Source organism: Apodemus sylvaticus, chromosome 1 (genome assembly GCF_947179515.1).
Source record: "Apodemus sylvaticus chromosome 1, mApoSyl1.1, whole genome shotgun sequence".
NCBI lineage: Eukaryota > Metazoa > Chordata > Mammalia > Rodentia > Muridae > Apodemus > Apodemus sylvaticus.
In genome coordinates, this window is record NC_067472.1 from 28,393,855 (window position 1) to 28,465,943 (window position 72,089).

Sequence of the window (72,089 nt, forward strand, 5' to 3'; positions counted from 1 at the left end):
CTCTCAAAATTGTTTTAAATTCTGCTGGAATACAAATGAACTTGTCCACATAAACATTAATGAATAGCTACACATGGTAAATGAGAACCGCATACTTTATTAACATTTTAAATACTTGTTTTTATTACATGTGTCTTAATATTCTGCCTACATCTTTGTATGTGTGCTACATGGATTCATGGTGCTCACTAATTCCAAATGAAGCTCTTGGGTACCTTGGATCTGAAGCATTGGTGTTTGGAATCCACAATGAGAATAATGGGAACCAAACTTAGATTTTTTTCAAAAAATTCTTTTTTTTATGTTTTTTTAATTTTTCTATATTCTTTGTTTACATTCCAAATGCTTCCCCCTTTCCCAGTTCCCCCATCCCCATATGTTTCATAAGTCATCTTCTCTCCACCCATTCTCCAATCACCTCCCTCCCTTATCTCTGTCCTGGTACTCCCCTACAATACTAGATCAAGCATTTTCAGGATCAGGGCCCTCTCCTTCCTTTTTCATGAGAATCATTTGCTATGCTAATTGTGTCTTCATTATTCAGAGCTTCTGGGCTAACTAATATCCACTTATCAGTGATTGCATTCCATGTGTATTCTTTTGTGATTAGGTTACCTCACTTAGGATGATATTTTCCATTTGCAAACATTTGCCTAAATATTTCATGAATTCATTGTTTTTAATTGCTGAATAGTATTCCATTGTGTATATATACAACAATTTCTGTATCCATTCCTCCACTGAGGGACATCTGGGTTCTTTCCAGCTTCTGGCTATTATAAATAAGGCTGCTATGAACATAGTGGAGCATGTGTCCTTATTGCATGCTGGGGAATCCTCTGGGTATATGCCCAGGAGTGGTATAGCTGGGTCCTCCAAAAGTGTCATGCCCAGTTTTCTGAGGAACCACCTTACTGATTTCCAGAGTTCTTGTACCATCTTACAATCTCACCAGCAGTGGAGGAGTGTTCCTCTTTCTCCATATCCTTGCCAATATTTGCTGTCTCCTTAGTTTTTAACCTTAGCCATTCTGACTGGTGTGAGGTGAAATCTCAGGGTTGTTTTGATTTGCATTTCCCTAATGACTAATGATGTTGAACATTTCTTAAGGTGGTTCTCCGCCATCCAAATTTCTCCAGGTGAAAATTCCTTGTTTAGCTCTGTACTCCATTTTTTAATAGGGATATTTGGTTCCCTGGGTTCTAACTTATTGAATTCTTTGTATATATTGGATATTAGCCCTCTGTTGGATGAAGGGTTGGTGAAGATCTTTTCCCAGTTTGTTGGTGGTGGTTTTGTCCTTTTGACAGTGTTCTTTGCCTTACAGAAGCTTTGAAATTTTATGAGGTTCCATTTGTCAATTCTTGATCTTAGAGCATAAACTATTGGTGTTCTCTTCAGGAACTTTTCCCCTGTGCCCATGTCCTCAAGGGTCTTCCCCAGTTTCTTTTCTATTGGTCTTAGTGTGTCCAGGTTTATGTGGAGGTCCTTGATCCTCTTGGAGTTGAGCTTAGTGCAAAGAGATAACAATGGATCAATTCACATTCTTTTGCATGCTGACCTCCAATTGAACCAGCACCATTTGTTGAAAAGGCTATCTTTTTTTCCACTGGATGTTTTCTACTCCTTTGTCGAAGATCAAGTGCCCATAGGTGTGTAGGTTCATTTCTGGATCTTCAATTCTATTCCATTGATCCACTTGCCTGTCACTGTACCAATACCATGCAGTTTTTAACACTATTGCTCTGTAGTATTGCTTGAGGTCTGGGATACTGATTCCCCCAGAAGTTCTTTTATTGTTGAGAATAGTTTTAGCTATCCTGGGTTTTTTGTTATTCCAGATGAATTTGTTGCTTTTTTTTAACTCTATGAAGAACTGAGTTGGGATTTTGATGGGAATTGCATTGAATCTGTAGATTGCTTTTGGTAAGATGGCCGTTTTAACTATTTTAATCCTTCCATGAGCATGGAAGATTTTTCCATTTTCTGAGGTCTTATTCGATTTCCTTCTTCAGAAATCTTAAGTTCTTCTCATACAGATCTTTTATTTGTTTGGTTAGAGTCACACCAAAATAATTTATATTGATGGTGGCTATTGTGAAGGGTGTCATTTCCCTAACTTCTTTCTCAGCCTGCTTATCCTTTAGGTATAGGAAGGCTACTGATTTTCTTTAGTTGATTTTATAACCAGCCACTTTGCTGAAGTTGTTTATCAGCTGTAGGAGTTCTCTGGTGGAGATTTTTGGGACACTTAAGTAGCCTATCAGATCATCTTCAAATAGTGATAGTTTGACTTCATCCTTTCCAATTCCTCACGGGAAGAATAATGCTCAGTTCAGGTAAGATCTGAGTGAGAGAAACAGTGAAGCTGTCAGCACCCTCAGCCAATGGCATGCTAAGCAATGACTTGCTAAATGGGTACCTCTAAATTGAATAATTTCTGAAGAGCAATGGAGCTCCCGGATTCCCATGACTAAAGCTGGGGCTTAAAGGAGCCTAGCTTTCATTGGTCACTATGAGGATGTGTTTCTACAGATGGTGCTGAGCCCCTAAATTATTTACAAGCGCACAGCATCTGGGAGATCCCTTGGTTTCCTTTGTACCTATTCATAGTTTAGACTACAGATGGTAATACATGAGACCTGGTTCATTCCTCATATCCACCTAGAAGCCCTGGATGTTCTTAGAGTCCAGTGAGTTTTAAAAGACCCTGCATATTAATCTTTGGATGTTTAGTCATTAATATTTCTTTATATTTGTCTCTTGGATTTTATAAGGTTTGTATCATTCCTTTGAAATAACTAAAATATATAATGTCTGAAAGATAAACAGGTGTACAAAGGAAATTTATGATTGAGGAGGGTGAGGTAGGAGGGAGACGAAGGTCTGGTAGAAATGACTCTTCTTTTGCCCAATCCCATATTTATTAACACTAACTGACATAGGTTAAAGGAAGTCTTAGCACATCCCTCTGTTCTAGTTTCAAAATCTTTTGGTTTTGTTATGAGTGTTTGATGTTCTTGCTTACATTTTCAGTAGATGCTAATGGTGTAAAGCATTTTCCTGATTGCTTTTGCAGCCCTGAAAATGGTAGTATTTTGTCTCCATGGCTTACTTGCAACTGCTGGTGCATGGGTTTCCAATCCTCCAAACAACAGCCTGGTCTTCATCCTAGCAGATGCTGGGTATGATGTGTGGTTGGGAAACAGCTGAGGAAGTATGTGGGCAAAGAAACAACAGCCTCTTGCTTCCTACCTTCTGTTTGCCTCTCTCATTCCAGTTATCCTAAACCTGCCTTTCCTCTCATCCTCTCTTCCTCTTTCTAACTCAGAGGTTCCACCTATTCACCCAGTGAATGGTCCCTTGTAATGTTTGTTTATTTAGGGAAGATACTACCACATATACATACCAACTAAATCCATTCAGTGTTGCTTGCATGTATGTTAAACATGTTCAGGAATGATCACATTGTATGGGATAATCTTTTGACATGTTTCCTAGTGTAGTTTATCTTATCTAATATTTCACTTCAAGTTTTCTGCTACTGTCTTCCTAAAATCTGCACACTAAATTTTATTAATGGTACATTTTCCTTTATACTTGTCATTGTTTTCCCTGTGCACAGACAAAATTATCTTCATTGACCTTTTTTATGTCTATTTTCTTTATTTACATGTCAAATATTTTTCCCTTCTCCCTGAAACCTCCTATCCCTATCCTATCCCACACCTCCCCCTGCTTCTATGAGGATGTTCCCTTATCACCCACTACTGCCTTTCTGCCCTGACATACCCTACACTGAGGCATCAAGCCTTGTTCATAGGAACAAGCGCCTCTTCTTCCACTGATGACCGACAAGGCCATCCTCTACTACATATTTAGCTGGAGCCGTGGGTTCCTGCATGTGTACCCTTTGGTTGGTGGTTTAGTCCCTGAGATCTCTGGAACATCTGATTTGTTGGTATTGTTGTTCTTCCTGTGGGGTTAAACCCCTTCAGATCCTTCAGTTCTTTCTCTAACTCCTCCATTAAGGACTCCTTGCTTAGGCCAATGAATAGCTGTGAGCATCCACCTCTGTATTTGTCAGGCTCTGGCAGAAACTCTCAGGGTACAGCTATATTAGGCTCCTGTCATCAGATAATTATTGGCATCCACAATAGTGTCTGGGTTTAGTGACTGCATATGGGATGTATCCCCAGGTGGAGCAGTCTCTGGATGGCCTTTCCTTCGGTCTCTGCGCAACACAGTCTCCATATTTCCTCCCATATTTTGTTTCCCCTTCTAAGGACTGATGTATTCACACTTTGGTCTTCCTTCCTCTTGAGCTTCATGTGGTCAGTGAATTGTGTCTTGGGTATTCCGAGCTTTTGGACATATCCACTTAGTAGTAAGTGCATACCATGTATGTTCTTTTGTGACTGGTTTGACCTCACTCAGGATGAGATTTTCTAGTTCCATCCATTTACCTAAGATTTTCATGAAGTCTACCTTCAACCTTCAATCTGTCCTTGGTGGACGCCATGCAAAAGGAGCTGCAGTGGGCAAGCAAACTTTCTCTGTAGATAGCTCATTGTTTTGCATGGCTGCAATGGGTATATCCTGGAAAGACATGGCCCCAGAAGCTGTGTCCCAGGATTGCTTCTTGATGCTGGTGTACCTTCTCATGTTAATCAATGCTGTATTCCTCATATTTCTCACTTGGTGTGACCTGCTGCCCATAGTCTCTAATCATTTATTCTCGAATATTAGCCCACCTTATTGAGTAAAACTTCCTTTAGACCAAAATGAATATGAACTTTTATGAACTAGTGTTGTTTAGATGAATTCACAATTTTATAGAATTCCTGATTTGAGTCAAATAATTTTAGGAAGTTACAGTAGTTGATAGAAAATTTAAGGAGATAGTTTAAGTTGTTTTGCCAGAAAGATATAATAAAGTTCAAATCAAGAGCACATTTTAATCCCTCCTCATAGAATAATATATAAAGGTTGCATGAAAATGAATACAATAAGCTGTTATGTGCTACAAGCATGTAAAAAGGAAGAAAATGGGCTTGGGCACATTAATGATAAATGCAAACATTCATTTTAGGTCAGGTCCAGGGATGAGGCCACAATCATGAACCATGGTAAAGTTAAACCATGCTGAGAGTAGATAATTCTATAAAAATAAGTTACTAATTCAGCCTTATTAAATGAAAGATAGATCAACCTACTACTTTAAACTTGTAATCAACAGTTCTGCTTTATCTCAATCTTGTGTAACATTTTATCTGTTGTTGAGTGAGATCATTTTTCTTCTTACATAGAGAACTTTGTCACAGGATATGTGAAAATGATTAAAGAAAAAAATTGTCAGAGTTCCTCTCCATCCACCAACTATGTGTACATATGTAAAATTGGTGGAGTCAGCTGGTTGGAGTTTCTCTCTGTCCACCAACTGGAGGGATATATGTATATGTGTGTATGTATGTGAAATGGTTACAGACTGCTCATCAGAGCTTTGCTTTATCCACCAAATATGCATAAGTTTATGTGTGTGTATAGGTAAATGGTTGGATTCTGCCTTGTTCCATCCATCTAATGTATAAATGTGTGTCTGTCTCTATGTATGTGTGGAATTGTTTGAGCATGCTTGTTGGAGACTTCTTTATTTCATTTAGTGTGTATGTCTGTGTATGTGTGTCTGTGTGTGTGTGTCTGTGTGTGTATGTGTGTGTGTCTGTGTGTGTATGTCTGTGTGTGTGTGTCTGTGTGTGTGTGTGCATGTGCTTATGCATGCACATGATTGATTTTCCCTCCTTTGTTATCTTTCTTTCTGACACCTAGAAAGTTAAAGTTCAGAGTTTCTTCTTGGTCACTGAGAGTCCCAGTCCCAGATAACAGAGTTTTGATCACTTACAATGTAAATTGCCACTGTCAATGGGGTAGTGGGGGAGTAGTGGGTTGCTATCAGCACCAACTGACAATGATCTCTGACTCCACACCTCAATGCCTTCCTCAGCTTACCTGTGCTGTTGAAGCTGGTCTTCGACATGCCCTACCTGCAAGATGTGCTAGATGTGCTGGGACAAAGGTGGCATAGGACTTGTGGGGGTGACCAGCCAATGACTGGTCTAACTTGAGGCCAATGCCTAGAGCATGAGCCCATGCCTAACACTGCCTGGATGACTAGGCCCCAGATGATGGAGAGCCAAGAGACTTAGGATAGAATTAAATATGACTGGATTCCCCTCAAAAAGTCAATGAAATGATTCCTAGTGATATTCTGTTGTACTCATTGATTGGTGTCTAGCCTGATTATCATTAGTGACACCACAGAAAAACATTAGGTTGAGCTCGGTGAAACTCATGAAAGAAGGAAAGGAAGGATTTTAGGAGCCAGAGGGGTAGAGATACCATGAGAACATGGCTCTCAGATTCAACTAAGCAGTGTTTTAAGGGTATCACAGAGACTCAAGTAACAATCACAGAGCCTGTATGGGTCTGAGCTAGGTCCTGGGTATATATCCTGGTTGTGTAGATTGATGTTATTGTGGAACTCCTACAATGGGAATGGGTCTGTCTCTGACTCTTTTATCAGCATTGCAAGTATTTTTCAACCATTTCTACTGAGAAAATTTTTATCAGGAAGTTTGATCTGTAATTTTCTTATCTTTGGGTTTTTATCTGGTTTAAGTATCAGGATTAATATACCTCCATGAACACTTAGAACATGTCAATGTTCTAAGGCTCCTGTCCTTTCATATTTTGTGGAGCAGCGTGGGAATAATTGATGATAATTCTTCATTGTAGAGCTAATGGAATTTAGCAATGAGTTCATTTAGATATCTAGATGAGGATTTTCCTTTTTTAGTTTAGAGAATTTTTATACTTCTTCAGTCTTTTTATTTCTATTTATACAATATCTCATCTTGGTAGTTTATTGCATCTTGAAAGTAATTTTCTAATTGAGTAGAGATATGTTTTTAAGGAATGCCCTAAGATTCTTATTAAATTTCATTGGTTTCTGACAGAAATGTCTCTTTTATTTGTATGTTCCCTCCCTCCCTCCCTCTCTTATTTACTTCTTCCACTTACTGATGTTGAGATTGAGATGATCTTGTTTTCCAAGTGGTTAACCTGTTGTGAGTTTTTAGTTTGATTTTTTGTTTGTTTCGTTTCATTTTAATCTCTATCCATTCTAAGTGGATGCCATTAAGGCAATGACTTCCTTTTCATGATGGCCTTGTGTTCATCATATCATGTACATTTCATTGTACTTTGTATTCATTTCAATTCATAGAAAGAATTTCTCATTTTCCTTCTTGATTTTTTCTGACTTATTAATTCAATAAGGTAGAGTTTCATTAATCTTTACAAACTTTTTTTCTGTTCTATACTTTTTTAGCTGTTAATTTGCAGCTTTGTTCCATTGAATGAGATAGAAATCAAACAATTGCTTCACTCGAGATATTGGGGCGGCGGCGGCGGCAGCGGCGGCGGTAGCAGTGGCTGCTCCAGCTGAAGGGCCATCAGCGGTGGAACCAAGGCGACACAGGGTCCAGTTAGGCCCTGCGCCCACGACCACTGACCTTCACTGACCAGCCGGGCGGCAAGCAACTGCGGTTCTGCGGAGCCTTTCGCTGCACGGAAGCCACTTCAGAACTCGGCTTCCCGCCAGTCAGGAGAGACTCACCTCCATCTTGAACCCGGGCTCCAGAGATCGGTCAGACTGAGGTACACAAACATAATCCTAGGCCCAACACCGCAGGGGTCTGAGCCAGACGGGCGTTGGCCTGCACCCAGGCCCTGGGCTGTTCGAGTGGCCATTGGGGCGCCAACCCAGCCAGGAGTATTTTTTTTGCCCCGGCCGGCGCACGCGCCGCCATTTTGCCTACAGGAGCCAGAGTGCTCGGGAGGGCAGAGACTGCTAACAAGCGTAGCCTGAGGCTAACAAAACGGGGGTCTAGGCCCCAAAAGGCACAGGACTGACCCCAAGAACTGGGCGGCTTGGTGGGCCATCTGTGTGTCAACCCGCCCAGGAGGTTATTAGCACAACAGACTCTCCCGGTGCTTTCGGGGAGCGCGGACACGCACGCCCGCCATCCGGGTCACCTGGCGGACCCAAATAACAGACATAGCCCTAGGGGAACTTTGCTCGGACCTTGGCCTCCCAGGCGTTTGCCTGGACTCAGGGCCCGGGCGACAAGGCTAACCTAGTGTGCGCCAGCCCGGTTTCCCAGGCGTTTGCCTGGACTCAGGGCCCGGGCGACAAGGCTAACCTATTGTGCGCCAGCCCGGTTGGGGAAATCGGCTGCCCAGCGGAGTGAGCGGAGCACAGGGGAGGTCACAGCAACATTCACCTTCGGAGCTCCCTGGGGGTGCACACAGGTTCCACCTGGTCCACAGACACAATCTGGGGCAAGGCCTCAGGCAGAAGCCCCCAGCTCAACTCTCTCCGCTTCAGATCAGCCTGGGTGGCCGCCACATCTCCAGGTCCCTCAAGAGGCTAGTGGGGGCTTCCGGGCGGCCAGCTGGGAGAAGTCGGTGTGCTCCAATAAATCCTGCGGGCCCCAGCGGGAGCCTTCAGGTGCCTGCTTCGGGATCTGAACAGCCTGGACAACAGCACCCTGTCTACAGGCAGTGCAGAGTGTAAGCTGTGCACCAGAGGCCAACGGGGAAGGGGCAGCTTGCACTGGTGAGTCCAGCACTGACAAGACCAAGTAACACCAGTGAGAGCTAGATGGCAAAAGGCAAACGCAGGAATGTCACTAACAGAAATCAAGGCAATATGGCAACATCTGAACCAAATTCTCCTCTACCAGCAAGTCCTGGATACCCCATCACACCAGTAAAACAAGATTTGGATTTAAAATCACTGGTCATGATGCTGGTACAGGAACACATGAAGGACATTCAGGAGAAAATGGATCAAAAGTTAGAAGCCCTTGCAAGGGAAACACAAAAATCATTGAAAGAAATCCAGGAGAATACAAAAGCCAACAAGGAGGAAATGCAAAAAACACTTAAAGAAATACAGGAGAACTTTGGTCAACAGGCTGAGGTCATGAAAGACGAAACACAAAAATCTCTTAAAGAAATACAGGAGAACTTTGGTCAACAGGCTGAGGTCATGAAAGAAAAAACACAAAAATCTCTTAAAGAATTACAGGAAAGCACAAACAAGCAAGTGAAGGAGCTAAGCAAAACCATCCAGGATCTAAAAACAGAAGTAGAAACAACTAAGAAAACTCAAAAGGAGACAACTTTGGAGATAGAAAGCCTTGGGAAGAAATCAGGGGACAGAGATGCAAATATCAACAACAGAATACAAGAAATAGAAGAAAGAATCTCAGATGCTGAAGATTCCATAGAAACCATGGACTCAACAGTTAAAGAAAATGCAAAATGCAAAAAGCTTGTAACCCAAAATATCCAGGAAATCCAGGACACAATGAGAAGAGCAAACCTAAGGATTATAGGCATAGATGAGAGTGAAGATTTACAACTTAAAGGGCCAGCAAATATCTTCAATAAAATTATGGAAGAAAACTTCCCTAACCTAAAGAGAGAGATGCCCATGAATATACAAGAAGCCTACAGAACTCCAAACAGACTGGACCAGAACAGAAATACTTCCCGTCACATAATAATCAAAACACCAAATGTTCTAAACAAAGAAAGAATATTAAAGGCAGTAAGAGAAAAAGGCCAAGTAACATATAAAGGAAGACCTATCAGAATCACAGCAGACTTTTCACCTGAGACTATGAAGGCTAGAAGGTCCTGGGCAGATCTCATGCAGACTCTAAGAGAACACAAATGCCAACCAAAACTACTATATCCAGCAAAACTCTCAATCACCATAGATGGAGAAACTAAGATATTTCACGACAAAACCAAGTTCACCCAATATCTATCCACAAACCCAGCCCTAAAAAGGATAATAGGAGGACAACACCAATACAAGGAGGGAAACTTCACCCTGAAAAAAGCAAGATAGTAACCTTTCATCAAACCCAAAAGAAGTTAAGCAATCAAATTTAAAAAATAACGTCAAAAATGATAGGAAGTAACAATCACTATTCCTTAATATCTCTTAACATCAATGGACTCAATGCCCCAATAAAAAGACACAGACTAACTGACTGGATACGTAAACAGGACCCTACATTTTGCTGCTTACAGGAAACACACCTCAGGGTCAAAGACAAACACTACCTTAGAGTAAAAGGCTGGAAGACAATTTTACAAGCAAATGGTCTCAGGAAACAAGCTGGAGTAGCCATTTTAATATCAGATAAAATTGACTTTCAACCCAAAGTCATCAAAAGAGACTCTGAGGGACACTTCTTGCTGGTCAAAGGAAAAATACAACAAGAAGAACTCTCAATCCTGAACATCTATGCTCCAAATGCAAGGGCACCCTCTTTCATAAAAGAAACTTTATTAAAACTCAAAGCACACATTGCACCTAACACAATAATTGTGGGTGACTTCAACACTGCACTTTCCTCAATGGACCGATCAGGAAAACAGAAACTAAACAAGGACACAATGAAACTAATTGAAGCTTTGGACCAATTAGATTTAACTGATATATATAGAACATTCTATCCTAAAACAAAAGAATATACCTTTTTTTCAGCACCTCATGGTACCTTCTCCAAAATCGACCATATAATTGGTCACAAGACAGACCTCAACAAATATAAGAAGATAGAACTAATCCCATGCCTCCTATCTGATCACTATGGAATAAAAGTGGTCTTCAATAGCAACAGAAACAACAGAAAACCCACATACACGTGGAAATTGAACAATACTCTACTCAATGACACCTTGGTCAAGGAAGAAATAAAGAAAGAAATTAAAGACTTTTTAGAACACAATGAAAATGAAAACACAACATACCCAAATCTATGGGACACAATGAAAGCAGTGCTAAGAGGAAAACTCATAGCCCTGAGTGCCTCCAAAAAGAAAATGGAGAGAGCATACATTACCAACTTAATGACACACCTGAAAGCCCTAGAACAAAAAGAAGCTATCTCACCCAGGAGGAGTAGAAGGCAGGAAATCATCAAACTCAGGGCCGAAATCAATCAAGTAGAAACAAAGAGAACCATACAAAAAATCAACAAAACCAGGAGCTGGTTCTTTGAGAAAATCAACAAGATAGATAAACCCTTAGCCAGACTGACCAAAGGGCACAGAGAAAGTATCCAAATTAACAAACTTAGAAATGAAAAGGGAGACATAACAACGGAAACTGAGGAAATCCAAAAAATCATCAGATCCTACTACAAGAGCCTGTACTCAACACAACTGGAGAATCTGGAGGAAATGGACAATTTCCTTGACAGATACCAAATACCAAAATTAAATCAGGACCAACTAGACCATCTAAACAGTCCCATAAAGCCTAAAGAAATAGAAGGAGTCATAGAAAGTCTTCCAACCAAAAAAAGCACAGGACCAGATGGTTTCAGTGCAGAATTCTACCAGACCTTCAAAGAAGAGTTAACACCAATACTCTTCAAACTATTCCACAAAATAGAAACAGAAGGAACACTACCCAATTCCTTCTACGAAGCCACAATTACGCTGATACCAAAGCCACACAAAGATCCAACAAAGAAAGAGAACTTCAGACCAATTTCCCTTATGAACATCGATGCAAAAATACTCAATAAAATTCTTGCCAACCGAATCCAAGAACACATCAAAACGATCATCCACCATGATCAAGTAGGCTTTATCCCGGGAATGCAGGGTTGGTTCAATATACGGAAATCCATCAATACAATCCACTACATAAACAAACTCAAAGAACAAAACCACATGGTCATTTCATTGGATGCTGAAAAAGCATTTGACAAAATTCAGCATCCTTTCATGCTTAAAGTCTTGGAGAGAACAGGAATTCAAGGCCCATACCTAAACATAGTAAAAGCAATATACAGCAAACCGGTAGCCAGCATCAAACTAAATGGAGAGAAACTTGAAGCAATCCCACTGAAATCAGGGACCAGACAAGACTGCCCCCTTTCTCCTTATCTTTTCAATATTGTACTTGAGGTACTAGCTCGGGCAATTCGACAACATAAAGAGGTCAAAGGGATACAAATTGGAAAGGAGGAAGTCAAACTATCATTATTTGCAGACGACATGATCGTCTACCTAAATGACCCAAAGAACTCCACTAGAGAGCTCCTACAGCTGATAAACAACTTCAGCAAAGTGGCAGGTTACAAAATCAACTCAAGCAAATCAGTGGCCTTCCTATACTCAAAGGATAAGCAGGCTGAGAAAGAAATTAGGGAAATGACCCCCTTCACAATAGCCACAAATAGTATAAAGTATCTTGGGGTGACTCTTACCAAACATGCGAAAGATCTGTATGACAAGAACTTCAAGACTCTGAAGAAGGAAATGGAAGAAGACCTCAAAAAATGGGAAAACCTCCCATGCTCATGGATCGGTAGAATCAATATAGTTAAAATGGCCATTTTGCCTAAAGCACTATACAGATTCAATGCAATACCCATCAAAATCCCAACTCAATTCTTCACAGAGTTAGAAAGAGCAATTATCAAATTCATCTGGAACAACAAAAAACCCAGGATAGCTAAAACTATTCTCAGCAACAAAAGAAAATCTGGGGGAATCAGTATCCCTGACCTCAAGCAATACTACAGAGCAATAGTGTTAAAAACTGCATGGTATTGGTACAGTGACAGGCAGGAGGATCAATGGAACAGGATTGAAGATCCAGAAATGAACCCACACACCTATGGCCACTTGATCCTCGACAAAGAGGCTGAAAACATCCAATGGAAAAAAGATAGCCTTTTCAACAAATGGTGCTGGTTCAGCTGGAGGTCAGCATGCAGAAGAATGGGAATTGATCCATCCTTGTCTCCTTGTACTAAGCTCAAATCCAAATGGATCAAGGACCTCCACATAAAGCCAGACACTCTGAAGCTAATAGAAAAGAAACTGGGGAAGACCCTTGAGGACATCGGTACAGGGAGAAAGTTTCTGAACAGAAAACCAATAGCGTATGCTCTAAGAGCAAGAATTGACAAATGGGACCTCATAAGGTTACAGAGTTTCTGTAAGGCAAAGGACACCATCAAGAGGACAGATCGGCAACCAACAAATTGGGAAAAGATCTTCACCAATCCTACATCAGATAGAGGGCTAATATCCAATATATATAAAGAACTCAAGAAGTTAGACTCCAGAAAACCGAACAACCCTATTTAAAAATGGGGTACAGAGTTAAACAAAGAATTCTCACCTGAAGAACTTCGGATGGCGGAGAAGCATCTTAAAAAATGCTCAACTTCATTAGTCATTAGGGAAATGCAAATCAAAACAACACTAAGATTTCATCTTACACCAGTCAGAATGGCTAAGATTAAAAATTCAGGAGACAGCAGGTGTTGGAGAGGGTGCGGAGAAAGAGGAACACTCCTCCACTGCTGGTGGGGTTGCAAATTGGTACAACCACTCTGGAAAGCAGTCTGGCGGTTCCTCCGAAAACTGGGCACCTCACTTCCAGAAGATCCTGCTATACCACTCCTGGGCATATACCCAGAGGATTCCCCACCATGTAATAAGGATACATGCTCTACTATGTTCATAGCAGCCCTATTTATAATTGCCAGATGCTGGAAAGAACCCAGGTATCCCTCAACAGAAGAGTGGATACAAAAAATGTGGTATATCTACACAATGGAGTACTATTCAGCCATTAGAAACAATGAATTCATGAAATTCTTAGGCAAATGGATGGAGCTAGAGAACATCATACTAAGTGAGGTAACCCAGACTCAAAAGGTGAATCATGGTATGCACTCACTAATAAGTGGTTATTAACCTAGAAAACTGGAATACCCAAAACATAATCCACACATCAAATGAGATACAAGAAGAAAGCAGGAGTGGTCCCTGGTTCTGGAAAGACTCAGTGTTTCTCTTTCTCCACATCCTTACCAATATGTGCTGTCACCTGAGTTTTTTATCTTAGCCATTCTGATTGGTATAAGGTGGTAGGTATCTCAGGGTGGTTTTGATTTGCTTTTCCCTAATGACACAGGACTTTGAAGGACTATTTCTTTAAGCGCTTCTCAGCCATGTGAGATTCCTCTGTTGTGGATACTCTGTTCAGTTCTATACCTCATTTTTAATTGGAGTATTTGGAGTTTTGGAGATTAGCTTCTTGAGTTCTTTATGTATTTTGTACATATGGCTATGTACTACTGCATATGGGGTCAGTGAAGACTTTTTTTCCCAAATCTGCAGGTTGCCAATTTATCCTATTCTCTATGTCCTTTGCTTACATAATTTTTTCATCTTAATGAGGTCCCATTATAGTCTGTTAAGTCTATTTGGTATATGATGTCATCTAACTCTGATATTTCTGTTTACTTTTTTCCTAAATGATGTTTCAGTGGGTGAAATGAGTTAGGAAATCCACCTCCTACTATCGTATAGATGTTCACCCACATGGAACTTTCAATCCAATAATATATATATATATATATATATATATATATATATATATATATATATGAAATTTGTTGTATATACAGCACATATATGTTTAGAACTGTAGTGCATTCTTGGTGGGGTTTTTTCTAATGAATATGAGGAAACTTTCCTTACTCATTTGACTAGATTTGGGTTGGAGTCTTCTTTGTCAGGTATCAAGAATCGAATCTTCTTTTATCTCAATTTCATCCTTCAGCCTAATGTATCATCTGTCTTTTATGACGAGATATTTTTCTTAGAGGTTAAGTGGATGGATGCTACCTTTTAACCTTATTATGCTAGTCTACATCTCTTAAAGGGAAATTGAGTCCATTGATACTAGGAGTCAATATTGAAAAGGAAGTATTATTTCCTATCATTGATTGATTTTGGACCATTTCTCAGTCCTCTTGCTGAATAACTTTTCATACATTTTTTCTTTCTTGTGGCTTCATGCATAGATTTATCTGTTTACTATGAAATATTTGTTCAATGTTCTCCCATGGATTAGGCTTAGCATTCACAAATTATCTAAGCCTAATTTTACTATGAACATTTTTCTTTTCCTTTCAATTATAATAGCCTATGATATAGAGTTGATGTTTCTTTCTGAATTTGATCATATGTTATCATAAGTATCTCAATCTTTTGACATCTGTATTGAGAAATCTAGTGGAACTTAGTACCCCTCTCATAGTGCAATACACTTACATTGTTCTAAATATTTAAGAGCATAGTCATGCTACTATGAAGTGAAATGTCTCCTCCATATCTGTTTGGTGTTCAGTTAGAAAAGTTTTCACAATGATTGAATTGCCAATTTTTCTGATTTTCAGAATGAAATTATTTACTTTCTTCTTAATACAGAATTCTTTTAAACTTTTAAAAATATTTTTTATTTTTTATTTTTATGAATTCTTTACCAGAATGTATGCCTGTGCACTAAATGTGGGCCTGGTGCCTAGAAAGGCCTCTGAACTGGAGTTACAAATGGTCATGAACCATCATTTTTATGCTAAGAATTGAAGCCAAGTCTTCTAGTAGTACACTTAACCTCTGACATATCTATCTAGTCTTGTGATATACAAGAAGCTTATATTGACATAAATGATATATTACATATCTTGAAAGTCTTATTTGTACTTTCTTAACAATTTCTTGTCTTCAGGCTCAAATACCCTGTGGTCTCCTTGATCTATTATATTGGTGAGATTTTCCACAGCTGTTTTATTCAATTTAGTGTGTTCTTCATTTCTAGTATTTCAGTTTTGTTTTTCTATTTCTTTATGTAATTCCAGTTTAAATAACATTTAGTATTTTTTTGTTTCCTTGCATTTTTGTGCTTTGGGTGGTGGAATGCAATTGGAAGACCTTAGTGGTCTATGAATCAATGAGTTCCCTGGAGTCTCAAAATACTATCTGTCCTCACTGCTCAGCCAAAGGAAGTTGCTTCACTTGATTTTCTTTTCTTGTTCAGTAAAGGAGTACCAACTGCTCAGCTAGATTTTAATAGAACCTTCAAACTGGTATCAACACCCAAATTATACTGCCTGATCTCCGGTGACTTGTGGGCACATTTAAAGTAGCGAAGTGTTACTCTGCTCTATATTGCCTTCTTTTCTATCATCCAAGACGCACTTTTCTATTGAGGAGAAAACCTTACATGCCCTCCTGTAGCATTTTTTTTTTACAGATGCTAAAAAGACTAGTGTACTTCCCCGGCCTGTCAGGGTTTTCAACAGTGGACCCAAAGAGAGAAGGGGAGAGAATGGAAAGGACAGGAGGTATGAGAAACCAGACCAAGACAGGCTTCCTGATCAAGGTCTGACAAACCTTATTTTCTCAGGGAATTTATACAGGCACGGGGAGAAATAAGGCAAGTGGGATTTTCCACAAAGTTTGGGCATTCTGCCAAGGTGAATCGCTGGCAGCTGTAAGATGTTTCTTCTTCTGGCAGGGTTCAGTGGCCATCAACCACCCAATTTCTCCAAGGTCTGTAGCTGAGGAGAAGTCAAAACCTATCTTTAAAATGGTAGCCCATCTTTAAAATGGAATCTAAACATAAAGTAAAGTCAGTTTGGCTGCTGGCATCTCCTCCCTTTTTATTTAATTTTTGTGAGGCTGGTGAAAAAGCAGACATCTACAGGTCTCCTTTATGCATGGGCAGGCATTAACCAGAGGGGTTAAATATTGACTTGGTTCCTTTACTGGGAACAGAGGATTGTTCTTCCCATATTTTAGATGGCTCTTAGTATCTTTTGGATAAGAGGGACAGAGCCTAATTTGGTGGGAGCTCCCCATAGAGTACAGAGTGATCTGAGGACTGATACCAACACCTATGCAAATCAGGTGTGTTTCACTGGGGACTCAGAAGCAGACAGTTGGGTCCATCCTCTGCAGTGCTTTGCCTTGCACCCCTTGCAGGTGCCCATAATGAGTTTGTGCTGTGCCAAACCAATGTGCATAGCTCTGAGTTTCTATGCATCCCCCGTGTTTGCTCACTCAGGCCTCTATCATCCAAATCAAGTTGATGATATTATACCTGTATGGTTTTGAATGTTACAGAATCAACTTGTTGTCTAATAAATCCTCGTGGGGAACAGAAGATTGTCTAATAAATATCAACTGATTTAAAATGAAGGGTCCTAAAATAGCTATCAAAAGCACACAAAGCAAGGGCCCAACAAGGGGCATCAGGAGGGAAAACATGGAGGATTCCCACCAATCAGTGGCAGCTCTAGAAAATTTCTGTCTCTGTAGATCTTCACTCAGCTTATGGAGTTTATGCACCTGTCATTCTATCAGGCCAGATTCATTAACATAATAGCAACATTCTTCCTTAAAGAAAAGGCAGGTACCATCCTTCTCTGCTGTGAGAAGGTCTAAGGCACAGTGATTCTGCAAGGTAACTTGGGCAAGTGAGGTTATTTGTCTTTGCAGAGAAGGCAGAGATTCAGCAGAAACCTGTAGAGCTGATTGAAATTGTGCAGCTAACTTATTTGTGATTACAATGTAATGTCCCAATGCGCCACCTGCCAATCCAGCAGCTACCACAGAGGTAGTCAAGGAAAGGCCAAATGCAAATGGCAAAAATAATGCACATTTCTCTCTTCTGAAATGTTCAGAAGACATCAAAAATGGTACAGGACTACGAAAAGTTAGTTGAGGAATCAAGGTAACAGGGAGGCACAACATGGAGGGATCTATATTTTTTTGACAATTTTTTAGTGAGGGTGCCATTGCACCAAATAAAATATCCTCTTGGGGGGAAAATATAAGAAGGAGACTGAGTAATAGTGCATCTTCCTTTTCCAGAATCTGAATAACAAAAAGGAAATTTGGAAAAAGGTCAATAGAATTCAACCTCAGGAATAGGAGAGGTCTTCACTGATTTCACTGTTGTAGAATTTAATGTAAAAGGAGAAGGGACAGCTACTAAGGGCAGATAGCCCAACATAACACTCAAAAAACATGAGTAGAGGTTTCCCAATCCTGAAACATTGCCCAACATCAACCCTTCCCTCTAGATGGAAATCCAAGAAAAGGATTGATGAGGAGCAGGAGAGACAGAAAGCTGGCTATTAAGCTTTCTTTCTGTATTTAAAATGTTAGAAAAGACAGCAGATTTTATTGGAACAATACAGCACCAGATATAAATCTTGCTACTAGGCAGATTTTCTTTCCTGCTCATATACAAGGCTCCTTTTACAGGAGAAGTCCAGTGGTTATCCCAAGGGTCCCAAACAACCAAACTATATCCTGTGGATGTCTTAAAAGAACTTATCTCAATTATAACGGTGCTGGCTGATAAGATCTTATTTTCTCAAAGGAATGGCTACATATATTTTGCAGTGACCCCAGGGGAACACTACATTCTCTTCTATCCAGTTGGTTGAACATGGTGAATAGGACTGGTCATAAAGAAAACAAAGGGCAGGCTACTTTCTACCTGGTCAGTACTTGAAATCTGTAAAATTGAAATATATGGCCTTTTGACACCCTGAAGGAGGGCAATCAGCAGTAGACAATATCTTCCCTTTAGTCTGTTTATACTTTGTCCAATTTTCAGCTAAATACAATAGCCATGCAAAGGGGGATGTTGGGTCTGCAGACGTCTGTGGTGTCAGCACTAGTAGGAGGCATCCAAGGGTGGCGAGGACTATGTCCATTTTCAATGATTATAATCATCATCATTCTTTGTCCCTGCATCAGCATATCTCATTAACCACTCTGGCAGCTAGCGTGTCCTTCAGCATCCTGCAGAAAACACACAAACATGCCCTCTTCCCCACACTCAGAGAGCTCCTTGGCATTGAAATTTTAAATTTTTTTATGGTGTACAGGGATATGATTCTCCTTTGTTTTTATAAAAATATTGTTTTCAAGTTCCATGTGCCTGTGTCACAATGTCTTGTCCTTAAGGATTATAAAGAATCTCAGTAATATGACTAGTATTAAATTGTTAACAAAACATCTCAAATGACTGACTGTAATATCCAGTTATAATATGTGTCTTAATCTGATTTGGAACATTTAGTATAGAAAACCAACATAGGCAATGACTAATTTTATTTTTAGTTGCTTCCCTTGTTAAATCATTTGTAACTAGACAGCTTGAAAAGCTGTCAATAGTCTTAGGTATATATTTTAATTTTTTAATCAGAAATATGAGTTATATCTATTTGTCTTGATTATGTATGAGTCTTTAAGGATTAACACTACTATGTGGTACATGAAGAAATTGAGGACAAGTCTTTATAACTTGATGTGTATATTTTCTAGAAGTATCAAATTATTGTCTTAAGCTATTACTATTTTGGTGATGTAAAGAATGAAATTGTTTGGCTAACTGTTCTTGTGTAACGTCTATAATCTGATATGTAAACCTGCTGTAGCATTGTTCTCATTAAAGAGTCCGGATAATCTTGAATGAGCTTTTAAATGTCCTAAAAGCAATAAAAAGTACATGTTTCTTAAATTAAGCTGTATTTGTTTAAAATTTGAGAATTAGCAATATCTGCAAAAAATATCATCTCAAGCAATTGTAAGCCATGAGCTATCTATTTCAATCATCAGTCTATAAATTAAAAGCTTGATTATTTAACGTTTTAAAGATAGTGGCTATAGCATGTAATTTAATTATTTGTGAAGCAGGAGAAAAATTTAAGAGTATAATCATGTGATCTAATTATATATGTTTCTCTGTCATTAGATGAGCTGTTTATAAATATAGCATATGTATTTTTATTGGCTGTATGTATATAATTACAAAAGAATGAATAGAGGCAAAAATCTAAAAACTTGTCTTTGGAATAATGATTATCGAATTTGCCTAAAATGTTTGCTATGTAATAGGCCAAATATTAGTATTCTGCAAAAACCAATGTAATTGCTATTTGGACTAAGGAATAAATATTCCATCAATTTCTTTTACAAATTATTTTCATGATTTTAGCATTTTGTATTAACATAGCAACAGACTCATGATAAGGTGTTCAAACTTTACTTGGAGATAAAAAACGATGAATTCACATCAATGGTCCCTTTTGCCAAGGGACTGCTGTGAATCAGCCAACAATTGACTTCTGAAAAGTTAATTATCCCTCATCAGTTAATTGTCCAGGAGATTAGGGTTTGCAATCTCCTTAAGACTATCAAACAAAGGTTTAAATTCTCCTGTGGCAAGCTTAAGGTGAGGTCTTAATGAATTAACATTTCCTCAAAGCTTTTGAAAATCATTTAAATCAAATAAACTATCTTTTCTTATTTGAATTTTCTGTGCCAAAATTTGTTTAGGATATAACTGATCCACTTGCCTGATATTTTATTTAATTACAAATATGGATGAGTTAAAATCTTGAACTTGTGATTGAATTGTAAACTAAAACTATGGAACATCGGCAGTTGTAGTGCCACTCCCTGGGCCAAGCATATACAAACCATCATAGGGTCCATATCCCCCATTGCTAAGAGACTTCAGTAAGGTCACTCATAGATTACAGGGAGTTGCCATTGCACTAAGTTTCTACATTGCCCCTGAAATGCCCCCCAATCACAGTCATCTTTTCCAGTACTTTCTCCCTTTGTCTATCCCACCCTCTCCTACCTAATCCCTCGTGTTCCTGTCCTCATCTGCTCCCAATATACCTATAATGCAGAACATTTTCTTGATTAAGGATGAAGGTTGGAGGCCAACCCGCTGTGGTAGATGCCACCGCTGAGAAGATGGTATAAGAAAAGAAATTGAGCAAGCCATGGGAAGCAAACCAGTAAGCAGCATTCCTCCAAAACCTGTCCTTTGGTTCCTGCTTTCTAGTTCCTGCCTTGATTTCCTGCCCTGGATTATATTAATGATACACTATGATCAGGGCATCTAAGTCAAAGGAATCATTTTCTTCTCAAGTTTATTATGTCTACCACAGTAAAGAAAGCACACTAGGATAATATTTGTGTTTGTTTTCACACACTCTGGGTACTATGGCTTTAAGGGTATTGTGTGTTTTAAATCTGGTATCTCCCAGATTTGAGAACTTCCTCCCCACTTACTTAAATTACAAAAAGAAAAACTGCTTTCAAAACCTCTGTTTTGTTCACATTTTCAAGATTTCTCTATATGCAACTTTATTTACAACAAACAGCAAAAGCTTCTGATGAAGTTAGTTACACCTAATTCTTCAAAGTGGCTTAGGGTAATATTTACAGTTTTAGCAAAAATAAATGTTGATTAATTATCCCATTCCTAATCACTTAAGAACTCTTCCATGATATTTACACAGTCAGGGAGATGAGACTTGGGAGGAAGCATTATAGCACCTGACAGGTCACAGAGATGACAATGCTAGGAAGAAAATTTGGGAGTTGTCCATCTTGGAAGCTTTTCAAATGTTTGGTTTCTTGGCAAATGTCAGAGTTCACTGCAGCCATAGCCACTGTTCATCGGAGAGAAAGTAATCTGAAGAACATATTCATGCTGATGTTTATATAGAGAGGAAAGGACAAGGAGAATTAAAATTTCATTTACACCACAGAGAGCCTAGAGACTTTACACTGGTGACGGTGAGTTTGAAGTTGTGGTATTTCAAACCTTATTAGAATTTACTTTCACAATATATTCATATGGGAAATTCATTCTATTTTAGATACAGCATAATTTCCATTAAAAATTACCACCATGATTGACTGTACAGAAAGTTACTTTCTTCTTTTCTCTATTGTGCCTTGATATTAATCATTTATGTAAAGAAAAGACAATAGAACAGAACACAGACAGGTTGGTGTCTCAATTGGGATCTACTATGACTAGGCTCTTTATCAATAAGAGAATTAATAATTTGGGTTGAAAATATTTCATTACCAGTATTTATACTGTCTATGAAAAGTTCTGAAAACATCTGTGGAATGTGTCTCGTGTTACTATTGTTACTATTAATCAAAATAAGACCATGTTGGCAGTAGTGACAACATAAGGCCCCTTGGAGCTACATGGTCTGGTTCCACGAGACTGTGTATCCCACATTGCTTCTCCCACACCCTGATATGGTTGTTCTATCATTCTTCCTAGCTTTATTCTGTTGGGATAGAGTTGTAAATGGCTTTAGATGAATGTGTGTAACAGTTTTCTTAAGGAAACCAAATAATGATCTTGATTAAGACAAGTTCCAGCAAGGTGGTTTCCTGAATAGTATGGACAATAACTTTGCATTTCATATAAACTGTCTTTTAAAAAGTGCAGGGGTAAGTCTTGTTCTTAGAAGATATTGTGACCAACTTTCTAGTATGTAAGGTGGCAGATGGACAATGTACACAAAATAACCTGAGTTTACCTGGCAACATGTACTGTATTATGCTAATAAATATTTCCCAGCAGGGTTAAATGTGGTGGCTACTGAGAACAATGTGTTTTGTTCACACAATTGGAAACATATTTTGTTTTTTGGAAGCCAAACCGAAGAATCCTGAAACGAATATGAATGTTTTAAGTTATTCCTGTTAATCAACATACTTTTAAATATTCGTCCCTGTTCCTTTCACACATCTTTCCCGATGGTTGCATTTATGATAATCTGAAATTTCTCTGTACCTAAAACACTCTGTTCTGTTCTATAAAGGAAATTTGCTGGAGAATCATAAATGTGCTCAGGTAACCAAACAAATAAAAGTCAATATGTTTTCTCTTCTGCATTTAGAGTGAGATAATTTCCCACTGGGGCTATGAAAGGGAAGAGCATGAAGTTTTGACTGAGGACGGTTACCTACTCCTAATCTTCCGGATTCCACGAGGGAGGAATGAGAAAAAAGGATCTTCTAACAGTGAGTGAGAAAAAATGCTCAGAGTGAAAGGTGTGCTGGGCAAACCCTCCCATCATTTACACGCCCCCCCCCCATGAGGAACTCCCCAAATCTCCCTGGCTTCCACATGCAAAGCTAGGCATCTGTCCTGTGTGACTCCTGCCATGGGAGTTGATGTTATTAGAAGAAAAGTCACCTCTGTCATGTGAATTTAGATTTCTGTGCAGAATAATAGCTCAGAATCCATGCTGGAATGGCCAAGAACTTCCAGGACTGACTTGTAATGCTTGTGATGCTGCAATGCTTGAGTTAGAGTTCAGAGAATTCAGTATGTCATTCCTGATGGCAGGTACATCTGGCCCATTCTGAGTCAATGTCTAAATGCTCAAGGATTTGTTGTTGGAGTTATTTATTAAATGTTCTGCATATTATCTTTTGTTTGGAAGTTTTATAAATTAAAAGCATTTAGTTGGGAATCTGATATTTATTCAATAAGGAACAGGAAGAAGAAAGTAATCCGTGACTCCAGTGAATAATTTACTCTGAGGAAAACAAGTGATATTTATGGTTATCCAAAGAGGGTAATCAGCTCTTATCTCCTCTATTTGGATTACAACTGCATTATGGTAAATACATGAGCTTACAAAAAAACAAAAAAACAAAAAAACAAAAAAACAAAAAAAAAAGCAAACAACAACAAGACAGCAACAACAAAAATGACCAAAAAAAATAAAAAAAATAAAAAAAAAACAACCCCCAAACCCAAATCCAAACCTTGTTGCCTTTAATCCCAGCACTGGGGTGGAAGAAGCAGACAGGTACTTGTGAGTTCAAGACAACCCTGTTCTACATAACAAGTTCCAGGCCAACCAGGACTATATGCTGAGATGATGCCACAAAGCAAAAACAAACAAACAAAAATTGCCAGTCAGAAATAATAACAAAAATCCCCAAATCAAACAGTATTATTATGACTCAAATTTACATTATCAATCAAATATTTCCCAAGAGGAGATAGGTGTCAAAGAGAATGAGGGAGGGTGTAAATATGAGAAAATTGCAGGGGCATACATATAGGAAATATAATGAGCTCTCTGATTTTGTATTCTTGAAAACTAATGATAAATAACAAATACTTTTTGTTTTCTTTTCAGCCACGAAGCCAGTGGTGTATTTGCAACATGGCTTTACTGTATCTGCGGATTATTGGGTTCTCAACCCTCCCAGCAACTGTCCAGCTTTCCTCCTGGCAGATGCCGGTTTTGATGTGTGGCTGGGGAACAGCAGGGGCACTAACAATGGCAGGAAACATGTGAGCCTAGACCCAAATTCTAAAGAATTCTGGGCTTTTAGGTAAGAAAAAAGATTGTTTTATCCTGATACATTTCCTTAAAACTATCTTTAACATTTTTTAGTTGTCATATATTTACTGAACAAGACCAAAATAACACCATTAAAATGTCTTAAGAAATGAGTCTTTAAGATTTATTTTAGTATGTATCTGTGTAGGTATGCATGTATTTATGTGCATAGTGTATATGTGTATAGCTGTGAGTTAATGTGTGTGTGCACATATGTCTGTGTATGTGTGCATGTAATGTATATGTCTGTGTGTCTGTGTATGTCAGTATGTGTGTAGTGTGTGTGCATGAGTTTATGTCTGTATATGTGTCTCTAATGTGTGTGTATGTCTTTATGTGTACTATGTGTGCATGGGTGTTCATATATGTGAGTGCAAAATTCATAGGATTTGTGTCTATCCTGCTAGAGCTGGAGCTTAGGTGGTTGTGAGCTGTTATTTAGAGCAGTAAGTGTCCTGAAGCACTGAGACATCTTGTGCTCCTTGAATAATATTTTTAAAGGTTGATAGGTTATAATCTTGCCTAAAATTTTATATTATGAATTTAGTTTAAGATAAAAATTAACATTAATATATCATTTCTATACATCTCTTTACTTGTAACTACTAATCATCTTTAGAAAATATCTCAATGAAGTATATTTGAATAGAAAAGATGTTCATGTTCTGTATGTACTGCTTGATAAGTACAGACCCAAATTCCAATCTGTATATTTTTCTTTTATGTGGCTTCTCTTATTTTTTATGAAAAAATAATAGGGAAGGAATATAAGGAACATAGCTAAGATTCATTTCTATCACAAAATGCCAGATGATCTTATAAAACATGTCCCTGTTTTCTAAAAGCTCTTTCTGCTTTTCTTTTTTTTTTGGTATTTACCCACTTTACTGACCATTTTAACATATCTTACCCAAACACAAATAAAAATGATTCATATATGTTATGGGAGTGCCATATAATGTATTTATTATAAATGCTGGTATAGAACAAATGCACTTGAATTTCTCTGATCTCTGGCTCTGGTCAAAGTGCACCAACAAGAGATCATGCCAAGCCATTGTGGGTATTATAGGATGGCAGGAGGAGACATGATGGAGGGTCTGCAGGAGATATTTGATCAGCACTCATGTAGCCCTTTAGGAATTATTTTCAAGTCAGGGTTTACCTTGAAAGGATAATGGTCAATTACTATAATTAACAAAATTATATTTTCTCTCCATTTTTGTTTTATACAGTTTTGATGAACAAATAGCATACGACATCCCAGCCACCATTGATTTCATTTTGAACAAGACGAGACAAACACAACTTTACTATATTGGCCATTCCCAGGGCGTATATATTGGTATGTGGAGAGAGACTGAAATCTGAACACATTGCAATTTTTATCACAAACTGCACACATATTTGTTAGTAATGATTTCAGTTTTAGGAATGACATCTTGTCACTATGTAGAAACATTCAGACTAGCCAGAAATCTAAAATCCAGTAGTTACAGTGGTTTTATTTGTTATCGGGCAGTCATGCTGGTGTGTGGTATAGGATATTGCTATGTAGCACACTCTAGCCTCAACCATAAAACTACTGACTCCACTTCTCAGAGGCTGAGATTACAGCCATGGGCAACTGTACCTGGCTAATCTTTTTCAAAGAAACAGAAAGAAAAATAGGCATATTTTGTCTTTAGTCATTATAATTTCCTCCATAAAAGATAGTTGAATTCACTGCACTTTCCAAAGCCAAGTTTAATATACATTGTTTTTAAATCTTTAACTGATTTCTTAAAGGAAAATTGATGTATGCACACTTTTTCTAATTAATCTATTTGTCTTATTGAGTTATTTATTTGCTTGTCTATTTATTTATTTAATTCATATGTGCACTCTGAGCATTTAAGCGCAGAGGACCTAGTGAGCATCCACTATTATCCTAGTGAGCTACAGAGCTACAGAGCTACAGAGCTTTGAGTAGCATTGTACTGGACTGGTCTGAGGCATGCTAATTTACATATTGTGCATATAAGAAAAAAAATCTTGTTTCTAAACCTTATGTTACCTGGAAAAACATTTCTAATCAATTTGCATGCCACTGTTAAAAAATTACAGTGTTTTTCCCCTTAATTTATTTGCTTATTCACTTACATCCAATCTTCCTAATCCTCTCTTACACAGCCCATCCTGATACCCTCCTTCCCCTTGTCTTCTGAAAATGCAGAGTCCTTACTACTTTGCTGGTTATTAGTTACAATGCATGTGGTACACTAAAAAGAATGTACTTCTCCTTAAATCTCACCGTCCATTAAGAGGTGTGGGATCAGTAGCACAGACCCTTATATTTATTGTTTTCTCTTGCAGGATATTCATTGTATGATGTTAAATAATACTGAGACTGTCTAGTGACTAGACGGGAATAGATACCCTCATTTTCTTTGAGTTGTAGCAAGCAACAGTGTCTCCACATGTTATTAGTATCCCCTGAGATCAGACGTTCTTAGTGAGAAAACACTAAAAATGGAATCGTATTCATAAAGGTTTTCCTGGCAATCATACACTATAATTTATCACACACACACACCACACTGGAGGCTAGGATTGTAGGAAAGGACTCTTAAGAAGCCATGAACATCACTTCCCTGCCACAGAAGTGGCATATCCATACCCAACTAATAGAGTAGATTTGAATGGTTAAAAAAAAATAATTGAAATTTAATGGGGTAATTATTTTTTTCTTTTTTCTTTATTAAATACATTCTTTATTTACATTTCAAATGTTGTCCCCTTTCCTGATTCTCCCCTCCCCCAAAAATCCCATAAGCCATCTCCCCTTTTCCAATCAACCCTCCCCCATTTCCCTGTCCTGGTATTCCTCTACACTATGGCATCAAGTCTTTCCAGGACCAAGGGCCTCTCCCCCCTTTGGTGTCTAACAAGACCATCCTCTGCTGCCTATGAGTCTGGAGCCATGGGTAACTCCATGTGTACTCTTTGGTTGATGATATTGTCCCTGGAAACTCTGGGAGTACTGGGTGACTCATATTGTTGTTCCTCCTGTGGCACTGCAAACCCCTTCAGTACTTTGGGTCCTTTCTCTAGCTCCTCTACTGGGGAACATGTGCTCAGTTCAATAGCCAGCTAAAAATGTCCCCCTCTGTATTTGTCATGCACTAGCAGAGCCTCCCAGGTGACAGCTATGTCAGGCTCTGGTCAGCAAGTACTTGTGGGCATCAATAATAGTGTCTGGGTTTTGTAACTATAGGGGATGAATCACTAGGGCGAGTAGGCTCTGAATGGTCTTTCCCTCAGACTCTGCTCTACATTTTGTCTTTATAACTCCTTCTGTGGGTATTTTGTTCCCCTTTCTACAAAGGGCCCAAGTATCCATACTTTGTTCTTTATCCTTCTTGGCATCATTTGATATGTGAAATGTGTCATAGGTATTCCACACTTCTGGGCTAATATCCACTTATCAGTGAGTGCATACCATGTGTGCTCTTTTGTAATTGGGTTACCTCACTCAAGATGGTATTTTTCCAGCTCCATCCATTTGTCTAAGAATTTCTTGAATTCATTGTTTTTAATGGCTGATTAGTACTCCATTGTGTATACATAATACATTTTCTGTATCCATGCCTCCATTGAGGGACTTCTGGGTTCTTTCCAGCTTCTGGGGATTATAAATAGAGATGCTATGAACATAGTAGAGCATGTGTCCCTATTACATGATGGAGAATCCTCTGAGTATATGCCCAGGAGTGGTATAGCAGGGTCCTCCTGCAGTATTATGCAGTTTTCTAAGGAACAGTCAAACTGATTTCCAGATTAGTTGGGAAAAGATCTTTACCAACCATATATCTGACAGAGGGGTAATATCTAATATATACAAAGAACTCAAGAAGTTAGACTCCAGAGAACCAAATAACCCTATTAAAAGTGGGGTATGGAGCTAAACAAAGAATTTTCACCTGAGGAATATCAAATGACTGAGAAGTACCTAAAGAAATGTTCAACATCCTTAGTCATCAGGGAAATGCAAACCAAAGGAAACCTGAGATTTTACTTCACACCTGTCCAAATGGCTAAGATCAAAAACACAGGAGACAGCAGATGCTGGCAAGGATGTGGAGAAAGAGGAACACTCCTCCACTTCTGGTGGGATTGCAAGCTGGGATAGTCATTTTTTGAAGACTGGTTACTCAACTCTCCCAAGCAATTGGTGTTTGCAGGTTTTCTGGGCAAACCACACCAAAAACAAAACAAAACAAAAAAAAACAATATTTAAAACATCAATGTAATAGAAATGTAACACTGTGGATTTCAAAAGTGTGAGAGATTAATTAAAAATAGAGAAATAGTTGGGTTTTTTTAGATTTTCACTTTTTTTGGTAGTGCAAAAACACGCTAAGTTATCGACTGTCTAGTTAAGCAAACAAAGCCTTTTGCAGTTGTTAGAAAAATAAGGACCACATCGAATGGAGTTGAAAAAAAGTAACTTGGTGCTGTGCTTCCAGGTGATTCAGAGAATCACCTGCATAAAAATTGAAATATAGGATAAAGAATACACCTATAGTCTTAGTTGATATTAAAAATGCATAGAACTTTGAACCAAGAGAAAATACCTGCAAGTGATCTATTCTCTTGTTTTCTTTCAGCTTATGGGGCATTTGCAACAAACCCACAACTGGCCCAGAAGATCAAAATGAACTTTGCCCTGGGTCCTGTTGTGTTGACCAAGCATCTGAGAGGTGTCTTTCGCACAGTTGCATACATTGACCCACTAGTGATCAAGGTTTGTAATATCTTCCAATGACCCCTTAGAAATACCAGTTATGTACAGTTTTCAGAAATAGAAGTGGTACTGAGCTGAAAAGCAGAAATGCTGAGACAGGCCCTGCTGCTCTCTGCTCATCCCCTGGTGGCCACACACAGCTCTCCCACAGCTAGTCCTGCATTTCCCAGGATGCTGAGTCCTGTCAGCCACCAGTCCACCAAATGACCAAAGGCATTTTCCTTTTCCCACCTATTTTTCCTACCTATTGAAACCTTTATTCATTAGATTTTACCATACAAATGTTCCATGTGCATTTTTAAAGGTTTCAGATTGTAATGTCAATAAAATGAGTGAGATTATTTTCCCCTTTTAACTTCTTTTTGTTGTCCAGCGTCTGGACTATAACACATTTCATTTTCCCCATTGTTTTAAAAGTCACATTAATTGCATCTTGTACAGAGTGCTGAATAATATATTAATTATGAATGCTTTAGTCTACAGAGAAGCTTTAGTCAGTAAAGCTGGATTCCAGGTTTTGCCTACTGAGTACACGTCTGCATTCTTGCTTTGTTTGTCTCTTTCAAATAGGGAGCCATCTATAGCTCTGACATGGAGTTATAGTTAGTTCGGGTTTTACTTGCATTTACATAATGGCAATCCATTTACAATGAATCAGCATTATTTTTTTGTATATGAAGTTGCTCCTGATTATTCATAATTAATTGCTTTCTGAGTTTATTATTTATATACATTTACATATATATACTCTCTAAAACATAAAATTACCAGCTGTTTCTTTCTCATATACATCAAGTATTAACAGCCTGAGCTCAGAGATACTAAAAATGGAGAAAACTGCTTTTTAACTCAACTCTCTTGTCCTATTTTAGTTCTAGAGCATACTAGAGGCACATCAATCACTGCGACAACCTTTGTGTCAGTTCTTAAGATCAAGTGGATAGCTCCTCTAGAGTTCAAGTCCTCTTTCTTTTTGTGTTTGCTTTTAGTTTTGTGTGCCTGGACGTGTCTGTATGCATGCATGCACTATGTGTGTGCATGTGTGCATGCATGCCTGTTGTGAGAATGTTAGAAATATTGCATGATGAATATTATTCATTCTTATGTATATTCATGAATATCATGTTAGAAAACATTTGCATTCTGAGATGTTTTATCAAGTTTCTATATTCATGGTCATTTGGGACTTTTAGTCCTTACCTCTCAGGTACCTTCTACAACTGATTTGTTATGTCAGACTTTTTTTTGGGAGGACGGGTTAATTTTGATAGACTCTCTTGTCATATACTGGACTGGTCAGATGATATAGTGGCAGTGTGTCCACTTGTAGCTGTGCCTGATGACCTGAGTTCATCCTCTGAGCCCCACATACTGAAAGGACAGACCTGACTCCTGAAGAACTATTTCAGGGCATATGACTTAGGAGGTATAAAACTTAATAGTGAACAAAATCATATAACTTTATAAGTATGTTAAAATGTTGAGTTTTGTGACTCAAATTCATTCTATCCTTGATTCTTACTGGACAAAGTCTCAGAGTTACTATTTAAATATGTCATTTTCAGTCTCTGTTTGGTGAAAAAGATATATTCAGCAGATCAAATGATAATCCTATTCTTCAGTTCTTATGTCATCGAGAGAAAATTGCAACAGCTTGTAATAATCTTCTTACAGTAATATTTGGATACAACCCCAAGAATTTAAATGAGGTATGTGTGATTTTTGTTTTCAGGTAAAGATTTGTCTAATAATGTTTGGTGATGATCATGTTCTTACTAGCTAAACATTAAAAATGAGAAAAATTTGCTTGCATTGTATAGAATATATTAACCTATAAAATATGATTAGTTCATATGTTAAAATATGGCATAATTTGCAAAGTTATAAATATAGCTGTAGAAATCCATCTATATCATATGTGGACAAATATTTAAGTATCATGAATACGAATTTTTATTTGTTTGTTTATTACTTTACACTCCATATTTTACTCCTCACCCCTCATGCATCCTACCACTGTTCCACATCCCATACCTCATCTCAAACCCCTGTCTCCACAAGGATGTCCAACCTCTTCCCTCCCACACACACACACCTGACCTCTAAACTTCCTGGGCCTCCAGTCTTTTGAGGGCTAGGTGCATCATCTCTGATTGGATATAGACCCAGCAGTCCTCTGCTGTTTATGTGTATGGGGCCTCATTTCATCTGGTACATGCTGCCTGTTTGGTGGTCCAGTGTTTGAGAGATCCCGGGGGTCCAGGTTAATTGAGACTGCTAGCCATCCTACAGGGTTACCCTCTTCCTCAGCATCTTTCAGCCTTTCCCTAATTCAACCACAGGGTTCAGCAACTTCTGTCCATTGACTGGGTACAAATGTCTGCATCTGACTCTTTCAGCTGCTTGTTGGGTCTTCTGGAGTGTGGTCATGCTAGGTCCCTTTTTGTGAGCACTTCATAGCCTCAGTAATAGTGTTAAGCCTTGGGACCTCCTTTTGAGCAGGAGCCCAGTTTAGACCTGTTGCTGGACCTTCTTTTCCTCAGGTCCCTCTCCATTTCCATCCCTGTAATTCTTTTAGACAGGAACACTTACAGGTCAGAGTTGTGACTGTGGGATGCCCCTCTCCCTCATTTGAAGCCCTGTCTTCCTGCTGGAGGTGGGCTCTCCCTACCTATTTCATCTAGCATCCTTGCCTTTGAGTCCTGAGAGTTCTTCACCTTGAAGGTATCTGGTATATTCTGGAGAATCCCCCAAACCTTCTACCTCCTGGGGTTGCCTGTTTCCATTCTTTCTGCTGGTATTCAGGGCTAGAGTTCTTTTCCCTCACCGAATGTGAGATCAGGTTCTCCTCTCCCATATAAACCCCTTCTGACTTTCCCTCCCCACTTGTAATTGCTTTCTTCTCTCTCCAAGTGGGACTGAGGCATCCTCATGTGAGTCCTTTAGCTTGTTGACCTTTTTGAATTCTGTGGACTGTATCCTGCACATTCTGTTCTTTTCTCTTTTTTTCTTTTCTTTTTTTTGTGTATTTGTGAGAACATGCATGTCCTTTTGGGTCTGAGTTACCACACTCAGGATGATATTTTCTAGTTCCATCCATTTACCTGCAAAACCCAGAACGTCCTCATTCTTAATAGCTGAGTAGTAGTATTCCATTGTGTAATGAACCACATTTTCTGTATCCATTCTTCTGTCATGGGACATCTGGGTTGTTTCCAGCTTCTGGCTATCACAAAGAAGCCTTCTATAGACATAGTGGAACACATGCCCCTGTGGCATGGTGGGGCATCTTTTCTGTATATTCCCAAGAGCGGATTGCTGGATCTTAAGGTAGATCTATTTCCAATGGTTTGAGGAACCTCCATACTGATTTCCAGAGTGGTTGTACCAGTTTGCAATCCTGCCAGAAGTGGAGGCATGTTCCTCTTTCTGTGGAGAAACATCCTTGCCAACATGTGTTGTCACCTCAGGGTTTGATCTTAGCCAGTCTGAATGGTGTAAGGTGGAATATCAGGGTCATTTTTGATTTGTATATCTCTGATCACTAAGGACTTTGAACATTTCTTTAGGTGCTTCTCAGCCGTTTGAGAGTCTTCTAGTGTGAAATCTCACTAAACTTCTCAGTTTAGTTCTATATCACATTTTTTGATTGGGTTGGGTTTCTCTTGGCTTTTTTGTTGTTGTTTATTTGTTGGTTTTGGAGGGTGTTAGCTTCTTGAGTGTTATATATTTTGGATATTAGCCCTCTATCAGATGTGAGGTTAGTGAAGATTTTTTTCCCAACCTATAAGTTGCCAATTTGTCTTATATACTATATCCTTTTCCTTACTGAAGCTTTCCATGAGATCCCATTTATCAATTCTTGATCTTAGAGCATGAGCCATTGGAGTTCTGTTTAGGAAATTTCCCCCTGTGTCAGTGATTTCAAGACTCTTTCCCACTTTCTCTTCTATTAGATTGAGTGTATCTGGTTTTATATTAAGGTTCTTGATCTACTTGAAGTTGAGCTTTGTAGAAGGTGATGAATATGGGTCTATTTTCATTTTTCTACATACAGACAGCCAGTTAGACCAGCACCATTTATTGAAGATGCTTTCCTTTGTCCTTTGTACATTTTTGGCATCTTTGTCAAAGATCTAGTGTCAATAATTTTGTGGTTTTATTTCTATATCTTCAATTCTATTCCATTGATCAATGTGTCTGTTTCTGTACCAATACCATGCAGTTTTTACCACTATTGCTCTGTAGTAAAGCTTGAGGTCAGGGATAGTGATTGCCCCAACAGTTCTTTCATTGTTAAGAACTGTTTTCACTATTCTGTTTTGTTTGTTTGCCTTTCCAAATTAATTTGAGAATTGCTCTTTCCATGTCTTTGAAGAATTGTGTTGGGATTTTGATGAAAATTGCATTGAATCTCTATATTGCCTTTGGTAGGATGGCCATTTTTAGTATATTAATTCTGCCAATCCATGAATTTAGGTGATCTCTCCATTTTTCTGAGATCTTTGATTTCTTTCTCAAAAGATTTGACGTTATTGTCATAAGGTCTTTTACTAGTTTGTTTAATGTTACCCCAAGTCTTTACAAAAGCCCTTTACTACTAATATCTTTTTTCAAATAGATTATCTTCACCACATACTATCATTAAACCCATAATAATACTTAGCTTCTTTCTGCAGTAAAAAGCTAGTCTTTCTTTCTAATTGGTATAGGAAAGATTTGAATCACATAAGTAATAAATTATACAATTCTAAACATTCATATTCTTACAAAGGACACTAATCATGTTTTGCTGTTTCCCAGAGTCGTCTTGATGTATATATTGGGCATATTCCAGCAGGAACTTCAATTCAAAGTATACTTCATTTTTCTCAGGTAAACTTGTTCTGTGTCTTAATTTCTTCTCTTTTATTTGAAATCTTCCTTCCTTGATAAGACTTGAAAAGACTATATTCTCTATCTTATGATGATGATGATGTGATGATGATGATGATGATGATAAAGGTGATGGTGATGATGATGATGATTGATGGTGGTGATTAAAAGATGGAGAGACAGACAGGAAGAGAGAGAGAGAGAGAGAGAGAGAGAGAGAGAGAGAGAGAGAGAGAGAGAGAGAGAGAGAGAGAGAGAAAACAATGATTGTCTCAGATGCCAAGAGGAAACACTACTCTTTAGGCAAACAGTAATTATGAAAAGGAATTATTCCGTCCCTTTATCTCTTAAGCAGTAACTTTTGTCTCAAAACACATAAAACTTTGGAATCAGGGGGAGCCTGCTTGGCTGGATCCAGGGGGTCTTATTGAAGACCTGGCCTGAACCTGGCCTCCAGACAAGCTGAGCCTATGACCCCAGCCCTGTCCAGAATCCTTTGGACATAGAGGGTAAAGAAGATTTGTGTCAGAGCAGGATGTCACAGACAGGATGTTTGAACACTATATTTTCTGTGGAAGAGAATATATTTAGATTTTAAAACACAGAAATCTAGTATAAATGTATTTTATGTAAAATTAATAGTAATTTTAGTAAGTATCAGGTATTAATGAAAGGCATAAATTTTGGGTTCCTTTGGAGTATAGGCATAAATGATGAAATATTTCTTCATCCATTTAAAAGAGATTTCCTATGGTAGCAATGTAGAATAAAGATAAAAATGATCTAATCCTACTAAGACCATTGCCATGATTTAAGCTGATACCTATTATCAAGAATATATATATCCTCTTATTTGTAATTTTTTTTCCTTCACTCACAGATATTTACTTCTTTTTATTTTATGGGTGATATGGGTTTTTTAGTTTTCTTTGTATTCACTGGATGAAAATATTTGACTCTATTATTCAAGAATTAGTGGAGTGACCTGCATCACATTTTAATGGTTATCATACACTATTACCTTGACTACAGCAGTCTGTTGATGACATCTCCATAGTCTCAGAATTTGAACATTGTGAAAAGTCAGTATAGACATGCCTGAAGATTAGACTGCTATGAAACCCTCACTCATTATTATGTTTTACAAAACTGAAACAATTGGATTTTCAAAAAAATGTGCTAATACTTGAGGGAATTCCCTTTGTCATGGGAACCATTGGAAATAATTTATACAACATAAATTCTATGCAAATACAAAATAATTCAAATGTATTTTAGTCCTGATACAAATGATACTTTGTAACTGGTATTATTATATTATATTTATATAATTAAACTAAATTATATTTTAACTAAATTATATTTAAAGTTTTTCTGTGGCCAGAAAAAAATATTACCTTATTGTCTTAATGTGTCGCTTTTTTGATGTACATTTTGATAATTTAAAAGGGGTGTGTGTGTGTGTGTGTGTGTGTGTGTGTGTATCTGTGTCTGTGTGTGTGTGTGTGTGTGTGTGTGTGTGTGTGCCTGTGTGTGTGAATGTTCTTGTATGATGGTGGACATGTGTGATCCAGTGTCTTGTTAAATGAATCTTGGACATCCAGAGATGATCTTTTAATACACTAGCCAACTGTTTAATGAGAGGTTATCGCTAGCTATTCTGAAATTGGCCAGTTAGGTTAGGCTCTTTCTCTTAAAAAGCCACAGGAATCTGTTTGTCTCTGCCTTCTGAACTTTAGGATTTCAGGTACTCCTCAACATTCTCTGCTTTTTATTCTGGTTTGTAGGTGAGAAATTTAGGACCTAATGCATTCTAAGCAAACATCCTATTGACTATTTCTCCAGTTCCAAAATATATCCTCATTAATAATCATTTATAGTTTGAAATTTACTTATAGGTCTAGAATTAAATACAGTAAAATTTGATGTTATAACAAATTTTTACTCTAAAATAACTTGTGAAATGCACATCTATTATAAAATTGTAACAATGCTAACATTTTCACATTACGGTGTCTTTCTACATATGATGGTATCATACATAGTATTATTGTACTTTTTTGTAGAGTATACTTTGGTTACTAAATTTCTTAATCATATTTCATATATTTGATGGATATGAAAGCATTATGCTTATGTTTCAGTTTCCATTCATCCAGGATCACATGATGTGATGATAGAATTATAGAAATAATTATATAGAGATATAATTATATATATATTTATATAGTTATATTGTTATATTGAATCTGAGCCACAGGATCACATAAAAAAAAGGAGAAAATACAGATCCATAATTCTTAGCAATTGTTCTTTTAGAAGGTTTGTAAGTAATAGTCTATTTTATTTTTAAGGGAATCAGATCAGGTTTATTCCAAAAATATGACTGGGGCAGTGATTCTCTAAATATGCAGCACTACAATCAGGTAAGTCTCCTTTTAAAAACTGTAAAGATTTCTCCCTTTTGGAAAATTATATGAAAGATCTAAAGAAAATTGTTTTAAAGATTGTTGAATATTTTTATACTTCCTAGGATATTGGTAGACAGGTGACAAAAAATTGCTTCAAAAGAATGAAAATACTTTAATAACACTTTACATACTTTATATAGTTCACCATTTGAAATTCACTACCCCTGTATGCTCTATCAGATTATCATTGATATCTTCATGTCAAACATAAAGAACACAAAGTTCACAGAGTTTCTAGTTTGATAAAATTGTGAATGCTACATGATAGTGCTTTACCACCACTACATTCCTGCATTGACACCTCTCTGTGGTCTGTGGTAGATGCTGACTGACTTGATTCATAGGTTTGAATTTCCAGCTTACAGCTCATACTTTGATGTTCTTTATTTTCCTTCAGTCTACTCCTCCAATATACAAGATAGAGAACATGAAAGTTCGAACTGCTATGTGGAGTGGTGGGCAAGATCTTCTGGGAGATCCGATAGATACTGAAAACCTGGCAGCCAAAACTCCCAATCTAGTTTATCACAAGAAGATTCCTGACTATGATCATCTGGATTTTATAGTGGGTAAAGATGTTACAATACAAGTTTACCAAAAAGTAATTGAATTCATCAATAAAGATCAATCATAGTGAAGATACTTTAGTTTTTTGCATATTTTCCCTGCTTCATTCAAAGGGGAGCACCTTCACAGAGCAGGGAGGATAGGGAGGAGAATAGGGGGTTTAACTGGGAAGAGAGATACCATTTGAAATATAAATAAATAAAATAAGCAGTAACATAAAATAAAATAGTTCTATACTTATGCTTAGTGAAAGACATTTCTTGATTTCCTCTTTCTTTTTAGTAATTTTTGGCAGAAACCACTGCCAGGCATTATTGCAGATTTTAGGCCTCATATAATTTATGTAAATTCTATGTCCAAAAAGCATAAACTCTAAAGATAAAATATTTAATTCACCTTGCAAACATTTTCTAATTTCTGCATGCTTATTTATATATACATCTTCAAGAAGAATCTCTTTGAAGCACAAGGCTAAAATTTATCTGAAATACAGAGATTTCACAATAGGTATACAGGAATAAGTCACATAGTAGTCTATATGCTAGATGAAAAATCTAGAGAACAGACTATAAAAATGTGGCCCTTGTAATTATTACTATTTTTGAAATAACACCAAAGTAGCAAATTGGAGCTGATCACATTGTTTTGCCTTTTAAACTCTTATGAATAGACTAGGCACTATACTTCTCATAAATTAATATTTATGTAGACTAGGCACACTTTTTATTAGATGCCTAGACCAATATTCTATAGGAGAGAAGAAAGGCCAATTTTTATTATTTTTATGATAATCAGTAGTTACACAGAGAAGTGTTTTCATTGTTACAGACTAAGACTGGTCTTCGATAACAACAAAAACTGTAGAAAGCCTACATACATATGGAAGCTCAACAATGCCTTATTAAATGATAACTTGGTCAAGGAATAAATAAAAGACTTTTTAGAATTTAATGAAAATTAAGGCACAACATACCCAAACTTAGGGGATACAAGGAAAGCAGTGCTAAGGAGAAAACTCATAGCTCTGAGTAACTCCAAAAGGAAACTGTACAGAGAGTTCCACTAGCAACTTGACAGCACATCTGAAAGCTCTAGAAAAAAAGATGCAAAGGCACCCAAGTGAAGTAGATATCATGAAATAATCAAACTCAGGGCTGAAATACTCAATGAAATTCTCACAAAGTAAATCCAAAAATACACCAAAATGATCATTCGCCACACTCAAGGAATACTTCATTATAGGGAAATCTATTAATGTAATCTACTACATAAACAAACTCAAAGAAATAAACCTCATATTCATTTCATTAGATGCTGAGAAAGCATCTGACAAAATTGAACATCATTTGCGTTAAAAAGTCTTGGAAAAAAGCAGGAATTCAAGGCCCGTACCTAAAAATGGTAAAAGCAATATACAGCAAAACAGTAGCCAACATCAAACTAAATAGAGAGAAACTTGATGCCATCCTACTAATATCTGGGAGTAGACAAGGCGGCCCACTCTCCTCTATTTAATAGAGTATGTGAAGTTGTAGCTAGAGAAATTAGACATCAAAAGGAAGTCGAAGGGATACAAATTGTTAAGCAAGAAGACAAAATATCACTATTTGAGGGTGATATGATAGTATAGTTAAGTGACCCAAAAGATTCTACCAGAGAAATCGTACAGCTGATAAAAAAAAATTTAGCAAAGTGGCTGGATATAAAGTTAACTCAAACAAATCAGTAGCCTTCCTATACTCAAAGGTTAAATGGGCTCAGAAAGAAATTAGGAAAATGACACTATTTACAAATCAAATTGGAGCTGGTCACAAACAATATAAAATAGCTTGCTGTGACTCTAACCAAACAAATGAAAGATATGTAGGGTTGTGACTGTGTAGACAGGTACAGACAGGTATACAGGGATCACCTGAGTGCTTGGCACATGCCCCACCAGGGCTTCAACTGCACCCAGGAGCTCAGCAGTACCACAACCATCTGTGCAACTACCCTGCCAGGGGACATCTACCCTACAGGGAGTCCCACAGTTAGAGGGAGTACTGCATTTAGAGGTGAGGCACCACCATCTTTGCTCCTGTGACTATATAGACAGGTAAAGACAGATACACAGGGATCACCCAATATAAGAGCACTAGGAACATGGCCTGCCAGGACTATACCTGCACCCAAGAGCTGGGCAGCGCCGCCACAGCCTTCTGTGCACCTAGTCTGCTAGGAGATATCTGCTCTGCATTCAGTCCTGTGATTAGAGGTGAGGCCAACATCTCCCCTGCAACTGAGAAGGCTTTTGCAGCTAGAAATGTAGAGAACATCCAAGTGTAGAACACTTGGCAGTCAGTCTGCAGGGCTCCACCTGCATCCAGGAGCTGGACAGCTCCACACCACTCTGTGCCAGAGGAAAGTTGGTCACCCAGGTGTGCTGAGATAGACTTGCAGGCACACAGGAGGGACAAACACCAGCCAGTGACAGCACGACCAACTAACACCAGTGATAACCAGATGGCAAAAGGCAAACATAGAAACATTACTAACAGGAATCAAGACAATATAGTACCATCCGAACCCAATTCTCCCACAACAGCAAGTCCTAGATAACCCAACACACCAGAAAAGCATGATTTGGATTTAAAATCACAGCTCATGATGCTTATGGTGGGCTTCAAGAAGGACAAAAATAACTCCCTTAAAGAAATACGGGAGAACACAAGAATGGGAGAAACCCTTTAAGAACTGAGGGAAAACATAACAAAACAGATGAAGGAGTTGAGCAAAGCCATCCAGGATCTAAAGATGGAGGTAAAAAAAAAATGAAATCACAAAACGAAACAACTCGGGACATAAAAATCCTAGGAAAGAAGTTAGGAATCATGAATCCAAGCATCAACAACAGAATACAAGAGATAGAAGAGAAAATCTCAGATGTGGAAGATACCATAGAAAGCAGTGACACAACAGTCAAAGAAAATGAAAAGTGCAAAAAGCTCCTGACCCAAAACATTCAGGAAATCCAGGACAAAATGAGAAGACCAAACCTAAGGATTATAGGTATAGAAGAGAGGGGAGATTTCCAACTAAAAGCACCAGTAAATGTCTTCAACAAAATTATAGAAGAAAACTTCCTTGACCTGAAGAAAAAGATGTCCATGAACATATGAGAAGTCTACAGAACCCCAAATAGATTTGACCAGAAAAGAAATTCCTCCTGTCACATAATAATTAAAACACCAGCCAGGCAGTGGTGGTGCATGCCTTTAATCCCAGCACTTGGGAGGTAGAGGCAGGCAGATTTCTGAGTTTGAGGTCAGCCTGGTCTACAAAGTGAGTTCTAGGACAGCCGGGGCTACACAGAGAAACCCTGTCTCGAAAAAAACCAAAAAAGAAAAAAAAAGCAAAGCAAACAAACAAACCTCCAAATATACTAAACAAAGAAAGAATATTAAAAGCAGTAAGGGAAAAAGGTCAAGTAACTTATAAAGGTAGACCTATCACCCGACTTCTCACGAGAGACTATGATAGCCAGAAGAGCCTGGGCAGATGTCATACAGACCCTAAGGCAATACAAAAGCCAACCCAGACTGCTATATCCAGCAAATCTCTCAATTACTATAGATGGAGAAACCAAGGTATTTCGTGACAAAAACAAATTTACGCAATATCTTTCCACAAATCCAGCCCTTTAAAGGATAATGAATGAAAAAGGAGGGAAACTACACACTAGAAAAAGCAAGAAATTAATCTTCTTTCAACAAACCCAAAAGAGGATAACCACACAAACATAGAAATTACATCAAAAATAGCAGGAAGCAACAATCACTATTCTGTAATATCTCTTAATATCAATAGACTCAATTCCCCAATAAAAAGACATAGACTAACAGACTGGATATGTAAACAGGACCCAATATCACCGTGGTGGCCCAGTGAAGTCTGTAAAGTTGATATTTTACAGACAGAGGTGGAAAAAAGAAATGTCTCCTGGGAATAATGGAACTCTGTAAATTTTGAAGCAGAAATCTCACCTGGCAATTTGCTATATTCTCTTACTTCCTAGCTCTTTAAGATGGGCCTGTAGTTCTCAAGTAGCAGTTTGCCCAGACTTCCTCCTTTTCTCTCTTCTCGGGGATTCCTATGGCCTGGCTGGGATTCCTAAGGCTTGGCTGATAATGGGGTCTTTGAAGTCCATTCACTAACTACCAAACTTCCTTTTAAGAATTTCAATGCTTTGCCTCATAGTTGTTTACATAATTACAATCTTCCAACCACATGTAGGTTTTTATGGCTGTGCATATGTGTATGAGGATGGCTCTGGCACTCTGGTACTGAAAACATTGATTAAGTCAAGAAGTTTTGTTTTACAAGATAGAAGGCTAAATGTTAGATAAGGATTTCTCACAGGAACTTGTTAAAGACCCAGGTGGTATAAGAAATTTCAAACTCTTTGAAGGTTTGCTGTAAACTATGAGTGACTCTGTATTCTAATCAGGAAGTTTGATGGCACCTGTAAATTGATCTTCTGTATCTGTTACTTGAGAAACTGTAACTGATTGATTTTGCATTTCCTTGTACCAAATGGCTATGATAATTGTGCCTGCCTCACTGGCTACATCTTTTGAAATGGTAATACCAACTCTTCATGTATAAAAATCCTTGTCTTAGAGCTCCAAAATACATTCAGATTCAAACCTCCACTGTGTGTGTGTGGTTTGTTCTGTCTGTCATATCAGCCAGACCTGTGCCTTCCTGGACCAGAGGACCCTGGTTATCCCACAGCAGACCCACGGTCTGTAACAGCTGGTGCCCGAATAGGGACATTGGACAGGTAACCTTTCTTTTTCTTTCTTTTTTCTCAAGGTAACAGGCTGGCTCTTGCCAGGGAGCTGCAGTCCCACCAGTAAAGACTAACTGGTTAAGTGCAAGGAATCAAATTTTGTAGTAATATGGGGCAATCTGAATCAAAGCAGGAACGAATGTTTCTTTCAGTATTTAAGATAGAAATGATAAAAGTGCAAGACTATGTAAAGGCCTGCATAGATGCCTCACCCGCAGTGGTACAAGGGATAGCCTCTACTGCAGCTATGAAGGGACAGAAATTCAGCGCCTTTGTTAAACATACTTATGGTAAAGGAGGAAAAGGAACCTCCGAGCCCACATGTTATAAATGTGGGGAATCAGGACATATGCAAAGGCAATGTCCAAGAGATAGTAAAAGAGACTCCAAAAGAAGGAGTGCTCCTCCAGGAGTTTGTTCTCATTGCCAGAAAGGCAAGCATTGGAAAGATAAATACAAATCCAAGTTCCACAAAGATGAAACACCTCTTACAGGGGAAAAGAAAGAGGAAAACTCAGTTTTTTAAGTCAAGGGAAGCCTCTCAGCAGCGAACTTGTTAATTCTATAACAAGAATAACTATATATCATATATTATATATATATATCCTATATATTCTATATATTCAAATATTCTATATATATTCTATATATACTATATATTCTATAACAAGAATATCTATATTTCATATCTATACCAGTTAATACAGATGTGAAATTGGTAACCTCAGATAATCTAAATAAACAGCATTTTTTATAAAGGCCAATAAAGGCTTGTTATATGCAGATAAAATTAAATTAAATTAAAAATGCCTATATATCTCAGTCAATAGCCCCTAACAGAAGAGAAAATACAGGCTGTAGAGCAACTTGTACAAGAGAAATTAGAAAAGGGACATCTTGAGGAAAATAACAGTCCCTAGAATACTCCCATATTTGTAATAAAGAAAAGGTCAGGGAAGTAGAGGTTATTACTAGACCTCAGGGCTGTAAATGCCAGCATGGTTGACATGGGAGCCTTACAGCCAGGACTGCCATCTCCAGTAGCAGTCCCAAAAGGATGGGATATAATAGTAATAGATTTGCAAGATTGCTTTTTTTTACTATAAAGTTGCATCCTGAAGATTGCAAAAAATTTGCTTTTAGTGTACCAGCCATAAATTTAAAGAGGCCATATAGAAGATATCAATGCAAAGTATTACCTCAAGGGATAAAAAATAGTCCAACGTTATGTCAAAGATTTGTGGATCAAGCTTTGATATTAATTAGGGAAAAGTATCCTGAGGCCTACATTGCACATTATATGGATGATATTTTGATTGCTCATCAATTATCCTCAATTAATGAAGAAATAGTATCTTATATGTTTGAACAATTAACCAAGTTTGGGTTGATAATAGCCCCAGACAAAATACAAAAGAATAAGCCTTTAAGTTATTTGGGCCAGTTAATTCATGATGATTATATTGGTTCACAAAAGGTATCTATCAGGATTTAAAGAATTTAAATGATTTTCAAAAATTATTAAAAAATATTAATTAGATGAGACCTTATTTAAAAACCATAGCAGAAGAATTAGTCCTTTATTTCAACTACTACGGGAGACACTAATACTAAGTCTCCATAAGTTATGACTCAAAACAAAAAATTCTAGAAACATAAGAAAAAAGAGTAAATGAAAATGGGTTTAATTGTATAACAAGCATGCTTTCCTTTCTGTGTACTGTTGATTTGGTACGCACCATGTCTACATATATGTTTATGTCCTATTCATGTGTTTGTGTGAACGACTGTTTTTCTGTTTCATGTTTTAAAAAATGGTAAAAACCTCATCTATTGGTGGTCTGTTAATCTAGCCGCAATTTACACAGTGGAGGCTAATTTAAAATGTCCCACATTTAGCCAGGAGTCAAATATAGTTAGAGAGAAAGCTGCTTTTTAAAAAAAGGGCTATAGCAGCCTCAGGTCTAGGACAAATGGGTTGTTTCTCCAAAAGAAAAATCTTTACAATTCTGGTTTTTGATTCAAACTGCTTTTTATTCTCTCAAAATTACAGCTAAAAAAAAAAAGAAAGAAAGAAAGAAAGAAAAAAGAAAAGAGAAAAGAAAAAGAAAAAAAAGAAATTTGTTTGGTTTAAGTTTATGAGATTTATGTAATCATTTTATTGATGTTTATAATTGGTCTTAAGGGTATAAGTGTATTTTACATGTCTTGACTAAATAAAATGTTAGCCTATATGTCATTAGACATGATTTAAAAGGTATAATGTTGGCAACAAAAAGTCAGTTTAAAACTAATAGCTCAAAGTTATGGTCATCTTAAACATGTGGCATGACTGCAAACCAAGAAATACAGGCCTCTAAGATGCTTTTAAATTGACATGGTGTTTTATGTAAATCTTAGCCTAGAAATTAGACTTATAAGAAATAAAATATAAAATAAAGTCTTTTCAATTAGTTATATTGTCATACATTTGAACATAAAGACTGGCAGACAAATCTTAAGGTGCAGAAATAATGTGTTTGCCATTAATTTTAAAGAAAATAGATTGTTTAAAGTTTGGTTTTGCTTCCAAAGTTATAGCTATGCTCTAATATTATAAGAGGATATTAAGAGTTACGATAAAAAATTGCCAATGAGCCATAGCTCAGACAAACAACTATTTCATTCACTCTACTAGATAACCACTACACTTATGTATCTAGTAGGTATCAGGCTGAAAAATATAACCAAATGTTAGTTGTATGTGGAAATATGTAACTTTGGGTAGCTTTGAATAGAAACTAAAATGAAACTTTGAATTTTAAAACATTAAAGACATAATAGTAGAACATTTCATGACCATAAGCATACGAGAGAGAGAGAGAGAGAGAGAGAGAGAGAGAGAGAGAGAGAGAGAGAGATAAAGAAATAGAGAATTAGAGAAATAGAGAAACAGACAGAGACAGAGAGACCAGAAAAAAAAATTGGTTTATAATGCCAGCAGTGAAGGACTAGAACTGCCTGCAAGTTTCAAATCCTGATAGCTACTTGAAAGGGGTGAATGTAACCTTAATGTTAATGGATTCTCAACGTGGATGTATAAATATGTGCAAAGAAAGCAGAGTGTTTGATATAATTTAACACTGAGGCATCCTCACTTGGGCCCTTCAGCTTGTAAATATTTGTGAGGTCTGTGGACTATATCCTGGGTATTCTGTACTTTTTTTTTTTTTTTTTGCTAATATCCACTTATTAGTGAGTACGTACTGTGAATGTCTTTTTGGGTCTGAGTTACCTCACTCAGGATGATATTTTCTAGATCTATTCATTTGTCTTCAAAAACTCAGGATGTCCTCATTCTTAATAACTAAGTAGTATTCCATTGTGTAAATGAACCACATTTTCTATATCAATTCTTCTCTCAGGGAACATCTGGGTTGTTTCCAGTTTCCAGCTATCACAAAGAAGGGCACTATGAACATAGTGGAACACTTGCCCCTGTTGCATGGTGGGGCATCTTTTGGGTATATTCCCAAGAGTGGTTGGTATAGCTTCATCTTCAGGTAGATCTAGTTTCAATTTTCTGAGGAACCTCCAGATTGATTTCCAGAGTGGTTGTATCAGTTTGCAAACCCACCAGCAATGGAGGAGTGTTCCTCTTTCTCCACATCCTCACCAACATGTGTTGTCACCTGTGGTTTTGATCTTAGCCATCCTGATTGGTATAAGGTGGAATGTCAGGGTCCTTGTGATTTGCATTTCTCTAATCACTATGGACTTTGAACATTTCTTTAGGTGCTTCTCAGTCATTTGAGATTCCTCTGGTGTGAATACTTAATTTAGTTCCATACCTCTATTTTTGATTGTCTTGTTTGGTTTTTTTGATGGTTAGCTTCTTGAGTTCTTTTAATCCTCTATTTGATGTGGGGTTAGTGAAGACTTTTTTCCAATCTGTAGGTTGCTGATTTGTCTTATTGACTATGTCTTTTGCCTTACAAAAGCTTTCCAGTTTCATGAAGTCCCATTTATCAGTTCTTGATCTTAGAGTATGAGCTATTGGAGTTCTGTTTAGGAAATTTCCTCCTGTGCCAGTGATTGCAAGGCTCTTTCTCATTTCCTCTTGTATTAGATTGAATGTATCTGGTTTTATATTGTGGTCCTTGATCCACTTGTACTTGCGCTTTGTTCAAGGTGACAAATATGGGTCTATTTTCATTTTTCTACATACAGACAGCCAGTTAGTCCAGGACCATTTATTTCTGTTGTATTTTTTGGCTTCTTTGTCAAATATCAAGTGTGCATTAATTTGTGGTTTTATTTCTAGATCCTTAGTTCTATTCCATTGATCAGTATGTCTGATTCTACACCAATACCATTCAGTTATTTATTACTATTGCTCTATAGTAAAGCTTGAGGTCAGGAATAGTGATTGCCCTAGCACTTCTTTCATTAAAACACAGGAGAGCTAAAACTATTCTCAATAACAAAAGAAATTCTGGGGGAATCAGTATCCCTGACTTCAAGCAATACTACAGAGCAATAGTGTTAAGAAACTGCATGGTATTGGCACAGTGACAGACAAGTGGACCAATGGTATAGAATTGAAGATGCAGAAATGAATCCACACACCTATGGTCACTTGATCTTCGACAAAGGAGCCGAAAACATCCAGTGGAAAAAAGATAGCCTTTTCAACAAATGGTGCTGGTTCAATTGGAGGTCAGCATGCAGAAGAATGGGAATTGATCCATTCTTATCTCCATGTACTAAACTCCACTCCAAGTGGATCAAAGACCTCCACATAAAACCAGACACACTGAAACTAATAGAAAAGAAACTGGGGAAAACCCTTGAGGACATAGGCACAGGGAAAAAGTTCCTGAACAGAACACCAATAGCTTATGCTCTAAGATAAAAAATTGACAAACGGGACCTCATAATATTACAAAGTTTCTGTAAGGCAAAGGACACCGTTAAAAGGACAAAACGGAAACCAACAAATTGGGAAAGGATATTCACCAACCCTACATCTGATAAAGGGCTAATATCCAATATATACAAAGAATTCAAGAAGTTAGACCCCAGGGAACCAAATAACCCTATTAAAAAATGGGGTACAGATCTAAACAAAGAATTTTCACATGAAGAAATTCCGATGGCCGAGAGGCACCTTAAGAAGAGCTCAACATCATTAGTCATTAGGGAAATGCAAATCAAAACAACCCTGAGATTTCACCTTATACCAGTCAGAATGGCTAAGGTCAAAAACTTAGGAGACAGCAGGTGTTGGCAAGAATGTGAAGAAAGAGGAACACTCCTCCACTGCTGGTGAGGCTGTAAGAAGGTAGAATCACTTTGAAAATCAGTCTGGCGGTTCCTCAGAAAACTGGACATGACATTTCCGGAGGACACTGCTATACCTCTCTGGGCATACACCCAAAGGATTCCCCGCCATGCAATAAAGACCCATGCTCCATTATGTTCATAGCAGCCTTATTTATAATAGCCAGAAGCTGGAAAGAACCCAGATGTCCCTCAAAGGAGGAATGGATACAGAAAATGTGGTATATTTACACAATGGAAGACTACTCAGCAATTAGAAACAATGAATTCACAAAATTTTTAGGCAAATTGTTGGATCTTGAAAATATCATCCTGTTCAGAAACTTTCTCCCTGTACCGAAGAGGATTCCCCACCATGTAATAAGGATAAATGCTCTACTATGTTCATAGCAGGCCTATTTATAATTGCCAGATGCTGGAAAGAACCCAGGTATCCCTCAACAGAAGAGTGGATGCAAAAAATGTGGTATATCTACACAATGGAGTACTATTCAGCCATTAGAAACAATGAATTCATGAAATTCTTAGGCAAATGGATGGAGCTAGAAAACATCATACTAAGTGAGGTAACCCAGACTCAAAAGGTAAATCATGGTATGCACTCACTAATAAGTGGGTATTAACCTAGAAAACTGGAATACCCAAAACATAATCCATATATCAAATGAGGTACAAGAAGAAAGGAGGAGTGGTCCCTTGTTCTGGAAAGACTCGGTGAAGCAGTATTCGGCAAAACCAGAATGGGGAAGTGGAAAGGGGTGGGTGGGAGGACAGGGGAAGAGAAGGGGGCATATGGGACTTTCAGGGAGTGGGGGGCTAGAAAAGGGGAAATCATTTGAAATGTAAATAAATTATATCGAATAAAAAAAAAAGAAAATATCATCCTAAGTGAGGTAACCCAATCACAAAAGAATACACATGGAATGCAATCTCTGATAAGTGGATATTAATTAACCCAGAAGCTCTGAATACCCAAGGCAGAAATTGCATAACAGCTGACTCCCATGAAGAAGTAAGGAGAGGGTCCTGATCTTGGAAAGGATTGATCTAGGGTTGGAGGGGAATATAAGGACAGAGAAAAAGGAGAAAGGTGATTGGAGAATGGGTGGAGAGAAGAAGGTTTATGGGACATATGGGGAGGGGGGATCTGGGAAAGGGGAAATAATTTGGAATGTAAACAAAGAATATGGAAAATAAAAATATTAAAAAAAGAATTGTTTTCTCTATTTTGTGTTTTTTCCCTTTCCAGATGAATTTGAGAATTACTTTTTCCATGTCTTTGAAGAATTGTGTATGGATTTTGATGGGGATTTCACTGAATCTGTAGCTTGCCCTTGTAGGATGGCTATTTTTACTATGCTAATTCTGCCAATCCATGAGCCTGGGAGATGTCTCCATTTTCTGAGATCTTTGATTTATTTCTTGAGAGACTTGAAGTTATTCTCATACAGATCTTTCACTTGTTTGGTTAGAGTTACCCCAAGATAATTTATATTATTTTTATCTATTGTGAAGGGAGTTGTTTCCCTGATTTCTTTCTCAGCCTGTTGTTCATTTGTATGAAGGAAGCTTGCTGGTTTTGTTTTTTTGTTTTGTTTTGTTTTGTTTTGTTTTGTCTTTTTGAGTTAATTTTATATCCTGCCACTTTGCTAAATTGTTTATCCACTGGAGAAGTTCTCTGGTAGAAATTTTGGGGCCGCTTTTGTATACTATCATATCATCTGCAAATAGTGTTGCCTTTATTTCTTTGTCAATTTAAATCCCCTTTATCTCTTTTTGTTGTCTTATTGTTTCAGCTAGCACTTCGAGTATTATATTGAATAGATATGGGGAGAGTGGGCATTCTTGTTTTGTCCCAGGATTCAGTGGGATTGCTTCAAGTATGTCTTCATTTAATTTGATATAGGCCATTGGTTTGTGGTAAATTGCTTTTATTATGTATATGTATGGGCCTTGAATTCCTGATCTCTCCAATACTTTTTTTTATTCGATATATTTTTATATCGAATATTTTTTTTACATTGTATATTTTTATTTACATTTCAGATGATTTCCCCTTTTCTAGCCCCCCACTCCCCGAAAGTCCCATAAGCCCCCTTCTCTCCCCCTGTCCTCCCACCCACCACTTTCTTGTTCTGGTTTTGCCAAATACTGCTTCACTGAGTCTTTCCAGAACAAGGGGCCACTCCTCCTTTCTTTTTGTACCTCATTTGATGTGTGGATTATGTTTTGGGTATTCCAATTTTCTAGGTTAATATCCACTTATTAGTGAATACATACCATGATCCACCTTTTGAGTCTGGGTTACCTCACTTAGTATGATGTTCTCTAGCTCCATCCATTTGCCTAAGAATTTCATGAATTCATTGTTTCTAATGGCTGAATAGTACTCCATTGTGTAGATATACCACATTTTTTGCATCCACTCTTCTGTTGAGGGATACCTGGGTTCTTTCCAGCATCTGGCAATTATAAATAGGGCTGCTATGAACATAGTAGAGCATGTATCCTTATTACATGGTGGGGAATCCTCTGGGTATATTCCCAGGAGTGGTATAGCAGTATCTTCTGGAAGTGAAGTGCCCAGTTTTCAGAGGAACCGCCAGACTGATTTCTAGAGTGGTTGTACCAATTTGCAACCCCACCAGCAGTGGAGGAGTGTTCCTCTTTCTCCAAATCCTCGCCAACACCTGCTGTCCCCTGAATTTTTAATCTTAGCCATTCTGACTGGTGTAAGGTGAAATCTCAGGGTTGTTTTGATTTGCATTTCCCTAATGACTAATGAAGTTGAGCATTTTTTAAGATGCTTCTCTGCCATCCGAAGTTCTTCAGGTGAGAATTATTTGTTTAGCTCTGTACCCCATTTTTAATAGGGTTGTTTGGTTTTCTGGAGTCTAACTTCTTGAGTTCTTTATATATATTGGATATTAGCCCTTTATCTGATGTAGGATTGGTGAAGATCTTTTCCCAATTTGTTGGTTGCCAATTTGTCCTTCACTCTCCTCAATGGACTGATCGGAAAAAAGAAACTAAACAGGGACACAGTAAAACTAATTGAAGTTTTGGACCAATTGGATTTGACTGATATTTATAGAACATTTCACCCTAAAGCAAAAGAATATACCATTTTCTCAGCACCTCATGGTTCCTTCTCCAAAATCAACCATATAATTGGTCACAAGACAGACCTCAACAAATATAAGAAGATTGAACTAATCCCATGCCTATTATCAGATCACTATGGAGTAAGAGTGGTTTTCAATAGCAACAAAAACAACAGAAAGCCCACATACACATGGAGGCTGAACAATACTCTACTCAATGACACCTTGGCCAAAGAAGAAATAAAGAAAGAAATCAGAGACTTTTTAGAATTTAATGAAAATGAAGGCACAACATACCTAAATCTTTGGGACAGAATGAAAGCAGTGCTAAGAGGAAAACTCATAGCCCTGAGTGCCTCCAAAAAGAAAATGGAGAGAGCATGCACTAGCAGCTTAATGACACACCTGAAAGTCCTGGAACCAAAAGAAGCCAATTCACCCAGGAGGAGTAGAAGACAGAAAATCATCAAACTCAGGGCTGAAATCAATCAATTGGAAACAAAGAGAACCGTACAAAGAATCAACGAATCCAGGAGCTGGTTCCTTGAGAAAATCAACAAGATAGATAAACCCTTAGCCAGACTGACCAAAGGGCACAGAGAAAGTATCCAAATTAACAAACTTAGAAATGAAAAGGGGGATATAACAACAGAAACTGAGGAAATCCAAAAAATCATCAGATGCTACTACAAGAGCCTATACTCAACACAACTGGAGAATCTGGAGGAAATGAACAATTTCCTTGACAGATACCAAATACCAAAATTAAATCAGGACCAAATCGATCATCTAAACAGTCCCATAATGCCTAATGAAATAGAAGAAGTCATAGAAAGTCTTCCAACCAAAAAAAGCACAGGACCAGATGGTTTCAGTGCAGAATTCTATCAGACCTTCAAAGAAGACTTAACACCAATACTCTTCAAACTATTCCACAAAATAGAAACAGAAGGAACACTACCCAATTCCTTCTACGAAGCCACAATTACACTGATACCAAAACTACACAAAGATCCAACAAAGAAAGAGAACTTCAGGCCAATTTCCCTTATGAACATCGATGCAAAAATACTCAATAAAATTCCTGCCAACCGAATTCAAGAACACATCAAAATGATCATCTACCATGATCAAGTAGGCTTTATCCCAGGAATGCAGGGTTGGTTCAATATACGGAAATCCATCAATGCAATCCACTACATAAACAAACTCAAAGAAAAAAACCACATGGTCATTTCATTGGATGCTGAAAAAGCATTTGACAAAATTCAGCATCCTTTCATGCTTAAAGTCTTGGAAAGAACAGGAATTCAAGGCCCATACCTAAACATAGTAAAAGCAATATACAGCAAACCGGTAGCCAGCATCAAACTAAATGGAGAGAAACTTGAAGCAATCCCACTAAAATCAGGGACTAGACAGGGCTGCCCCCTTTCTCCTTATCTTTTCAATATTGTACTTGAGGTACTAGCTCGGGCAATTGGACAACATAAGGAGGTCAAAGGGATACAAATTGGAAAGGAAGAAGTCAAACTATCATTATTTGCAGATGACATGATAGTCTACCTAAGTGACCCAAAAAACTCCACTAGAGAACTCCTACAGCTGATAAACAACTTCAGCAAAGTGCCAGGTTATAAAATCAACTCAAGCAAATCAGTGGCCTTCCTATACTCAAAGGATAAGCAGGCTGAGAAAGAAATTAGGGAAATGACCCCCTTCACAATAGACACAAACAGTATAAAGTATCTTGGGGTGATTCTTACCAAACATGTGATAGATCTGTATGACAAGAACTTCAAGACTCTGAAGAAGGAAATGGAAGAAGACCTCAAAAAAATGGGAAAACCTCCCATGCTCATGGATCGGTAGAATCAATACAGTTAAAATGGCCATTTTGCCAAAAGTAATATACAGATTCAATGCAATACCCATCAAAATCCCAACTCAATTCTTCAGAGTTAGAACAAGCAATTATCAAATTCATCTGGAATTACAAAAAACCAAGGATAGCTAAAACTATTCTCAGCAACAAAAGAAATTCTGGGGGAATCAGTATCCCTGACCTCAAGCAATACTACAGAGCAATAGTGTTAAAAACTGCATGATATTGGTACAGTGACAGGCAGGCAGATCAATGGAACAGGATTGAAGATCCGGAATTGAACCCACATATCTATGGCCACTTGATCCTCGACAAAGGGACTGAAAACATCCAATGGAAAAAAGATAGCCTTTTCAACAAATGGTGCTGGTTCAACTGGAGGTCAGCATGCAGAAGAATGTGAATTGATCCATCCTTTTCTCCTTGTACTAAGCTCAAATCCAAATGGATCAAGGACCTCCACATAAAGTCAGACACACTGAAGCTAATAGAAAAGAAACTGGGGAAGACCCTTGAGGACATCAGTACAGGGAGAAAGTTTCTGAACAGAACACCAATAGCGTATGCTCTAAGATCAAAAACTGACAAATGGGACCTCACAAAATTACAAAGTTTCTCCAATACTTTTAACATGAAGCGGTGTTGTATTTTGTCAAATGCTTTTTCTGCATCTAAAGAGATGATCGTGTGGGTTTTTTTGTATGTGTGTGTTTGATTATATAGTGGATTACATTAATGTTTTTTTTTTTTTGTATATTGAACCAAACTTGCATCTCTTGGATGAAGCCTACTTGATAGTGGTAAGGGATAGTTTGGATGTGTTCTTGGATTTTGTTTGCAAGAATTTTATTGAGCATTTTTGCATCGATATTCATAAGTGAGGTTGGTCTGAAGTTCTCTTTTTTGGTTGTGTCCTTGTGTAGTTTAGGTATCATGGTAATTTTGGCTTCAGAAAATGAATTGGGTAGTGTTCCATCTGTTTCTATTTTGTGGAATAGTTTGGAGAGTATTGGTATTAGGTCTTTGAAGGTCTGATAGAACTCTGCAGTGGACCCATCTAGTAGTGGGCTTTTCGAGGGTTGGGAGGGTTTTAATAACTTCTATTTCCTTATTGGATATGGTCCTGTTTAGATAGCTTCCTTGCTCTTGATTTAACTTTGGTTATGTAGTATCTGTCTACAACACTACCCATTTCATCTAGATTTTCCAGTTTTGTTGAGTACAGTCTTTTGTAGTACGATCTGATGATTTTTTTTAATTTCCTCAATTTCTGTTGTTATGTCTCCCTTTTCATTTCTGATGTTGTCAATTTGGATACTGCCTCTGGGCCCTTTCATTAGTTTGGCTAGGGGTTTATCTATCTTGTTGATTCTCTTGAGTTCCTACAGAGTAGTTGACATTTCAAACCTGGGATCCATCCCCATGTGAAAGAGACAGAACTTATACCTTCAAGGAAATTTCAAGGGAGAAGACATTTCTAACTCTAACTGAAGACAAGGATTTTTGACAGTTATTTACAGGTCTTGTTTTAGCTAGTATAATTCTAAGGCTATACCATTAGTAAATGCCCATAGACTTCTCATAAAAGAACTGTCAATAATAAATATTTTATTTTTAATGACAATCATGTAGAGAAATTACAGCAAAATGAAATGGTATTTTTCCTATCTCATGATTTAAGCAAAGCACAGGAATGATGAGTCCAGAGTATGGGAATTCAAACAACATGTTTTCACACAACAACATGTCATTTCTTATGTTCTAGGCACAGATTTTCATCCTTGACCTATACATAACAATTTTTTTACTTAAAGTTAGATCCAGTCTTTCTATCAAACATTTATTACTGTTACTCATCTATATTTAACTCACAGAAATATGTATTTGATTAAAATAACAAGTTTGTTCTTTTTCCAGTGAGCCATTCACTCTATATAAGGTTTAATATGAAAATAATTCCTTTTTATTTACACAAATTAAGTGGCACAATTACACTGCCAAAATTTCCTTCAAGACCATTTCTCAATAGACTTTTTCCGTTATGCTTTCGCAGATGTTATAAGATGATTCCCCTTCTGGAATATGCTCTTGTGTTTTTGAAAGGAATTTCCTCTAAAGAGGTATAATTCTTTTATCCTTTTCATTTATTATTTTTATCTGCTGCAAATACTTGTTTTACTGACTCAGGTTAAAATGCATTTTAATTAAGTATAATTACATTATTTCCACTTTCCGTTTCTTCTCTCCAGCCACTCCCATGCTCTCCCACTCTCAAATTCATAGCCTCTTCTCCCTCTTCCTTACTCCTCTCCCTCTAGCTCTCCCTCTCCCTCTCCCTCCCTCTCTCTCTCTCTCCCTCTCTCTCTCTCTCTCTCCCCTCTCTCACTTTCTCTCTCCCTTTCCCTATCTCTTTCTATATAATATGTCCTTTTTATAATATGTCCTATATATATATATACATATATACACAAACAAATGTATATAACATGCTGTATTTGTTTTTGTTTCTTGTGTAGATATGATTTTTATTGGAAATCAATATAAGGTTCACCTATGAGAGAGTTCTATTCTTCCACTACCAGCAGTTGTCAGTTATCTATAACTCTTTGTCTAGGGGTTGGAGCATATGAAAAATTCCCCCATCCAAGTCTTGATATTGATGTCATTTCATTTTATTTATGTACCCATTTCTAGGAAAGACTGGTTCACAGTAGACTTCCTGATATTCTGGCCCTTAACTGTCCCATCCCCAACTCCCATTATATATCTTGAGTCATTGATACAGGATATGACATGCAAATTTATCCATCTTTGTTCTTCACAGACATAGAAAAGCATCCAAAACCTTTGTGAAGTAGAAGAGATGGTACAGCAGTTCAGAGCTCTTGGTGCTCTTGCAGAGGATCTGGGTATGGTTCCCAGAATCCACATTAGGAGGCTCACAACCGTACATGACCTCAGTTATAGGGAATCTGACACTTACTGCTAGCCTACATAGTTGTCAGGAATGTACCTGACACACATTCTTATATGCAGACAGCCACATATAAACATACAGTAAATGCATTTGTAAAAGTTATAATAAAAGCCCAAAATGTCAAAGAAATTCCAAATAGAAATAAGCTGTCATAATGCATTATCATTTAATTTTAAAGTCATAATAATAAAAATAACAAAGAATTGGCACAAAAGCAGACATGGAGATCAATGGAATAGGATTGGGAACCACAAATACAAGTCCATGCAACTTAGGTTGCTTGATTTTTGACCAAGATGCTAAAAAATATATATACTGCAAAAACAAATATTCAACAAATAGTTCTGAAAAAATTGAATTTCATCATGGAAAAATAAAATTAGATTCTTATCTCTCATGGTGCCCAAGAGTCAGCTCCAGCTGGATCAAAGATCTAAACATGAGAGCTGATGCCTTGAAACCAGTAGAGAGTATAGGGGGAAGAGAAACACACAGGGGAAGATGTTCTGAGTAAGAGTCTCACATCACATGACGTGAGAAAAATTTATAGAGAATAACTTTCAAGTCAAGCTAAGTGTTTATACAAAATTTGCACAGATACTACACATTCACAGCATTGTGTTACACACCAAAAGCTGATTATGCCATAATCTGAAGGGTTCAGAAGAATCAAGTATGATATGAACTATGAGTTACAATTAGGCATGAGCTCATGTAATAGAGATTTCCTTATTAAATTAAATGTTAAAATAAATATGTAAAATAATCACTGTGTAATGTAAATTTTATAATTTCTATTATTTAAAATAAAATGTTTTATCAATTACATAAAATATACTTCTGTTTTATTGGTAATCATCTTATGCTGTTTTGACTGTATGCTTCTTTATTTAATGTGAGAAATTGCTTTATTTCTAAGTTTGGTAAAATCTCTATGGGTTATGGAAAAAGAACTAGTTTATAACTGTGAAGTTGTGAGGGTATGGCAAAGACAGTGCCTCAACTCTCCTGAGGACTTCATAGTTTGTGGCCTTACAAAAGAAAGTTTGGTGTCATAGAAACTCAATACATCATTTGATCAAACAGGAAGAAAGTGAGTCCAGGTTCATTTCCCAGGACCTATATAGAAGCATACAACTGTCTCAAGCTCCATTTCTATAGGATCTAACACTTTCTTTTATCACCAGGCACACAGGTTATGCAATGATATCCTTGTATCCCAAATACCCATTCACATAAAAGAAATGCGAGTTGTCTATGGTGAACAGTCTTTCATTGAATTTCTCTTCTCTAGTGCAATGTATCAGTAATTATAAAACTAGTGCTCCTAATAAATGACAAATACAATTATAGGTAATGTGATTTATTATATTGTACTCAAACATCTTGTATTTATTATAAAATATTTAAGAATGACTTCAAATAACTTTTAGGAACCTTCTAAAACCTTTAGAGAACAAGAAATTAATTCATTGTATATTTAAAAACTTTTACCCTTTACTAACCTCACTATACAGTTTATGATGATTTCCTTTTTCCATTTTATTTATTTATTTATTTATTTATTTATTTATTTATTTACTTACTTACTTATTCATTCACTTTACATCGTGATCACAGCTCCCAATCTCTAATCTCCTCCTGATAACCCCTTTATATATCCCTTCACCAATTTAATTATCCCTCCAATTCTTCTCAGAGAAGCAGAAGCCCTCCTTGTGAGTCACCCCGTCCCTGGACATTAAGTTACAGCAAAACTAAACACATCCTCTTCTACTGAGGCCCAATTAGGCAGTCCGCCTTAGGGAAGGCAATTCAGCAGCAGGCAAGAGACTAAGGCAGCTTCATCTCCAATTTTTAGGGGACCCACATGGAGACCAAGCTGCACATCTGCTACAGATGTGTAGGAGGCTGAGGTCCAGCCAATACATGCTCTTTGGGTTGGTGGTTCAGTCTCTGAAAGCTGCCATGGGCCCAGATTAGTTGACTCTGTAGGTCTTCTTGTGGTGTTCTGGACCCCTCTGGCACACACAATCTGATCCTCCTCCACTCTTCAACAAGAATCCCCAAGCTCCACCTGATGTTCATCTATGCGTTTCTGCATCTGTTTCCATCAGCTGGATAAAGTCACTCAGGGGACAATTATGCTAGTCTCATGTGTGTTGTCACAGCAAAGTATCATTAATTGTGTCAGGGGTCAGTTCTCTCACATGGGATAGGTCTCAATTTGAGTCAGTTATTGGTTGGCCATTCCCTCAATCTCTGTTCCCTCTTTATCTCTGCACATAATAAAACCGATATACAGCAAAAAATAAATAAATAAAAGCCATCAAATTAAACAGAATGAATCCAAAAGAAGTTCCATTGAATTCAGGGAAAAGACAAGGCTCTGTATTCTCTCTGTATCTCAATATAGTACTTGACATTCTAGCTAAAGCAATACGACAACTAAAAGAGATCCATGTGATAACAATTGGAAAGAAAGAAGTCAAATGTCACTATTTACAAATGACAACATGAATACATATATATGTATATATGTCACCAAAAAATTCTCCCAAAGAACTCCTACAGCTGATAAACACCTTCAGCAAAGTGACTGGATACAAAATTAACTCAAAAAACTCAATAGCGCTCCTTTATACAATGATAAACAGACTGAGAAAGAAATCAGGGAAAAAAACATCCTCAACAATAGCCACAATAATATAAAATATCTGGGTGTAACTCAAATCAGGTAAGTGAAAGACCTGTATGACAAGAACTTCAGAGAGGTTTATAATAAACTAGAATCAAAGATCCAGAAATAAAGAAGCAGACCTGTGGACACTTTTTTTGACAAAATAGACAAAACCATACAATGGAAAAAAGCATCTTCAAGAAATGGTGCTGGTCTCACTGGAGGTCTGATGTAGAAGAATGTAAATATACCCATATCTATCTCCAAGTGGATCAATTATCTTGCCACCACTAACAACAAAAACAACAACAACAACAAAATGAACAGAAGCACTAAATCTAATAGAAGAGAAACTAAGCAACTTCCTTGAACACATTGGCACATGAGACAAATTCCTGAACGAAACAAGAATATCTGTTTTTTTATCAGGCACTGAGATAAAAAAATTAATGAATGGGACCTCACAAAGCTGAAAAGCTTTTGCAATGCTAAGGACACCATTTATAATAAAATACAGCAACCTACAAAATGGGAATAGATCCTCACCAATCCTATATCCGACAGAGGACTAATATCCAAATATGTAGAGAACTCAAGAATTTAGAGAACAATAGACTAAATAACCCCAATATAAAATGGGGTGCAGAAGTAAACAGAGAATTCTCAAAAGAGGTATCTCTCTAATGGCAGAGAAACCCCTAAAGAAATCCTCTACCTTCTTAGTCATCAGGGAAATGCAAATCAAAATGACTCTGAGATTCTACATTATACCCATCAGAATGGCTACGATCAAAAACTTAAGTGACAGCACATGCTGGTGAGAATGTGGACCAAAGAGAACACTTGTCCATTGCTGGTGAGGGTGCAAATTTGTACAACCACTTAGAAAATCAATTTGACTGTGTCTCTGACAATTGAGAATAGTTCTTTCTCTAAGACAGAGCTATACCACTGCTGGGAATATACACAAAAGATGTCCCAGTATACCACAAGGATACTTCTTCAACAATGTTCATAGCAGCTTAATTTGTAATAGCCAGAAACTGGAAATGACTTAGATGTCCCTCAACTGAAGAATGGATAAAGAAAAATGTGGTACATCTAAACAATGAAAAGCTATTTAGCTATTAAAAACAAAGACATCATGAAACTTACAGGCAAATGGATAGTATTTGAAAATATCATTCTGAGTGAGACCCAAAAGGCAAAGATACTCACTTTTTGTACTCACTTATAAGTGGACACTAGCTGTAAAGTACAAAAAAACAGTGCTACAATCCATAGACCCAAAGAAACTAAATAACAAAGAAGGACCAAGGATGGATGTTTGATTTTTACTCATAAAGAGAAATAAAATAGACATAATATGAATGGAAGAAGACAATGAGGTAGGAGAGGTGTTGGGGAAGGGAAACAGGATGGGCAAGGAGAGAGCTAGGAGTGAGAATCTAAATCAGTGGAGTACATCTCTGTGACTAGCTGGAGACCAGGGAATGCAGAGGCTTCTGGGAGTATATGGGAGTGACCACAGCTGAGGCTCCTAGCAGCTGGAAATGTGAAGACTGAAGTAGCCTCCTCCTGTAAGCAGGTGAGACTTCCAGGAGAAAGAAGGAGGACATAACTTTCTCATAAAACCTATGATGGTTTCCTCCTGTAGGCATTAATGTCATCTTAAATTTCAAAGAAATACATCAATATTGAAGCACTATCTGTGGAGAAGGAAAATAGTGGAAGACATTTGGTTATGTAGTGTTTTAAAAGAAAGGGGGAAATGTTCCCAAGAGAGCAGAGAATGAAACGAAAGAAAAGCATTTCCCTCTAATGTGTCTAATGTGTATGGATTCTGCATGTTGCTTATTCCAAAGCTAAAAACAGAGGCACGTGGAATACTATTTTAATTTTTTTTAACAGGGAAGAAAATATTTATTCCTTTTTCTAGCTTATAGTTCATCGAGAAAAGAATTAAGGGTAGATACTCAAAGTAGTACCTGAAGCAGAAGCTATAGTTTAACACTGCTTACAGGCTTTCTCCCCAAATAACTGCTAATTTTTTTTTGTAACATCAAGATGCAAATATCCAGGGTCAAAATCACCCATGGATGTTTGGCCTTCACACTTCAATTTTTTTTTGGATTTTTATTTTTATATTTTAATATCCACATCGCTCTTCAACAACAGTACTTATTTATTTATTTATTTATTTATTTATTTATTTATTTATTTATTTATTTACATAAGAAGACTTTTACAGGCACCATTAAATTAGAATTTTAAAAAATCTGACTTTTCCTGTGTTGTACTCAGCTCAACATAGAATAGACAAGGATATTAAATTTTCAGTAAGGTTGGAGATTTGTTAAAAATTTCCCTAAAGAAATACCAAAACAAAATGCCATGACTTAAGGTATTTGAGAAATTCAATGATATGCTCTCCATTTAACAATGTCAGTTTAAGATTATCGGATATGAATTAAAAAGCTATGAAAATACAAATCTTTTAAACTGAAGTTACACAAGGTTTTTACAACAGGTCAGTGCCTGAATTTGAATCAAAGTTCTGCTGAGAGGAATGTCATACTCTGCCAACTTGAAAGTTTTTTGAAGCCATAATGTTTCATATCACTTGACAGAACTGATATTTATTCTAGTCTTTGTCAATAATACACAACGAAATAAGCATTCATAAATTTCCCCTGAGGCTGCATGTGACATAAGCTGCAGGTGTCTCATAGTAAATCATGTGATTTGGGGCTGAAAAAAATCCTCTCTGTGTTGATCAAAAAGAATCTCTATTTCTTAACTATTGCTGTGAAATTACAAAATTTTCCAAACTAACAATTCCTATCTCCCCTTCATTGTTTCTGCATTGTGACTTACATATCCTTGGTTAGATGGCTGGCTAAGTGCATTTGCAATGTTCAAGTGCAGGACTAGGGTTAAAGTGACTTTTCTCTCTTATGGACTCTGTGTTTATCAGTAATTAATCCCTTAATCTATTTATTTAAGGCACCCAACTTCACCTTCAGTCCTGTCTATGCAAACAATCTTAAGTTTTAAAGGTCATTATAAAAATACATTAATAGTAAGTAAAATAAAATTTCCTATAAACTACAGAATGTATGGGAGAGTAGAGGAAGATTAATGGTATTATCTGTACTAAGATACTGGTTGCCTAGTTAAACTTGTCTTAGCTTGGATATCTATTGCTGCAATGAAACACCATAACCAAAAAGCAAGTTTGGAAGAAAAGTGTTTATTCAGCTGACACTTCCAGATCATGGTCCATCATTGGAGGAAGTCCAGACAGGAACTCAAGCAGGACTTGAACCCAAAGGCAGAATCTGATGCAGAGGACATGGAGGGGTTCTACTTACTGGCTTGCTCCCCCTGGATTGCTCAGCCTGCTTCTAAATTCAAGACACCAGCCCAGGTGTGGCAATATGAGCTTGCCCTCCCTCACTGATTACTAATTAAGAAAACCCCTTACAGCTAGATTTAGTGAAGTAGTTTTATCAACTGAGGATTCTTCCTCTCTGAGGACTCTAACCTTTGACAAATTGACACAAAAAATCAGCCAGTACAGAGTATAATGAGAAAGAAATACAGGGAGTAAGACTGTTGACAGTTTTTTTTTTCCTTTTTATATTGAATATTTTATGTATTAACATTTCAAATGTGTTATCCCCTTTCCAGGTTTCCCCTCTGTAACCCCCCATCTTGTCCCATCTCTCCCTGCGCCGAAGAGTATACTCTCCTCCCACACCCCCACCCCCACCTGATAATTCCCTACATGAGGGAATTGAGCCTTCACAGGACCAAAGGGTTCTCCTCATATTGATACCAGACAAGACCATCCACTGCTACAAATAGAGATGGAACCATGAGTCCCTCCTTATGTGCACTTTGATCGGTGGTTTAGTCCCTGGGAGATCTGGGGAGTCTGGTTGGTTGATATTTTTGTTATTCCTATGGGCTTGCAAATCACTTCAACTTCTTCGCTCCTTTATCTAACTCCTCCATTGGGGACCCTATACTAAGTCCAATGGTTGGCAGTAAGCATCTGCCTCTATATTTCTCAGGCTCTGGCAGAGCCTCTCAGGAGATAGTTAGAAGAAGCTCCTGCCAGCAAGAACTTCTTGGCATTCACAATAGTATCTGGGTTTAGTGTCTGTATATGAGATGGATCCCCAAGTGGAACAGTCTCTGGATGGCCTTTCCTTCACTCTCTGCTCCAGTCTTTGCCCCCATATTACCTTTAGACAGGAGCTCTTCTGGGATAAGAATTTTGAGTTGAATGTGTGGCCCTATCCCTCAAACTCTAAAGGTTCCCCCTCCTCTTTGTTGGATATTTAAGCTAATCTCATTCCCTTTCAGTCCTTGGAGCCTCTTGCTCTCTGGTATCTGGAACTTGCTGGTTGCTACCCCCACTTCCCCATTTCCAACTGCTACACACCTCTGTTCAATGTCCTGACACTGTGTATATCATCACTGTCTCCTCCCATACCTAATCCAACCTCCTTTTATCCCGTACCCCTCTCTATTCCTCCCAAGTCCCTCTGACCATCTACCCCCTTGAGTATTTTGTTTCCCCTTCTAAGAAGGACTGAATCACCTACATTTTGGTCTTCCTTCTTCTTCAGCTTCATATGGTCTATAAATTGAATCTTGGGTATTCCGAACTTTGGGGCTAATATCCACTTATCAGTGAGTTCATAACATGTGTGTTCTTTTATGACTGTGTTACCTCACTCAGGAAGATATTTTCTAGTTCCATCTATTTGCCTAAGAATTTCATGAAGTCATTGTTTTTAATAGCTGAGTAATACTCCATTGTGTAAATGTACCACATTTTCTGTACCCATTCCACTGTTGAAGGACATCTGGGTTCTTTCCAGCTTCTGGTTATTCTAAATAAGGCTGCTATAACCGTAGTAGAGCTTATGGCCTTGTTATATGTTGGAACATCTTTTGGGTATATGCCCATGAGTAGTATAGCTGGAGCCTCAGGTAATACTATGTCCAATTTTCTGAGGAACCACCAGATTGATTTCCAGAATGGTTGTACCATCTTGCAATTCCACCAATAATGGAGGAGTAGTCCTCTTTCTCCACGTCCTCTCCAACATCTGTTGTCACCTGAGTTTTTGATCTTAGCCATTCTGATTGGTGTGAGGTGGAATTTTAGGGTTGTTTTGATTTGCTTTTCCCTAATGACTAAGAATGTTGAATGTTTCTTTAGGTGCTTCTCTGTCATTCGATATTCCTTAGTTAAGAATTCCTTCTTTAGATTGCTATCCCATATTTAATAGAGTTATTTGGTTCTCTGGAGTCTAACTCTTTGAGTTCTTTGTATATATTAGATATTACTCCTCTATTAGATGTAGGGTTGGTAAAGATATTTTCCCAATGTGTTGGTTGCCATTTTGTCCTATTGACAGTGTCCTTTTCCTTTCAACTTTATGAGGTTCTATTTGTCTATTTTTTATATTAGAGCATAAGCCATTGGTGTTCTGTTCAGGAAAATTTCCACTGTGCCCATGTGTTCAAGGCTCTTACTCACTTTCTCTTTTATTGGTTTGAGTGTATCTGGTTTTGGAGGCCCTTGATCCACTTGTACAAGTAGAAAAGAATGGATTGATGTGCATTCTTCTACATGTTCACTGCCAGTAGAACCAGCACCATTTGTTGAAAAATGCTGCCTTTTTCCACTGGATGGTTTTAGCATCCTTGTCAAAGATCAAGTGACCATAGGTATGTGAGTTTATTTCTGGGTCTTCAATTCTATTCCCTTAACCTACCTGTCTGTCACTGTACCAATATCATGCACTTTTTTATCACTATTGCTCTGTAATACAGCTTGAGATCAGGGATGGTGATTCCCCCAGAAGTTCTTTAACTATTGAGAATAGATTTCACTATCCTTGGATTTTCATTATTCCAGATGAATTTGAAAATTGATCTTTCTAACTCCGTGAAGAATTGAGTTGGAGTTTTGATAGGGATTACATTGAATCTATAGATTACTTTTGTAAAGAAGGCCATTTTTACTACATTAACACTGCCTATTCATGAGCATGGAAGATCTTTCCATCTTCTGAGATGTTCTCTGATTTCTTTCCTCAGAAACTTGTCATATAGATCTTTCATTTTCTTGGTTAGTGTCACACCAGGGTATTCTATATTATTTGTGACTATTGAGAAGAGTTCCATTTCCCTGGGACGAAGCCTAGTTGATTATGGTGAATGATCATTTTGATATATTTTTTGATTTGGTTTGAGAGAATTTTTTTGAGAATTTTTCCATGGGTATTCATAAGTGAAATTGATCTAAAGTTCTATTTCTTTATTGGATCTTTGTGTGGTTTAGGTATAAGGGTAATTGTGGGTTCATAGAACAAATTGGGTAGTGTTCCATCTATTTCTATTTTTTGGAATAGTTAGGAGAATATTTTGCTATTAGGTCTTCTTCAAAGATCTGATAGAATTCTGCACTAAAACCATCTCATCCTGGGCTTTTTTTGTGGGGAGACTTTTAATAGCTGCTTCTTCTATTTCTTTAGGGGTTATTGTACTGTTTATACGGTTTATTTTCATTTAAAATAAGTTAAATCTGGTCCTGATTTAACTTTGGTACCTGGTATCTGTCTAGAAAATTGTCCATTTAATCCACATTTTCTACTTTTGTTGAGTACAGGCTTTTGTAGTAGGATCTGCTAATTTTTTGAATTTCCTGTTTCTGCTGTTATATCTCCCTTTCCATTTCTGATTTGATAATTTGGATACTATCTCTGTGCCCTATGGTTAGTTTAGCTAAAGGTTTGTCAATCTTGTTGATTTTCTCAAAGAACCAGCTCCTGGTTTTGTTGATTGTTTCTACTTGGTTGATTTCAACCCTGAGTTTAATCATTTCCTGCTATCTGTTTCTCTTTGATGTATTTGCTTCTTTTTGTTCTAGAGCTTTCAGATGTGCTGTCAAACTGCTAGTGTATGTTCTCTCCATTTTCTTTCTGGAGGCACTCAGAGCTATGAGTTTTCCTCTTAGGTCTGCTTTCATTGTGTCTCAAAAGTTTTGGTATGTTGTACCTTCATTTTTATTGAATTCTAAAGTCTCTGAGTTCTTTATTTCTTCCTTTACCAAGTTATCATTGAGTTAAGCATTGTTCAGCTTAAGCAGAAAATGGAACTAGATGGAACTAGAAAATATCATCCTAAGTGATGTAACTCGATCACAAAAGAAATCACATGGTATGTACTCACTGATAACTATATATTAGTCCAAAAACTCAGAATACCTATGATACATATCTCAGACCATATTAAGCTCAAGAAGAAAGAACAAAGTTTGGATGCTTTAGTCCTTCTTAGAAGGGAAGCAAAATCCCCACTGAGGTAGAGGGCAATAGGGTCTTGGGAGGAATAGAGGAGGGGGAGGGGAAAGTGGCCAGTATTAGGTTTGGGAGGACACCGGATGATACACAGAGCATAAGCAAATTGAACAGAGGTGTGTAGTATTTGGGAATGGGGACCTTGTGGTAACCACCTGCAAGTCCCATATACCAGAAAAGCAAGAGGCTCCCAGGACCCAAGGAGGAAGATAATAGCTGACATGCCCAACAATGGGTAGGGAGAACCTTTAGAAACCATATCCAGAGGTTAGGCAAGGCTCCCACTTGGGGTATCGGGTCCCCCACTCATCTCCAAATTCTTTTTTTTTAACGTTTTTTTTTTTATTCAATATATTTTTATTTACATTTCAAATGATTTCCCCTTTTCTAGCCCACCACTCCCTGAAAGTCCCATAAGCCCCCTTCTCTCCCCCTGTCCTCCAACCCACCCCTTCCCATTTCCCCATTTTCGTTTTGCCGAATACTGCTTCACTGAGTCTTTCCAGAACAAGGGGCCACTCCTCCTTTCTTCTTGTACCTCATTTGATGTGTGGATTATGTTTTGGGTATTCCAGTTTTCTAGGTTAGTATCCACTTATTAGTAAGTGCATACCATGATTCACCTTTTGAGTCTGGGTTACCTCACTTAGTATGATGTTCTCTAGCTCCATCCATTTGCTTAAGAATTTCATGAATTCATTGTTTCTAATGGCTGAATAGTACTCCATTGTGTAGATATACGACATTTTTTGCATCCACTCTTCTGTTGAGGGATACCTAGGTTTTTTCTAACTTCTGTCAATTATAAATAGGGCTGCTATGAACATAGTAGAGCATGTATCCTTATTACATGGTGGGGAATCTTCTGGGTATATGCCCAGGAGCGGTATAGCAGGATCTTCTGGAAGTGAGGTGCCCAGTTTTCGGAGGAACCACCAGACTGATTTCCAGAGTGGTTGTACCAATTTGCAACCCCACCAGCAGTGGAGGACTGTTCCTCTTTCTCCACATCCTCACCAACACCTGCTGTCTCCTGAATTTTTAATCTTAGCCATTCTGACTGGTGTAAGGTGAAATCTCAGGGTTGTTTTGATTTGCATTTCCCTAAAGACTAATGAAGTTGAGCATTTTTTAAGATGCTTCTCTGCCATCCGAAGTTCTTCAGGTGAGAATTCTTTGTTTACCTCTGTACCCCATTTTTTAATAGGGTTGTTTGGTTTTCTGGAGTCTAACATCTTGAGTTCTTTATATATATTGGATATTAGCCCTCTGTCTGATGTAGGATTGGTGAAGATCTTTTCCCAATTTGTTGGTTGCCGATTTGTCCTTTTGATGGTGCCCTTTGCCTTACAGAAACTTTGTAATTTTATTAGGTCCCATTTGTCAATTCTTGATGTTAGAGCATATGCTATTGGTGTTCTGTTCAGAAACTTTCTCCCTGTACCGAAATCCTCAAGGGTCTTCCCCAGTTTCTTTTCTATTAGCTTCAGAGTGTCTGGCTTTATGTGGAGGTCCTTGATCCATTTGGATTTGAGCTTAGTACAAGGAGACAAGGATGGATCAATTCACATTCTTCTGCATGCTGACCTCCAGTTGAACCAGCACCATTTGTTGAAAAGGCTATCTTTTTTCCATTGGATGTTTTCAGCCCCTTTGTCGAGGATCAAGTGGCCATAGGTGTGTGGGTTCATTTCTGGATCTTCACTCCTGTTCCATTGATCCACCTGCCTGTCACTGTACCAATACCATGCAGTTTTTAACACTATTGCTCTGTAGTATTGCTTGAGGTCAGGGATACTGATTCCCCCAGAATTCCTTTTGTTGCTGAGAATTGTTTTAGCTATCCTGGGTTTTATGTTATTCCAGATGAACTTGAAAATTGCTCTTTCTAGCTCTGTGAAGAATTGAGTTGGGATTTTGATGGGTATTGCATTGAATCTGTAGATTACTTTTGGCAAAATGGCCATTTTAACTATATTGATTCTACCGATCCATGAGCATGGGAGGTTTTCCCATTTTTTGAGGTCTATACTTCCATTTCTTCTTCAGAGTCTTGAAGTTCTTGTCATACAGATCTTTTACATGTTTGGTAAGAGTCACCCCAAGATACTTTATACTGTTTGTGGCTATTGTAAAGGGGGTCATTTCCCTAATTTCTTTCTCAGCCTGCTTATCCTTTGAGTATAGGAAGGCCACTGATTTGCTTGAGTTGATTTTATAACCTGCCACTTTGCTGAAGTTGTTTATCAGCTGTAGGATTTCTCTAGTGGAGTTTTTTGGGTCACTTACGTAGATTATCATGTCATCTGCAAATAATGATAATTTGACTTCTTCCTTTCCAATTTGTACCCCTTTGACCTCCTTATGTTGTCGAATTGCCCGAGCTAGTACTTCAAGTACAATATTGAAAAGATAAGGAGAAAGGGAGCAGCCCTGTCTAGTCCCTGATTTTAGTGGGATTGCTTCAAGTTTCTCTCCATTTAGTTTGATGCTGGCTACCGGTTTGCTGTATATTGCTTTTACTATGTTTAGGTATGGGCCTTGAATTCCTGTTCTTTCCAAGACTTTAAGCATGAAAGGATGCTGAATTTTGTCAAATGCTTTTTCAGCATCCAATGAAATGACCATGTGGTTTTTTTCTTTGAGTTTGTTTATGTAGTGGATTGCATTGATGGATTTCAGTATATTGAGCCAACCCTGCATTCCTGGGATAAAGCCTACTTGATCATGGTGGATGATTATTTTGATGTGTTCTTGGATTCGGTTGGCAAGAATTTTATTGAGTATTTTTGCATTGATGTTCATAAGGGAAATTGGTCTGAAATTCTCTTTCTTTGTTGGATCTTTGTGTGGTTTTGGTATCAGTGTAATTGTGGCTTCGTAGAAGGAATTGGGTAGGGTTCCTTCTGTGTCTATTTTGTGGAAGAGTTTGAAGAGTATTGGTGTTAAATCTTCTTTGAAGGTCTGATAGAATTCTGCACTGAAACCATCTAGTCCTGTGCTTTTTTTGGTTGGAAGACTTTCTATGACTCCTTCTATTTCTTTAGGCGTTATGGGACTGTTTAGATGATCTATTTGGTCCTGATTTAATTTTGGTATTTGGTATCTGTCAAGGAAATTGTCCATTTCCTCCAGATTCTCCAGTTGTGCTGAGTATAGGCTCTTGTTGTAGGTTCTAATGATTTTTTGGATATCCTCAGTTTCTGTTGTTATATCTCCCTTTTCATTTCTAAGTTTGTTAATTTGGATACTTTCTCTGTTCCCTTTTGTTAGTCCGGCTAAGGGTTTATCTATCTTGTTGATGTTCTCAAAGAACCAGCTCCTGGATTCGTTGATTTTTTGTACGGTTCTCTTTGTTTCCAATTGATTGATTTCAGCTCTGAGTTTGATGATTTCCTGTCTTCTACTCCTCCTGGGTGAATTGGCTTCTTTTTGTTCCAGGACTTTCAGGTGTGTCATTAAGCTGCTAGTGTATGCTCTCTCCATTTTCTTTTTGGAGGCACTCAGGGCTATGAGTTTTCCTCTTAACACTGCTTTCATTGTGTCCCAAAGATTTGGGTATGTTGTGCCTTCATTTTCATTAAATTCTAAAAAGTCTCTGATTTCTTTCTTTATTTCTTCTTTGGCCAAGGTGTCACTGAGTAGAGTATTATTCAGCCTCCATGTGTATGTGGCTTTCTGTTGTTTTGTTGCTATTGAAAACCACTCTTACACCATAGTTATCTGATAGGAGGCATGAGATTAGTTCGATCATTTTATGTTTGTTGAGGTCTGCCTTGTGACCAACTATATGGTCGATTTTGGAGAAGGAACCATGAGGTGCTGAGAAAAAGGTATATTCTTTTGCTTTAGGGTGAAATGTTCTATAAATATCAGTCAAATCCAATTGGTCCAAAGCTTCAATTAGTTTTACTGTGTCCCTGTTTAGTTTCTGTTTTCCCGCTTGGTCCATTGAGGAGAGTGGAGTGTTGAAGTCCCCCACAATTATTGTGTTAGGTGCAATGTGTGCTTTGAGCTTTAGTAAAGTTTCTTTTACTAATGAGGGTGCCCTTGCATTTGGAGCATAGATGTTCAGGATTGAGAGTTCAGAATTGAAAGTTCTTGGTGGATTTTTTCCTTTGACCAGCAAGAAGTGTCCCTCAGTGTCTCTTTTGATGACTTTAGGTTGAACGTCAATTTTATCTGATATTAGAATGGCTACTCCTGCTCGTTTCCTGTGACCATTGGCTTGTAAGATTGTCTTCCAGCCTTTTACTCTAAGGTAGTTTTTATCTTTGACACTGAAGTGTGTCTCCTGTATGCAGCAAATTGTAGGGTCCTGTTTCCTTATCCAGTCTGTTAGTCTATGTCTTTTTTGGGGGGAATTGAGACCATTGATGTTAAGAGATATTAAGGAATAGTGATTATTACTTCCTGTCGTTTTTGATGTTCTTTTTATATTTGAGTGGTTATCTTCTTTTGGGTTTGATGAAGGAAGGTAACTATCTTGCTTTTTCCAGGGTGTAGTTTCCCTCCTTGTATTGGAGCTTTCTTCCTATTATTCTTTGCAGAGCTGGGTTTGTGGAAAGATATTGTGTAAATTTGGTTTTCTCATGGAATATCTTGGTTTCTCCATCTATGGTGAATGAGAGTTTTGCTGGGTTTAGTAGTCTTCGCTGACATTTGTGTTCTCTTAGAGTCTGCATGAGATCTGCCCAGGATCTTCTAGCTTTAATGGTCTCTGGTGAGAAGTCTGGTGTGATTCTGATAGGTCATCCTAAATGTTACTTGGCCTTTTTTTCTTACTGCCATTAATATTCTTTATTTGTTTAGTGCATTTGGGGTTTTGATTATTATGTGACCGGAGGTATTTCTGCTTAGGTCCAGTCTGTTTGGAGTTCTGTAGGCTTCTTGTATATTCATAGGCATCTCTCTCTCTTTAAGTTAGGAAAGTTTTCTTCCATAATTTTGTTGAAGATATTTGCTGGCCCTTTCAGTTGCAAATCTTCACTCTCATCTATACCTATAATCCTTAGGTTTGGTCTTCTCATTGTATCCTGGATTTCCTGGATGTTCTGGGATACAAGCTTTTTGCATTTTGCATTTTCTTTGACTGTTGAGTCAATGGTTTCCATGGTATCTTCAGCATCTGAAATTCTCTCTTCCATCTCTTGTATTCTGTTGTTTATATTTGCATCTATGGCCCCTGATTTCTTCTCAAGGTTTTCTATCTCCAAAGTTGTCTCCCTTTGTGATTTCTTAGTTGTTTCTACTTCTGTTTTTAGATCCAGGATGGTTTTGCTCACTTCCATCATTTGTTTGTTTGTGTTTTCCTGTAATTCTTTAAGAGATTTTTGTGTTTCCTCTTTCATGACTTCTGCCTGTTGACTCAAGTTCTCCTGTATTTCTTTAAGCTTTTTTTTTTTTTTTTTTTTTTTTTTTTTTTTTTGCCTTTCTTCTTTATTGGCTTCTATCTCTTGGGCCTTATTCTCCTGCATTTCTTTAAGTGATTTTTATGTTTCCATTATTCGGGTTTCTAGCTTATTCATGTTCCCCTGTATTTCTTTAAGAGATTCATTCATGTCCTTTATGTGTTCTTCTAGCAGCATCATGAACAGTGATTTTAAATCCAAATCTTGTTTCTCTAGTGTGTTGGCATAACCAGGACTTGCTGATGTTGGAGAGTTTGGTTCAGATGCTGCCATATTACCTAGATTTCTGTTAGCAGCATTCCTGTGTTTGCCCTTTGGCATCTTGTTCTCTGGAGCTAGTTGGTCTTGTCTCTGGCTGGTGTTTCAGCCTCCTGAGAGGCTCTAGGGCTATTTCTGCAACACTGGATGGCAGGGTTTCCCATGTTGCAGATTGTTGATGTGCTATCCTCCTCTTGGGTGCCCTTGAAGCCCTAATGTTCTTTGCCCCAGATTGTGTCTGTGAACCAGATGGTGCCCGTTTGCTCTTTCAGGGAGTGCTGAGGGTGTATGCTGCCGGGACCTTTTCTGTGTGCTGATCACTCTGCTGGGCAGCGGAACTCCCAACCTGGTTGGTGCACACAAGGCTAGCCTAGCTGCTCGGGCCCTGAGTCTAGGCAAAAGCCAGGCAGGCCAATGTCCGAGCAAAGTTCCCCTCACCTGTGAGTGTTAATTGGGTCTGTCAGGTGGCCAGGATGGCAGCATGTGCGTGCTCCCTGAGAGTGCTGGGAGAGTCTGCTGGGCTAACAACCTCCTGGCCGGGTCAGCACACTAATGGCCCACCGAGCAGCCCAGGGCCTGGGGGCATTCCAGGGCCTGACCATCTTAGACCCCAGCTATGTCAGCCTCGGGCTAGCCTGTTAGCCGATTTTGCCTGCTAGGACTCTCTGGCTTCCTGTAGGCAAAATGGCACTGCACGTGCTGGCCCCGCCCGGGCAAACAACCTCCTTCCCGGGTTTGCACACCGGTGGCCCCCCAAACAGCCCAGGGCCTGGGTGCAGGTCAACGCCCGTTGGGCTTAGACCCCCACGATGTTGGTCTCGGGTTATATTTGCGTACCTCAGTCTATCTGATGTCTCTGGCGTCCGAGAACCAATATGGAGGCCTCGTAACTGACTGGTGGGAGGCAGAGTTCTGATGTGGCTTCTGCGTGGTGAAAGGCGCCGTAAATCCTCCGCTGCTTGCAGCCTGGCTGGCCAGCAATGACCAGTGGTCATGGGCACAGGGTCTGCCTGGACCCTGTCAGCTTGGTTCTACTGCTGATGGCCCTTCCTCTGGACCAGCCGCTGCTGCTGTTTTTGCTGCTGCTGCTCCCGGAACTCCTCATCTCCAAATTCTTAACCCAGAAGGGCTCCTGTGTAAAGGAAATATGGGGACAAGTGTGGAGCAGAGACTGAAGGAAAGACCATACAAAAACTGTCCCACCTGGAGATCGATTCCATGTACAGGCACCAATCCCAGACACTATTGTCGATGCCAAGAAGTGCTTGCTGACAGGAGCCAGTTATAGTTGTTTCCTAAGATGCTCTGCCAGAGCCTGACAAATACAGAGGTAGATTCTCACAGCCAACTATTGGACTAAGCAC

The 72,089-nt window shown here is 37.9% G+C and overlaps 1 protein-coding gene across 1 annotated transcript; it reads left to right on the top strand.

Moving 5' to 3' along the window:
- The first annotated feature begins 22,396 nt into the window (after window positions 1-22,396).
- On the top strand, window positions 22,397-39,197 carry LOC127670973 (tear acid lipase-like protein). The gene is made up of 10 exons (XM_052169178.1): window positions 22,397-22,495; window positions 22,710-22,833; window positions 23,967-24,165; window positions 25,409-25,518; window positions 28,823-28,959; window positions 30,525-30,668; window positions 33,763-33,834; window positions 36,189-36,260; window positions 36,703-36,906; window positions 38,964-39,197. Exons 1-10 carry the CDS (start codon window positions 22,397-22,399, stop codon window positions 39,195-39,197), a joined length of 1,395 nt encoding a protein of 464 aa, XP_052025138.1.
- The last annotated feature ends 32,892 nt before the right edge of the window (window positions 39,198-72,089 follow it).

Excerpts from the sequence above, each read along its gene's own strand:
- LOC127670973 (XM_052169178.1), top strand. The coding sequence starts at position 22,397 with ATGTGGTGGCTACTGAGAACAATGTGTTTTGTTCACACAATTGGAAAC. Across the intron at positions 25,519-28,822 it reads TTCCCAGGGCGTATATATTG|CTTATGGGGCATTTGCAACA; the intron begins GTATGTGGAGAG and ends GTTTTCTTTCAG. Across the intron at positions 33,835-36,188 it reads GTATACTTCATTTTTCTCAG|GGAATCAGATCAGGTTTATT; the intron begins GTAAACTTGTTC and ends TTTATTTTTAAG.